Source organism: Pinus tabuliformis, chromosome 5_2, assembly GCF_031772625.1.
Source record: "Pinus tabuliformis cultivar Carrire ecotype Pingquan chromosome 5_2, CPIR1, whole genome shotgun sequence".
In the NCBI taxonomy this organism is placed as follows: domain Eukaryota; kingdom Viridiplantae; phylum Streptophyta; class Pinopsida; order Pinales; family Pinaceae; genus Pinus; species Pinus tabuliformis.
Genome location: NC_142306.1, coordinates 204,002,669 through 204,074,757, shown reverse-complemented (window position 1 = coordinate 204,074,757; position 72,089 = coordinate 204,002,669). Strand labels below are relative to the sequence as shown.

The 72,089-nt window shown below is 35.7% G+C and overlaps 2 protein-coding genes across 3 annotated transcripts; one reads left to right on the top strand and one right to left on the bottom strand.

Moving 5' to 3' along the window:
- The first annotated feature begins 28,016 nt into the window (after positions 1-28,016).
- LOC149158275 (uncharacterized) lies at positions 28,017-42,300 on the top strand. 2 transcript variants are annotated; one of them, XR_016261671.1, is made up of 4 exons: positions 28,024-29,249; positions 30,854-31,004; positions 41,601-41,647; positions 41,930-42,300. XR_016261671.1 is itself a non-coding variant. In XM_089436168.1 (2 exons), exons 1-2 carry the CDS (start codon positions 28,248-28,250, stop codon positions 30,956-30,958), a joined length of 1,107 nt encoding a protein of 368 aa, XP_089292294.1. In that variant the 5' UTR covers positions 28,017-28,247; the 3' UTR covers positions 30,959-30,993. The 2 variants fall into 2 exon arrangements, 1 of the variants encoding a protein (XP_089292294.1); XM_089436168.1 differs by lacking the exons at positions 41,601-41,647; positions 41,930-42,300 and having other exon boundaries at positions 28,017-29,249; positions 30,854-30,993.
- LOC149158276 (uncharacterized) lies at positions 34,467-35,971 on the bottom strand. Its single transcript, XM_089436169.1, has 2 exons — positions 35,800-35,971; positions 34,467-35,675 (listed from the first exon to the last, which is right to left on the bottom strand). The coding sequence occupies exons 1-2, from the start codon at positions 35,925-35,927 to the stop codon at positions 35,186-35,188; spliced, it is 618 nt and encodes a 205-aa protein (XP_089292295.1). The 5' UTR covers positions 35,928-35,971; the 3' UTR covers positions 34,467-35,185.
- Positions 42,301-72,089: the final 29,789 nt, after the last annotated feature.

The following is a 72,089-nucleotide window of genomic DNA, read 5'->3' as shown; positions in this document are numbered from 1 at the left end:
TATTAGTATAATTATGTAAATTAAATGCGAGGTATTGATATTGGTAAGCTATAAGGAGGTGTTTTTTCATTATTATTAGTATAGGTGTTTCTCTGCGGGGTTGGGATGGGAAGGCATTGTTCACCCCATATGAGAGCCTCATTTTCATTTTCCTCTCTCGAATTAAAATATGACACGTGGAACAATGTTCACCCCCCTTCAGCATGGCATTGTGTACCCCATAAGGTGGAATCAATGTTGCATCCTGACATGTTGCACAAGGTGAGAAATTTCTTGGGAGTTTCTGAGCCATCATGTTGACATATGATGGATGTAGGAAAGGTCAAGCTAGCAACACCAACAACGTCAACAATTGAGTTGATAGTTGTAATGTTGAGTGAACTTATTGGCATGAAATGTAAGAAATTGGAAGGAATCAACTCATCATTATGTATGCAGTGAGACATGTTTGATGCAGAGAGAAGGAGGATTTCGAACGAACTGTTTAAATGATTGTAGCTGGGATTGGGAGTTTTCAAGCTGCCATTTGTTACTGTGTAGACTTGACCAATGTGCACTATAACATTCAACGATTCTGCCAAGTAATTGAAGGAAAATATGTGGATCTTATCATTGTCAAGGTCCGGAAGGTCAAATTCAATTGATTTCTCGTCCATCTATTTTGATTGATTATTGGCTTCCACATTCTCCAACTCCTCCTATTGGCGTTCCTTCGCACCTCTTGGTGCAATTGCTAGTTTATGAGCTTTTGATTATGCATGGCCACTTAGACCACTAACTTGAAGAGTGATACTTCCCTCTTTTGCAAATGGAGTGCCTTATTTAAATTTAATACACCAAGAACATTTTATCCTTTTGTTACCATTATAATATTTTACAACATAATGCCATCGAAATCTTGTCTTCCATTTAGATTTGAATATTCTTTTGCGTTTCTTTGATGAGTTTTCTCTTTCAACAAGCTCTACATTATCTAATTCATCATCTTCATGTAGTTCAACATGAACTTGATTTTGAAGATTACATGGTTGATTAGAATGTTGTGGGAGACCAAACACATGAAGAATTGGCAATTGCTTTTTATCCTTCTTAGGTAAACCGATAAGAGACATTTTTCATTATTTACACCTATTTAATCAATAAAAACAATAGAATGAGTAAATACATCAATTAAAAAGCAATAGAATAAGTAAATACATAAATTAAAATGCTATAACATATTTACTCGTGAAAGAAATAAAAACAACTTCAAATTCACGACTAAGACAATGTCCTACTTGATAAACCCTAAACTCCCTCACTGGATTAATTATCACCCAAACACACATCTAGAATCTTTAAATCATAATGTTAAGATTGGGCCTTATTGGATTTAAGTAGATGGAATGACTGCTATTTTTCAAAACCAAATTCAAGCATAAAGAAATTAAGACAACTTCCTACTTGATAAACCCTAAACTCCCTCACTGGATTAATTATCAGCCAAACACAAATCCAGAATCTCTAAATCATAGTGGTAATGTTGGGCCTTATTGGATTACTGCATTTAGGTGCATGGAATGACAATTATTTTTCATTACAGTGTGAACAGTAAAATCAATTTTTGATTACCTTTCATAAACTTGTGTTAAATGCTTATTTATCTATTAGTATTTGAGGTCTATCCCTTTATCGAGAAGAAAAAACAATTCCTAAATCTTAAAATTTAACATAAAAAAGTTACAATTAAATAATAAAAATTTAGAAAATATAAATTATTTTTGCAGGCACAAAACTCAAACTTCTGATTATCCATAGTGTTGGTTTGAAAGCCAACAACTTTCAAATAACACTATAGATAGTCCAAGCTATGTGATTTGTGAAAACAAACTACAAGTATTTAAAATCTACCCTAAATTAATTTTCATGATTTATTAGACACTCTTGAAATTGGAATTATTTTGAAACTTAAAAAGTAGACATTCTTAAAGCTGAATAATTTCTAAAACCTTCATGTATTTGAATCTTTCTCTATGCTTTAAATGCAAAGTCAATCTTTTCATTTCACCTGTACACAAAACTATCTATATAAAATTTGTGAGATATGTCTTACCTACTTGCCAAGCTTATCTTGATAAATCCTTGTGAGTGCATTGAGACGATTAGAGCTCGCGACAGATGAGCTACTCTTAACCGGGTCAAAGGATTGCACGACGAAGTTGGTGAGGCAAATACAACACGTTACACAACTCTTTTTTGCATTAATCTTCTCTATTATTGACAGTCTGCACATTTACATATTTGAAACGTGTAAATCTCTCTCAGTGAGTTTATAATCACTCTATGAAACCCACGGGTTTCTCTCTAGTGCATGTGTAAAAAGACAACAAAGGTAATAGAACAGAAGGATTTGAATAAAACAAGTGTTGTGGTAATAGGCACTCTTGAACTCAGTATGGTAGAGATGTTGTTATGTATTGTTAAACATTTTAACTTGTTCAAAATAAACGAAATTAAATTAAAATAAAAATAAAAACCCAATATGGTAGAAATGTTGTAATGTCTTATTAAACATTTTTGAATCTATAAAAATTAAACTAAATTAAACTAAATTTGTAATTATAACTAATATTTAAACCATCGTGGTGGTTCCTAAGTTAAAATGGATTAGGTTGGTAATCAAATAGCAACGATGTGGGTTTAGTCTTGTTCTTAATGGGAACTTTCAATTCATGGTCAAAATTTCAAATTCCTTTCATTTTTCTTTTATCTTCACATATGCCACATGTCCTAATTTGTAGCCTCTAGTTAGTTATATATGTCCTAAAAATTGGATGGCATTATTTTTGGGAGCTTGATCTTACTAAACTTCCCTTTTCTCAGTTGAAAATGTGATTAGACATCATTATATCATCTTTTGGAGATGATGAATCTGATTTCTAAGAGCACATTTCTCTGAGGAATAACAATGTTATTATAATGCTTTAAACTCACTAGTCATATTTTCTTTGTTGATTATGATTCTGCAAGCCATAACTACACCAAAAAAGGGGGCATATTTACTGAATTATGGAAGGAGAGAGAAGCCTAAGTTTTGTCCTTTCAAACTTTTTAACGTATGTAAGAGTATTTAAAAAAACTTCTCTATAGAATGTTATGTTTTAACTTTTTATTTTGAAAGTGGATTATTTATGCAATCTCCTCTCCCTCTCTCTCATTCACTCTCTCTCTCCCTCACACAAATTAATGCACTCAATCACTCACACACTCTCTCTCTCTCTCTCTCTCACACATCCAAAGTCCAAACATGCATGGGTTTCTTGGATGTGCGAACGGTGCACAAATTCAGATTCACGCTAACCATTTAGATCTATGGGTACCTTTGTATCCCAAGAAAATCATAAAGAGTTCCTTTTTTTAATAGATGTAACAATGATATACTTCTGAGTTTATTTTATAGTAATATAAAGTATTAATTTTAAAAAATAATAATATATATATAAATATAAGGAATTTAAATATCTTTTGTGATATGACAATGACATTTCTAACAAGTTATGGGAAGGATGGTTTGAGGACAACAATGAGAAAGTTTAAATATTTTATTTTACTATTTTTGTTAACTAAGGAATAACTATGTGAAAATACACCATATAAAATTGTCTTTTCTTTTTCTATTTATATTAACTTATAAAACTATAAAATATGATAATCATTTTTTTAAGGAATTAAATAAAAATTCATGCTTAATTTCATTCAAATAACCTATTAAATTCATTAATTTTACTTTAGTTGCCTATTAAACTCTAATTTTTGGAATATCAAGAAAACAAAATTTCCGCATTATTTTCTTTTAAATACTATTACTTATCTTTAAAGGAGTTAAATAAAAAATCATATTTAATTTTATTTAAACGACTCATTAAATCAATTAATTTTCCATGTGCACTCATGCATCTTGATACTATTACTTATCTTTAAAGGAGTTAAATAAAAAATCATATTTAATTTTATTTAAACGACTCATTAAATCAATTAATTTTCCATGTGCACTCATGCATCTTGTTGGTTTATTAATGGATAGTCTCAAATTAAATAAATGAGAGAAACTCAAATATGTCTCTACCACTAAAGTCAAAGGGCAATAAGTTAAAGGCGATTTATAGAAACGAGAATCATTTTAAAAATATATATGTGTTTTGAATGTGGAAAAATCTATGCATTTTATGTGTCATTGGCATTGGAACAAACATGTCACTTTGAAATAAATTATGGGAAATATGGGAAGCTATAAGGAGGTGCATTTCCATTATTGTTAAATGCTTATAATATATTTGGTTTTCATTATTATTAGTATAATTATGTAAATCAAATGCGAGGTATTGATATTGGTAAGCTATAAGGAGGTGTTGTTTCATTATTATTAGTATAGGTGTTTCTCTGTGGGGTTGGGATGGGCAAGCATTGTTCACCCCATATGAGAGCCTCATTTTCATTTTCCTCTCTCGAATTGAAATATGACACGTGGAACAATATTCACCCCCTTCAGCATGGCATTGTGCACCCCATAAGGTGGAATCGAGGTTGCATCCTGACATGTCGCACAAGGTGAGAAATTTCTTGGGAGTTTCTGAGCCATCATACTAGCATATGATGGATGTAGGAATGGTCAAGCTAGCAACACCAACAACGTCAACAATTGATTTGATAGTTGTAATGTTGAGTGAACTTATTGGCATGAAATGTAAGCAATGGGAAGGAATCGACTCATCATTATGTATGCATTGAGACATGTTTGATGTAGAGGGAAGGAGGATTTCGATTGAACTATTTAAATTATTGTAGTTGGGATTGGGAGCCTTCAAGTTGCCATTTGTTGTTGTGTAGACTTGACAAATGTGCATTATAGCATTCAACGATTTTGCCAAGTCATTGAAGTCAAATATGTGGATCTTGTCATTGTCAAGGTCCACAAGGTCAAAGTCAATTGATTTCTTGTCCATATATTTTGCTTGATTATTGGCTTCCACATTCCCCAACTCCTCCCATCGGCGTTTCTTTGCACCTCTTGGTGCAATTGCTAGTTTATGAGCTTTTGATTATGCATGGCCACTTAGACCACTAACTTGAAGAGTGATACTTCCCTCTTTTGCAAATGGAGTGTCTTATTTAAATTTAATACACTAAGAACATTTTAATCTTTTGTTACCATTACAATATTTTACAACATAAGGCCGTCGAAATCTTGTCTTCCATTTAGATTTGAATATTCTTTTGTGTTTCTTTGATGAGTTTTCTCTTTCAACAAGCTCTACATTATATAATTCATCAACTTCATGTAGTCCAACATGAGATTTATTTTGAAGATTACATGGTTAATTAGAATGTTGTGGCAGACCAAACGCATCAAGAATTGACAATTGCTTTTTATCTTTCTTAGGTATACCGATAAGAGACATTTTTCATTATTTACACCTATTCAATCAATAAAAACAATAGAATAAGTAAATACATAAATTAAAAAACAATAGAATATTTTTTGGTGAAAGAAATAAAAACAACTTTGAATTCACGACTAAGACAATGTCTTAATTGATAAACCCTAAACTCCCTCACTAGATTAATTATCACCCGAACAAAAATCTAGAATCTTTAAATCATAATGTTTTTTTTTCTACATAAGACTATTTCTATTAACAAAGTAAAGGTAAATTTACAGCATGACCGAAGTCAAGAACTTTGCACTGGTAGGAGGCAGAACTATCCAAAAAACATATGTGAAAACTGTCTGTTTTTAGGACCCACGTAGGGGACCGAGTTGAGATACATATGACAGTGCAAAACTACCCAAAAAACTAAGAAACACCAGAGAAACCAAAATCTATTTGCCTTAAAATCATGCCCAGTGGTGAAGGGCACACTACAAGAAGAAGAGGCTTGGGTGTACAAGCTAGTCATCAGGAGGCTCTTCTATAATACGACACCAACCAATATCTGGCAAATCCCCTGCTTGTGCCGCATTCTGAGCAGAGGGACCCGGGTCAACCATCATCGCATCCTGAGCTTTGCATGTCTATTCATCCTGAGGAGCATTTTCGACATTCAACTGGAGGGAAGAAGAAGGAGCCGAGATTGCCCCCGAACCCCCTGGTTGAGTCCTTGTATCTTCGGCTTGGCTTTCTTCATGAAATACCACCGTGAAATAAGCAGTAATCCTGGGTCTGTTCAGAGTGCTATCAAAGGTGAAGATGGCAGAACCAGAGGTGGGGACAGGCCCGGGGCGAGAACTGGTGGCGCGGGATCTCCCTCTCCTGCTTCGGGTTAAAGGGCGATGCCCCGCTGACAATTCACTGGATGACGAACTGGTTGGTGCGCGCCTCGGCTGGCCTCTACGGTAGCCCATCCTTGGTCGCAGATGAGGCATCTGGAAAATAACAACAGCAGAGGTCCAGGAATGCGGCACCAGAGCACTAACCAACGGATGGCAGCAGCTTTGCCTTCTGATCGAACCACCTTTGCTGAGCTTAAACCCATCCTCCTGGAGAGCCAAACTTAGTTCAGAGAAATCCCTGCCTGTACCCAAAACCAACGACCAGAAAAGGAGATGAGTCACTGAGATATGGAAATGAAAACAACAGCATAGAACGCCGAAAAGAGACACTGAGAGGAGCAGATTTTGCTTCGCCGAGAGGGTCGAGCCAAGCGATAGAGGAACCCGTATACCCTCAGGCGACCTGAAGTTCGAAGCGAGACCGGAGGCGAGCAAGAAGAGCAAATAAAACAGTAATGTTGCCGCCTCCCCAGGACCTCCCCTGACCTTATCATTCTTTGTCATGCCTCGGGAGGCTCCTCCCATTACTTCCGCATTGATGGATCTCGCCTTCTGATGCAGGCTGGTGCGTGCGGAGGTAGAAACCATAACTCTGAAGATAATGTGTGAGCCGAACTGTCTGTATTGAAATCCCATATGCTGATGTTTGCGCTCATGCCAAGCGTCAGATGCCGTATCATTTTTAAACTTCTTGTACTGGTCGGGCAGGTGGCGATCTGCCTCACCCCAACCTTGTCCTGTCGTTTTAATGTTCACCACAAGCACCCGCATCCGGGAATCTTTAAATCATAATGTTAAGATTGGGCCTTATTGGATTTAAGTAGATGGAATGACTACTAGTTTTCAAAACCAAATTCAAGCATAAAGAAATTAAGACAACGTCCTACTTGATAAACCCTAAACTCCCTCACCGGATTAATTATCAGCCAAACACAAATCCAGAATCTCTAAATCATAGTGGTAATGTTGGGCCTTATTGGATTATTGCATTTAGGTGCATGGAATGACAATTATTTTTCACTACGATGTGAACAGTAAAATCAAATTTTGATTACCTTTCATAAACTTGTGTTAAATGCCTATTTATCTATTGGTATTTGAGGTCTATCTGTTTATGCAGAAGAAAAAAACAGTTCATAAATCTTAAAATTTAACATTAAAAAATTACAATTAAATAGTCAAATTTTTAAAAATATAAATTATTTTTGTAGGTACAAAACTCAAACTTCTGATTATCCATAGTGTTGTTTGAAGGCTAGCAACTTTCAAATAACAATGTAGATAGTCTGAGCTATGTAATTTGCGAAAACAAACTACAAGTATCTAAAATCTACCCTAAATTAATTTTCATGATTTATTAGACACTCTTGAAACTGGAATTCTTTTGAAACTTAAAAAATAGATATTCTTAAAGTTAAATAATTTCTAAAACCTTCATGTATTTGAATCTTGCTCTATGCTTTAAATACAAATTCAATCTTTTCATTTCACCCAAACACAAAACTATCCATATAAAATTTGTGAGATATGTCTTACCTACTTGCCAAGCTTATCTTGATAACTCCTTGTGAGTGCATTGAGATGATCAGAGCTCACGGCAGACGAGCTACTCTTAACCGAATCAAAGGATTGCACGACGAAGTTGGCGAGGCAAATACAACACGTTACACGACTCTTTTTTTGCATCAATCTTCTTTATATATTGACAGTCTACACATTTACATATTTGAAACTTATAGGTCTCTCGCAAGTGAATTTATAATCACTCTTTGAAACCCATAGGTTTCTCTCTAGTGCATGTGTAAAAAGACAATAAAGGTAATAGAACAGAAGGATTTGAATAAAGCAAGTGTTGTGTTAATAGGGACTCTCTAACTCAGTATGGTAGAGATGTTGTTATGTATTGTTAAACATTTTAACTTGGTCAAAATAAACAAAATTAAATTAAAATAAAAATAAAAACCCAATATGGTAGAAATGTTGTAATGTCTTATTAAACATTTTGACTCTATAAAAATAAAACAAAATTAAAATAAAATAAAATAAATTTATAATTATAACTAATATTTAAACCAACGTGGTGGATCCTAAGTTAAAATGGATTAGGCTGGTAATCAAATAGCAACGATGTGGGTTTAGTCTTGTTCTTAATGGGAACTTTCAATTCATGGTCAAAAATTCAAATTTCTTTCATTTTTTTTATCTTCACATATGCCACATGTCCTAATGTGTAGCCTCTAGGTAGATATATCCATAAACAGCTACTTAAAAATTGGATGGCATTATTTTTGGGAGCTTGATCTTACTAAACTTTCCTTTTTTCAGTTGAAAATGCGATTATACATCATTATATCATCTTTTGGAGAGGATGAATCTAATTTCTAAGAGCACATTTCACTGAGGAATAATAATGTTATTATAATGCTTTAAACCCACTACTCATATTTTGTTTGCTGATTATGATTCTGCAAGCCATAGCTGCACCAAAAAAGGGGGCATATTTGCTAAACTATGGAAGGAGAGAGAAGCCTAAGTTTTGTCCTTTCAAACTTTCTAATGTATGTAAGAGTATTTAAAAAGACTTCTCTATAGAATGTTATGCTTTAATTTTTTATTTTGAAAGTGGATTATTTATGCAATCTCCTCTCCCTCTCTCTCATTCACTCTCTCTCTCTCACACACACTCTCTCTCTCTCACACATCCAAAATCCAAACATGCATGGGTTTTTTGGATGTGCGAACCGTACACAGATTCATATTCATGCTAACCATTTAGATCTATGGGTACCTTTGTATCCCAAGAAAATCACAGAGAATTCCTTTTTTGAATAGATGTAACAATGATGTACTTCTGAGTTTATTTTATGGTAATATAAAGTATTGATTTTAAAAAATAATAATATGTATAAAAATATAAGGAATTTAAATATCTTGTGCGATATGACAATGACCTTCCTAACAAGTTATCAGAAGGATGGTTTGAGGACAACAATGAGAAAGTTTAAATATTTTCTTTTACTATTTTTGTTAACTAACCAATAGCTATGTGAAAATACTCCATATAAAATTGTCTTTTCTTTTGCTATTTATATTAACTTATAAAATATTATGATAACCATGTTTTTAAGGAATTAAATAAAAACTCATGCTTAATTTCATTCAATTAACCTATTAAATTCATTAATTTTTCTTTAGTTACTTACTAAACTCTAATTTTTGGAATATCAAGAAAAGAAAATTTCCACATTATTTTTTTTAAATACTATTACTTATCTTTAAAGGAGTTAAATAAAAAAATCATATTTAATTCTATTTAATCGACTCATTAAATCAATCAATTTTCCATGTGCACTCATGAATCTCGTTGGTTTATTAGTGGATAGTCTCAAATTTAATAAATGACAGAAACTCACATATGCCTCTGTCACTAAAGTCAAAGGGCAATAAGTTAAAGGCGATTCATAGAAACGAGAATCATTTAAAAATATATATATGTGTTTTGAATGTGGAAAAATCTATGCATTTTATGTGTCATTGGCATTGGAACAACCATGTCACTTTGAAATAAATTATGGGAAATATGGGGAAGCTATAAGGAGGTGCATTTCCATTATTGTTATTATTGTTAAATGCTTATAATATATTTGGTTTTCATTATTATTAGTATAATTATGTAAATTAAATGTGAGGTATTGATATTGGTAAACTATAAGGAGGTGTTTTTTCATTATTATTAGTATAGGTGTTTCTCTGTGAGGTTGGGATACGCAGACATTGTTCACCCCATATGAGAGCCTCATTTTCATTTTCCTCTCTCGAATTAAAATATGACACGTGGAACAATATTCACCCCCTTCAACATGACATTGTGCACCCCATAAGGTGGAATCGATGTTGAATCCTGACATGTCGCACAAGGTGAGAAATTTCTTGGGAGTTTCCGAGCCATCATGCTAGCATATGATGGATGTAGGAAAGGTCAAGCTAGCAACACCAACAACGTCAAAAATTGAGTTGATAGTTGTAATGTTGAGTGAACTTACTGGCGTGATATGTAAGCAATGGGAAGGAATCTACTCATCATTATATATGCACTGAGACATGTTTGATGCAGAGAGAAGGACGATTTCGAACGAACTATTTAAATAATTGTAGCTGGGATTGGGAGCCTTCAAGTTGCCATTTGTTATTGTGTATACCTGACCAATGTGCACTATAGCATTCAACGATTATGCCAAGTCAGTGAAGGCAAATATGTGGATCTTGTCATTGTCAGGGTCCACTGTTGGGTTGTGTTATATTCTTTCCATAACTAGCCCACGTAGCTAACCGGGGGGTTAGAGGGGGGCTGAGCCCCCCCTTCGTTGCGTCGATTGCTTAATGGCCCCCCTGTCCAAGGGGTTTGAAGGGGGTAGGTAGCCCCCCCTCTACGGGGTTCGGGGCAGCACCCCAGGAATTTTTTATTTGGACTCTATATTAGGTTGGGCGGACCTATCTATGGTTTTGTGCATAGTTTTCGCACATGGTTTTGGACGCAATGGTTTTCGGTCCATGGTTTTGGACGCGATGGTTTTCAATCCATGGTATTGGATGCTTCAACATGTATAAATATGTATTGTAACATTTAAAGGAACATAATGAAAAATCAAGATGGTAGTCCCGGTTTTGGGATCCAGGGAAAATCTCTGTGCATATGTATTTTATGTGTTATGCTCTCGCATTGTTTATTTTCTGTTCTTAGAATTCGTATGCAGGTAATTTCTGTACGGGGTTCAAACCCACATTTGGTATCTGAGCTGTTTTGGCTTCAAGGGGACACCTTTGTTGCTGAGGGGTTTCGCTCAAGCCTGTGGTAGACCCTGTTCAGTGGGAGATCTATGGGATTGATTTTGGTGGTGAAAGAAGATGGCGAGCAGTGGAAAGATAGAGATCGAGAAATTTAATTGTCAAAGTTTTGAATTATGGAAACTCAAGATGGAGTATCTGTTGGTGGATAAAGATCAGTGGATCGCGGTAGATCTGGGTACTAAACCAACGAGAGTATCCAATGAAGAATGGAAGAAGTTGGATTGGAAGACAAAGAGAACAATACGATTGTGTGTCTTAGATTCAGTATTGCTGAATGTATCAAGGGAAGTTATGGCAAAGGCTTTGTGGGAAAAGTTAGAGACTTTGTACCAATCTAAGTCTCTGGTGAATAAATTGTTCCTACGGAAAATGTTGTATAACCTGAGGATGAAAGATGGAGACTCAGTGACAGAGCATTTGAATGCATTTAATACTGTGGTAAGTCAGTTACTATATGTTGATATTAAAATTTCAGATGAAGATAAGTGAATTAGTTTGTTGTGTTCTCTACCATATTCGTGGTATAGTCTGGTTATTGCAATAGGTAGCAATGCAACTGCCTTGCAGTTTGATGAAATAGTCTCATCCTTGTTGACGGAGGAGATGAGATGGAAAAATATGGAGAGCCAGAATGGTGATGCCTTTTCTGTATGAGGACGGTCCCAGAACAGAAACAAAAATAAGTCATCGAGTGGGAGATCTAAATCTAGAGGGAGATCTAAATCTCCAGGAAAACCTATAAAGGTGGTGTGCTAGAAATGCGGAAAGCAAGGGCACTACAAAAGAGACTGTAAATCTAAAGCTCTTGAAAAAGGAAAGGGATCTGATGGTACTCCTTCTGCAGAGGTGAAAACCACCTCAGATGAAGGTGGGGATGTGTACTTGGCTTCTTCAAGTACATATGTAGATCATGAGGTATGGTTGATTGACTCAGGTGCATCCTTTCACTTCACTCCCCATAGAGAGTGGTTTTGTGAGAATGAGAAATATGATGGTGGTGATGTCTTATTGGGGGATGACAGGAAGGCTAGAATCGTTGGTCGTGGAAAAGTAAAGTTGAAGTTGCAAGGTGGAAGGGTTAGAACACTTTCGGGTGTTCTGCATTTTCCTACATTTGCCAGAAATCTGATTTTCATAAGCAGGTTGGATGATGTAGGTGTAAAAATAGTGTTCAAGAAGGATACCTGCAAAATGGTTCGGGGAGCACTAGTATTGATGCAGGGAGTTTGGGTTGGAACTCTGTACAAGCTGCAAGGTAGCACTGTTGTTGATGGGTGCAACAGTTCTGTGGTTCCTGAAAGTGGAGCAGAAAATCTAGTGGTCTCTGGAGAGAAGACCATGTTGTGGCATCAAAGGCTTGGACATATTGGAGAGAAGGGCCTTCGAATACTCCATGGTAAAGGTATGGTAGAAGGTATGAGTAATAGCTCTCTGGATTTTGATTTCTGTGAAAATTGTGTATATGGGAAGCAGAATCGGGTGAGTTTCCCCTCTAGTGGTAAGATGGCGAAACATATATTAGAGCTTGTGCACAGTGATGTGTTTGGACCTATGAAGGTTCCATCACTGGGTAAGTCTATGTACTATGTATCATTTATAGATGACTTCTCAAGGAATACATGGATATATTTCCTTAAGAAGAAATCTGAAATTTTTTATAGGTTTAAAGAATTTAAGGCTTTGGTGGAAAACCATACAGAGAAGAAGATAAAGGCGCCGAGGACAGATAACGGTGGAGAGTTTTGCAGTAAGGAATTTGAAGAATTATGTAAGAAGTGTGGTATAGCATAGCAGAAGACTACTCCATATACACCTAAGCAAAATGGAGTTGCAGAAAGAATGAACAAGACGTTGATGGAAATGGCAAGAAGCTTGCTCAGTGGTGTTGGGTTAGGATAATAATTCTGGGCAGAGGCGGTGGAGACAACATGTTACCTGGTCAACATATCACCTTCATCAGCGTTGGAGGATAAGACTCCACAAGTGGTATGGACTGGTAAGAAACCCTCTCTTTCACATTTGAGGGTATTTGGATTCGATGCATATGTACATGTTCCAAAGGAGAAAATAACCAAGTTGGATAGTAAATTTGAAAAGTGCATCTTGATTAGGTATAAGGATGGTTTAAAGGGTTATAAGCTTTGGAACCCAGTAACAAGGAAGGTTGCGTACAGCCGAGATGTGATGTTCAGATAGGTGAAATATGTTATTAAACATGAATTCCAATCAAAGGAACTTGAGAAGATAGAGTTTGAGCTTAAGGAGGAAGAATCAGACTCTACATTAGAGGAGGAATTAGAAGATGAAGAGCCACAAAATCCGGGTGTGAGAATATTAATTCGAGAAAGAAGGAAGCCATAAAGGTATAGTCCATCTGTTTTATGTTCAAATTTTGCTTTATCTGTTACTGATGATGATCCCAGAACTGTGAAGGAAGCAATAGATTCAGAGGATGGAAAACACTGGAAAGAGGCCATGGTTGATGAAATGACATCTTTGCACAAAAATGAGGCTTGGGATATGGTGGAGTTGCCGGTTGGAAGGAAACCCATTGGAAACAAATGGGTGTTTAAGAAGAAGACAAATGCAGAAGGAAACGTGGAGAAATACAAAGCTCAGTTTGTAGTAAAAGGTTATTCCCAGGTGCCGAGAATTGATTTTGGTGATATTTTTTCTCCTGTTGCGAAGGTAACTTCTATTAGATTACTTTTATTTGTTGTTGTTGCTTTTGATTTTGAGGTAGAACAGATGGATGTGAAGAAAACATTTCTTCACAAGGATCTGGAAGAGGAGATCTACATGAAGCAGCCTGAAGGCCTTGTGGTGAGGGGTAAGAAAGAACTGGTATGCAAGTTAAAGAAATCTTTGTATGGGTTAAAACAATCACCAAGGATGTGGTATCAGAAATTTGATACATTTATACGGGGACTTGGCTTCACCAGAAGCAAAGCATATCACTGTGTGTATTTTAAATTAATTGGTGACAGTGTTATTTATCTGGTCTTATATGTGGATGATATGTCGCTGGTTGGAAATGACAAAGAAATTATCTAGGATTTGAAGACCCAATTGTCCTCCAAATTCGATATGAAAGATCTTGGTTGTGCAAACTATATTTTGGGCATGGAAATTAAAAGAGATCGGGCAAAGAGGAAGCTCTGGTTAAACCAAAGGAAGTATGTCAAGACAATATTGCAGAGGTTTAATATGCAATATAGTAAACCGGTGAAGGTTCCTATTCCTATAGGTGTAAAGTTATCCGCTAAACAGTGTCCCAAGACACAAGAAGAGGAAGAGGACATGTCTCGTGTTCCATATGCAAGTGCAGTCGGTAGCCTGATGTATGCGATGGTCTGTACTAGACTAGACATTGCACATGCAGTGGAAGTATTGAGTAGGTTTATGTCAAAACCAAGGAAGGAGCACTGGGCAACAGTAAAGCAGATTTTCAGGTATTTGCGTGGCACTAGTGATTATGGCTTGTGCTACCAAGGAAGACCAGGATTGGACAGAGTGTTGGCTATTCATGTCTTTGTTGATGCAGACTGGGCTGGAGATCTGGATTAGAGAAGATCTACAAGTGGGTATGTGTTTAACCTATTTCGAGGTGCAGTCAGTTGGATGAGTAAGAAACAATTTGTAGTGGTACTATCAACTACAAAGGCAGAATACATGGCAACCACTCATGCAAGCAAGGAAGCAGTTTGGTTGCAGAGATTGTGTTCAAGTATGAGGTTAGTACAGGGAGCTATAAGGATAGATTGTGACAGCCGAAGTGCAATTTTCTTGGCATAGAACCCTGCTTATCATTCAAAGACAAAGCACATTGATGTTCAGTATCACTTTGTGAGGGATATGATAGAAGACAAAAAGGTGTTCTGATAAAGGTGGACACTTTGAAGAAAACTGCAGATGCATTGACAAAATCTGTGAGCTCTAAGAAGTTCTCTTGGTGTAGAGAAACAATGAGCGTTATAGGGCTGGATAAATGACTAAGCTCTCCTGCGGCCCCCTGTGGAAAGAAAAAAACAAGTGGGAGAATGTTGGGTTGTGTTATATTCTTTCCACGACTAGCCCACGTAGTTAACCGGGGAGTTAGAGGGGGGGCGAAGCCCCCCCTTTCGTTGCGCTGATTGCGCAGTGGGGGGGTCATAGGGGGTTTGACGGGGGTGGATAGCCCTCCCTCTACGGGGTCCGGGGGAGTGCCTCGGGATTTTTTTTGGACCGTATATTAGGTTAGGCGGACCTACCTATGGTTTTGTGCATAGTTTTCGCACATGGTTTTGGATGCGATGGTTTTCGGTCCATGGTTTTGGACGCGATGGTTTTCAGTCCATGGTTTTGGATGCTTCGGCATGTATAAATATGTATTGTAACATTGAAAGGAACATAATGAAAAATCAAGCTGGTAGTCTCGGTTTTGGGATTTAGTGGAAAATCTCTGCGTATATGTGTTTTATGTGTTATGCTCTCGCATCGTTTATTTTCTATTCTTAGAATTCGTATGCAGGTAATTTATGTATGGGGTTCAAACCCACATCCACAAGGTCAAAGTCAATTGATTTCTCGTCCATATATTTTTCTTGATGTTTGGCTTCCATATTCCCTAACTCCTCCTATTGACGTTCCTTTGCACCTCTTGGTGCAATTGTTAGTTTATGAGCTTTTGATTATGCATGGCCAATTAGACCACTGACTTCGAGTGTGATACTTCCCTCTTTTAAAAATGGAGTGTCTTATTTAAATTTAATACACCAAGAACATTTTATCCTTTTGTTACCATTACAATATTTTACAACATAAGGCCATAGAAATCTTGTCTTCCATTTAGATTTGAATATTCTTTTATGTTTTTTTGATTAGTTTTCTCTTCCAACAGGCTCTACATTATCTGATTCATCATCTTCATGTAGTTCAACATGAACTTCATTTTGAAGATTACAAGGTTGATTAGAATGTTGTGGGTGACCAAATGCATCAAGAATTGACAATTGCTTTTTATCCTTCTTAGGGAGACCGATAAGAGACATTTTTCATTATTTACACCTATTCAATCAATAAAAACAATAGAATAAGTAAATACATAAATTAAAAAGCAATAGAATAAGTAAAACATAAATTAAAAAGAAATAACATATTTAATGGTGAAAGAAATAAAAACAACTTCAAATTCACGACTAAGACAATGTCCTACTTGATAAACCCTAAACTCCCTCACTAGATTAATTATCACCCAAACACAAATCTAGAATCTTTAAATCATAATGTTAAGATGGGCCTTATTAAGTAGATGGAATGACTACTATTTTCAAAACCAAATTCAAACATAAAGAAATTAAGACAATGTCCTACTTGATAAACCCTAAACTCCCTCATTGGATTAATTATCAGCCAAACACAAATCCAGAATCTCTAAATCATAGTGGTAATGTTGGGCCTTATTGGATTATTGCATTTAGGTGCATGGAATGACAATTATTTTTCATTACAGTGTGAACAATAAAATCAACTTTTGATTACCTTCCATAAACTTGTGTTAAATGCCTATTTATCTAATGGTATTTGAGGTCTATCTGTTTATGTAGAAGAAAAAAACAGTTCCTAAATCTTAAAATTTAACATAACAAAAAAAATAAAAAATTACAATTAAATAATCAAATTTTAGAAAATATAAATCATTTTTGCAGGTACAAAACTCAAACTTCTGATTATCCATAGTGTTGTTTGAAATCCAACAACTTTCAAATAACACTATAGATAGTCCAAGCTATGTAATTTGCGAAAACAAACTACAAGTATCTAAAATCTATCATAAATTAATTTTCATGATTTATTAGACACTCTTGAAACTGGAATTCTTTTGAAACTTAAAAAATAGACATTCTTAACGCTGAATAATTTCTAAAACCTTCATGTATTTGAATCTTGCTCTATGCTTTAAATACAAAATCAATCTTTTCATTTCACCCAAACACAAAACTATTTATATAAAATTTGTGAGATATGGCTTACCTACTTGCCAAGCTTATCTTGATAAATCCTTGTGAGTGCATTGGGACAATCAGAACTCGTGACACACGAGCTACTCTTAACCAGATCAAAGGGTTGCACAACGAAATTGGCGAGACAAATACAACATGTCACACAACTCTTTTTTTTTTCTTTTTTTTTTTCCGGATCTGCACATTTACATATTTGAAACTTATAAGTCTCTCTTAAGTGAATTTATAATCACTCTTTGAAACCCACAAGTTTCTCTGTGGTGCATATGTAAAAATACAACAAAGGTAATAGAACATAAAGATTTGAATAAAACCATCCAAGATTGAATCTCAGTATGATTACTTAATACTAGCTTGAGTCTAGGCAAACATATTTTACCCTGACCATCTAACTAGATATGAAAGATATTTATTATACTCATTTACACTTATGCTTGCATTAATTATGTATTAAATTTTTTTCTTTTCAAAAGCCACTCTCTAAATCAACGCCGGACGACATGGTATTCATCACCTATGCTTTTCGTCCTTTCTTCAAAGCAACCTTCCCTCTTTGCCCATTTTAATTAAAATTTAAGCGAAACATCTTTGATCATGATGACATTCCTTTAATAAAATTTAAATCGAAAGTACAAAAATTAGCCGTATGTTATTAAAGGCATTTAACAAAGTCCATGCCACCATCAATAGTTCATTTATTCCTATCAAGTTAAAGGGAACAAAATATTGATTATTTTTCTTTTGAAATATAAAAATTTGAATTATTTTTTAGGGTTGATAAGTGATTTTGATATTTTAAATTTTTTCAAAAGGTAAATTATTTTTTTAGCTTTTTTGAGATAGGCTACCTAAGAAAGGGTTTATACGGGTTCAATTTTGAAAGTTGATGGTCAATCTAATAGATGAAGTGACTTGTTGAATTTAGGCCTTTGTGATCCATATCAAGTTAGCAACTGTTGGATCCCGGTTGGATCCTTGCCCTTTCTTCCTAGCCGCCCCTTTCCTCTTTGAGCCCCCGCCCCTTGTGTTGTTCTTTTCTATGAGGTCTTCTTTGCTTTTTCCCCTCATCGTCTGTTTTCCCTTTTTCCTTCTAGTCTCTTTGGTTTTTATGCATTTTTAGGATTTTATTTTAATTTGACTAGTTCTCTTTCACTCCTTCTAGATTAAAAATTAGAACAAAATGTTTGAATAGGTAATAAAATCCTTTTAATTAACATAATAAACAAATGAAATAAGAATTTTTTGTTCCTAAACATTGATGAAGGAATTTCAAAGATATGAACTTTTTATCTTACCAACCCTTTAGATATAATTAAATAAAATTAACATTGATTAACTAACCAATTAGAAAAAGCTATATTCTTTCTACTTAGTTTTTCAATGTTTTTAATTTAATTTCCATGCTATTTTAACTAGCATTTGCATCAGATGTTGCAAAGGAAATGTTGTAAGTTTTTGTACACGAAGGTGTTCCCCTCAAAAGTGCAGCATATGAGTCCTTGAAGGTTAATATTCTATTCAAACATATTCATGCAAGGCCTCAAATAATCTACCCATATTCTGAAGTAACAATACTTAGACAATTGTCTTTTCGTTGGCTTTGCCCTTAGAGGATACATTTAAAGTAGCATATTCTGAAGTAACAATACTCAAACAATTGTCTTTTCGTTGGCTTTGCCCTTAGAGGATACATTTAGAGTAGGATTGTTGTTGATATTCTCTGGTCAAAATTGGTTGGTTGCAGGGCATGCTATCAAATGAAACTATTGTAATTGCTGAAATTGGGGACTCTTGGTTTAGGTTTAACTGCAAGAAAATTGTGCGTAAGTTGAACATCATTTCACTCGAGTGGAAACACCTTTGTAATATAGGAGTCTGCTTGTTGAACATCATTTCTCTGGAGTGGAAACACCTTTGTAATTTAGGAGCTTGATCGTTGAACATTATTTCTCTAGAGTGATCCTGTATATTACTTAGACTTTGCACCTCAATTGCTAAGGTAAGAATTTTCAGCTTGATCACTCAATATATTTGCACTTGGCTTTGCTACTTGCTTTCCCTCTGAATTGTGTTCATTGATATTACTTTGCTACTCTCAAGACTATAGTACAATCTTATCCCAACTCAACTTCTGAAATTGTGTTCATTGATGTTATATAATTACTCTGCTAGTCTCAGGACTATAGTAGAAGCTTATCCCAACTCAACTTCTAAAAAGTGAATTAACTTGTCCTCCCTGATCATGATTTCCTCAATTAGTTCTTGATTGTACAAAGTTGAAGCATTTTCTCCCCTAGTTACAAGAGCTCCATTCAATTTCATCAAAATTAGCATGCTTAATGGCAAGTATTACAAAATTAGCAAACAACTCTTCTGGAAATTATAAATTAACTATCTGTTTAGAAATCATCTTATTCTCCTTCATACTCATCTTTCTCAGTTGTCTCAATCTAGGCTACTTTTGCCATCAAACTTTTTCCACTTTATCCTCATTTTCTCTTTCTATGGTGTCTCAATCTATGCTACTTTTTCAATCAAACTTTTTTCATCTAATCTACCCATACACGAGCTCCATAAATTTTGATCTTATCACTACTCATAGCAGAATTTTCCACCAAAATTATTGGTTGGCCAACACCAATTTTCTTGTCCAAAATAGATATGCATCATCAAATGCACAAGATTCTTGACAACAAACAAGATGACATCCATCTAAAGTGAGAAAACAAACTCTAAATTTGTCCATTATCTAATCAGAATTTGTGTCTAGGAAAAATAGCCCAATAAATAAATAAAAATCCATCCTAGACCTGTTGAATTTTTACATTAGCTTAAATATATCTCATTGCACTAACATCTTAAGCCTTTGTAATGGGAAAAAAACCTTGCACTAACATCTTAAGCCTTTGTAATGGAAAAAAAACCTTGCACTAACATCTTAAGCCTTTGTAATGGAAACAAACATTCATGTATGATGGAATTTGGAATCAGTGTCTTATTAGAGGTAGCCAAAATCTTCTAATCACTTAAAAGAGATTTAGGTAAAACCCATACGAAGCAAAAAAAAACAAAAACAAAAAAACAAAAACTTATGCTTTATACTTGGAAGTTTGCTATTCTATCAAGGTTCTCATGTTGTTTTGTAAAAATAAATTGAATGAAAATAAATAATTATAGTATAAATTTATTTTAATAGATTTATTAAATAATGTAAGGGATACTCAGTGGGAAAAAAGAAATGATTTTTTCTTTTACATTTAGGTCATGGAAGCCTTGATATCTTTAATCAGAAACTATGAGCTTGATAACCTCTACTCATGGATGTATTCGTACTAGATTGGAGTGCTGAATTATTTTTTGAATTATTTGCAAGCCCTGATATCTTCAAAATAAAAATCCATCCTAGACTTGTTGAATTTTTACATTAGCTTAAATATATCTTATTGCACTAACATCTTAAGCCTTTGTCATGGGAAAAAACATTGCACTAACATCTTAAGCCTTTGTAATGGAAAAAAACATTCATATATAATGGAATTTGGAATGAGCATCTTATTTATAAGGTAGCTAAAGCAAAAAATGGTAACACCTATTGCTTGAGATATAGAAAATACCCATAATGTTCATCTTGGAAGTTTTCTTTTCTATCAAGGTTCTCATGTTGTTGTAATTGGAAAAAATAAATTGAATGAAAATAAATATTTATAGTATAAATTTATTTTAATAGATTTATTAAATAATGCAAGGGATCCCCTTTTTTTTATATAAAAGAATTAATACATGAAATTAAAAGATAAAAGAACCACTCTTTAAAATATTTAAATTTAGATTAAGACTTAAGATAATCTTATAGCATTGATTAATTTCCATGATATTCAAAGCATTACTTAAAAAAAATTAAATTTGTTCAAGCTATTAATATAAAACATAGTGAAATCAAAAGGTGAGATGAATGCACACTCAGTTGGAACAATGAATTATATTTTTTCTTTTACAATCAAAAGGTGAGATGAATGCATACTGAGTTGGAACAATGAAATAATTTTTGCTTTTACATTTAGGTCATGCAGGCCTTGATATCTTTAATCAGAAACTATGAGCTTGATAACCTCTACTCATGGATGTATTCATACTCGATTGGAGAGATGAATTATTTTTTGAATTATTTGCAAGCCTTGATATCTTTAAAATAAAAATCCATCCTAGACCTGTTGAATTTTTACATTAGCTTAAATTTGCACTAACATCTTAAGCCTTTGTAATGGAAAAAAACATTGCACTAATATCTTAAGCCTTTGTAATGGAAAAAAGCATTCATATATAATGGAATTTGGAATGAGTGTCTTATTGATAAGGTAGCTAAAATCTTCCAACCACTTAAAAGAGATTTAAGTAGCCAAAATTTTCCAACCACTTAAAAGAGATTTAGGTAAAACCCAGAAAGTTAAAAAAAAAACTTATGCTTTATACCATTTACTAAGATAAAAAAATGGCAACACCTTATGCTTGAGATATGGAATCTTCCAACCACTTAAAAGAGATTTAGGTAAAACCCAGAAAGTAAAAAAAAAAACTTATGCTTTATACCATTTACTAAGATAAAAAAATGGTAACACCTTATGCTTGAGATATGGAAAAGACCCATAACGTTCATCTTGGAAGTTTAACATCTTAAGCCTTTGTAATGGAAAAGAACATTCATATATAATGGAATTTGGAATGAGTGTCTTATTGATAAGGTAGTCAAAATTTTCCAACCACTTAAAAGAGATTTAGGTAGTCAAAATTTTCCAACCACTTAAAAGATATTTAGGTAAAACCTAGAAAGTTAAAAAACAAACTTATGCTTTATACCATTTACTATGATAAAAAAATGGCAACACCTTATGCTTTGAGATATGGAATCTTCCAACAACTTAAAAAAGAGATTTAGGTGAAACTAAGAAAGTAATTAAAAAAACTTATGCTTTATAGCATTTACTAAGAACAAAAAATGCTAAACTTATCCCATTTTTTTTAATTTAAAAGAACTAATACATGAAATTAAAAGATAAAAGAAATACTCTTTAAAATATTTAAATTTGCAATTGTCTATAATGCGACTTTTTGGAAGCCTTTCCGGTGGGTTTTTCCGGTCAAAATCCGGCAGCAATTTATTGTAATCGCAAGTTTGATAGCTAGTTTCTGCACAATCAAAGCCTCCCAGGGGTTTTCCAGGGTGCCGAATCCAAATATGCAGTTAAAAAACCATTTTAACTGCAACAAATCAAGATTTAACCTCAATTTCTTCTGCCGGAAAAAAGTCGCATTATAGACAACTCCTTTAAATTTAGATTAAGGCTTAGGATAATCTTACAGCATTGATTAATTTCCATGATATTCAAAGCATAATAAAAAAAACTTATGCTTTATAGCATTTACTAAGATAAAAAAATGCTAAACTTATCCCATTTTTTTAATTTAAAAGAACTAATACATGAAATTAAAAGATAAAATAAATACTCTTTAAAATATTTAAATTTAGATTAAGACTTAAGATAATCTTATAGCATTGATTAATTTCCATGATATTCAAAGCATTACTTAAAAAGATAATAATTTTTTTTCAGGCTATTAATATAAAACATAGTGAAATCAAAAGGTGAGATGAAGATGAATGTATACTAAGTTGGAACAATGATAATTTTATAGCATTGATTAATTTACAATCAAAAGGTGAGATTAAGACTTAAGATAATTTTATAGCATTGATTAATTTCCATGATATTCAAAGCATCACTTAAAAAAAATCTTCCAATTGCTTAAAAAAGATTTAGATAAAACCCAAAAAGTTAAAAAAAACACTTATGCTTTATACCATTTACTAAGATAAAAAAATGACAACACTTATGCATGAGATATGAAATCTTCCAACCACTTAAAAGAGATTTAAGTAAAACCCAATAAAAATTTGAAGATAAAATATTTTTGAATAAAAAATGTTTACATTAACCATTTCAACTTGATAAGATATTATGCCCTATATATCTAAGAATTCCTACTTTTATTAAGTGGCATGATAGCCCTATTTACATGATCGTTGTTTTCAATTACCTAAACATAAATGTGATCCATATGAAAATATGCATCAATGCCATAAGCCCTTGCATCGACTAAATTAAGCATCATCACATGTAAAGGCCTCTTAAAAAAGATATAAACCGCGGCAACTAAAAACCTAAGTTATGCAATGCACTCTAACACCGTCTTTCTTGTCTATAATTCTGTAGAAACACTTGGTTGTAACCAAAGAGAAATCACTATGTTTAGATATAGTTTTATATGGATGAGATGCAGGGCATTGGTTTCACGGACAAAGAGGAACTAATTTTTAACATTATGAAAAGCGATAAAGTGCAGTGTAGAAACATAATTCGTTAATATCTTTAATTAGGAAATTACATAAATGTCATTTATATATACTGCGCGATGGCAGGCCAGATTTTAAACAACTGGAACAATGGAGCCTTGAAGGATTGCACCATAGATAACTTTTAAGATAAGAAAGGGCTACAACAATATGTCTGAAAATAATGATAAAGGGTTTTACTAAAAAGCATAATAATGATAAAGGGTTTTACTAAAAAGCATCTTTTTGCAATAGAGAACTTTGTTGTCTGAAAAAAAATACCTGCCCGATTACTGTCTGCCTTCTACCGCTTGACTCACTGCCCTCATTAACCTTGTGAACTGGAGACCCGCCTTCTTCGACCTTGCTGCTTGCCCAAGTTATTCTTTTGTTGCCCATGCCCTGGAGATGATAAACTTGCCACGAAGGTAGTAAATAATTGTTGATCAAAAGGAAACGTTGTTGGTAATAGTAAAAGTAAGTAGGCAGCTGAGTAAAGGTAAATAGTCAGCACTAACCTAGCTAACAACTAACACAGCCGACCAATCGTAGCCATTTTTCATTGAGCACCTCAAACCTTCTGCAGGTTTTCAAATCCTTGGCTAGTTATGTTAGTTTTTGGTTGCTCCGAAAGTGTTTTCACACTTGCTAGGAGAGTGCTTTATGGGATGTGAAAGGCATTTTGTTCAATAGCAACTCCCTGAAAATTGAAATACCTGAAAACACTGAAAAATAACCACAAATGAGCCTGTGAACAACAGATGTATTTCTAGCTTTTAGGCTTTAGCAGAGATAGCAGGAATCATTATCATTATCATACACCCACCTGAAACCTGGTTCATAAGACATTTATTTCCAGCTTCGTCAAAGTGTGAAAGGAATTGAAAACAATGCGTTCAAATGGAAGAAAATATCTTTAAAATGTTACCAGATCCTGTCTTTAACCAGGGAGCTGTAGTTGCGCAGGGACAATTCCATTGTTCTGGCATTCCCATTGATCAAAAGTTGCTGTCGCTTTTCATCCTTGTGGAAGAAATAAGAAGGGTCGCTATTTCCTGCAAAAGAAAGATCTCGTCTTTAACTGGGGAACTATAGTTGCGCAGGAACAATGGACCATTGATCAAAAGTTGCTGTCGCTTTTCATCCTTGTGGAAGAAATAAGAAGGGCCGCTATTTCCTGCAAAAGAAAGATCCCATCTTTAACCAGGGAGCTATAGTTGCGCAGGAACAATTCCATTGTTCTGGCGTTCCCTTTGATCAAAACTTGCTGTCGCTTTTCATCCCTGTGGAAGAAATAAGAAGGGTGGATGTTTCCTGCAAAAGAAAGAGAGAAGCATGCTCTTCAATCTCAACACTGCCCAATGTCTTTTTCCACCAATGTCTCCTTTGGATGAAGTATGTGTATACTAAAGCAATCCGGCTCGAACCCTTGTTCAGTTCAAATGGAGTAACCATTCATTAACCTTTAGTTTTTAGAGGCATCCCCGGTCTTTGGAATTCAATTAGGTTATGAGATTAATGGGCGAGTTAGTTGACGGGTGGTAACCGAGTTAGTTATGAGATTAACGAAGGAAATTGTTTCAATCGTCTAACACCTAATCTGATGGTGTATAGCCAAGACAACAAGGATTAGAGGAGAGTTCATTTCAAAGAGAAACGCCTTACGGCATAATTAGGATAAAATTACTAAATATTCAACACTATTGGATTCCTTATAGTTAGTATGAGGTCAATGTTTAACTAATTTAATAGGTTATCTATTCCAACAATTTTAATTTTTTTTATTATTTCATAAAAATTTAATGATATATGTTTTTGATAAATTCTTCGCGATTAATCACATCATGAGTTTTTATTTATTTATTTAACTTTAATAATCATATGTTTATTTATTTAGATAATTTTAATAATAATAAATGGATCTATTAATATGTTATGGATCTTGGTAATTAAATACAAACATTTATTTTTTAGGGTAATAAATATAACAAAACGAACTCTTAAATTAATTAACTAACTATTTGTCTATTTAGTTTTAATAAAAAAAAGAGCCTATTAATAGCTAATTGATTCATACTCTTAATAATTAATTATTAGCATTTCCTTTATTCAAATATGGTAATAAATATAACTAAACTAACTTACTAATTAATTTTTCCCTTTCCCTATCCCTTGGTCTAGTTGCCCAGTCAAACATAACTGTTTCTTAGTAGCCGTTGGTCTAGTCTAGTTGCTGAGTGAAATATAGCCATTTCCTAGTCAAATATAGCCGTTGGATGATCTGCTCTCTCTATTTAAGATGTAGCCATGATCCGAATCTTCAACTTGTCTTGACGACGAACCACACTGGTTGGTTCAAAACGCATCACACTCGTTTGGTTCAAAACGCATCACACTCGTTGGTTCTAAATGCTTCGACAAATGAATTATGATGTGATTTTTGCTGAAAACTCTTCTCTCAATAAAAATGAAGTGATTTTTTTGGCATTTTTTAGTTAATTTTTCTCAAAATCCCGTAAAAATGATAAATTTAAGTTGTTTGATTTGCAAAGTTCAAGTGCCTGGGAGATATCTTAGAGTGCTAAATCCATTTATGTATTTAAATATGCATTTAAATAATGAAAATCACAATATTTCTCAACATTGTATTACTAAATTCGAGTAAAAAATGTCATTTCATTTATTAACAAAATTCATTAAAGATTTCCGAGAATGTTAAATTTAAATTATTTGATTTGCAAATTTCAAGTGCTTTTCAGATATCTAAGGGTGCTAAATCCATTTATGTATTTAAAAGTGTATTTAAATATTAAAAATCATAATCTTTCTCAAAATTGTATTATAGAATTCCTGTAAAAAACCCATTTCATTTATTAATTAAAATGAGCAAATATATACATAAATGTTTAAGGCCTAGTCTAACTTATAGACGAAATATCATTTTTCCTATGAATTCACCAAAATCTAGCGATACAATTTCAAGTTTTTTTGTTATTTAAAATACATTTTTGAATGCATAAATGAATTCAACAGCCTTGAAAACCTCGGAAAAACTATAATTATGCAGATTAAATAATTTATATTCAAATTTTTAAAAATCTATATTACTTTGATTAAAATTACCCAGAAAAATGATGTACTGTGTCAATGTTTAAAATCTACACATAAATCTAAATCTTATTAATAAATTAATTTTAAATAAATTTATTTAAAGTGCTGAATCCATTTATATATCTAACAATCAAAAATATATTACGAAATTCTAGATAAAAACAATTTCATTTATTAATCAAAATATACACATATTCAGCCCATGGTGTAAGGACCTCCGATTGTGGTTGCGGCTTATGGCGGGCGCGCGCTCCTCCGATTAGCGAAAACGACTAAGTGTTGAACCTCATCGCACTTGGGCGCGCATGTTATGAGGACGTGCGGAAGGTTTATATGCGATGATGGATCGGTGACAAACACACCCCAAGCCGACGATGAATGTGTAAGACTTGGGGGCGTTCATGATAATGGTTAGAAGGTCGGTCCAAGACTATACGCAAAGGTGATATGCGTATATATAAAGGGAGACTGCAATTCATTTGAGACAACTCATCTTCGTTCATCTCATATGCACAGAGGTAAAAGGCTTGCGCAGTTTTGGAGGAGGATACGCATACCTCATGTGTAGGCCAGCCTAAGTGCGAGGTGGAAGTACCTTGAGGTTTGAGGTGCGAAGGTTCAAGTTGCAAGTGCAATTTTATGCAGGATTCGGTAGGAAGGACGAGTGACCCGGGTGAGCACTCCTTCTTATGCAAAGGTGCATAAAATGATGTAAAAGGCTGTTCTATGCCTTGTTGTAAAATTATTCTAAGTATTGGCTTGGAGTTTGCCAAGCATTACTTGTGTTGTAATATTGAAGAAGCTATTATAATATATGGTTGGGTAGACTTTCTGGGAGTTGCCCCTCCCTTTGTACTTGCTTATTGTTGATGTTCTCGGTTTATTGTTCATGGTTAATAATTGAGAATGGTCTTCACTAAAGTATAAAGGATAATGCTTTATTCAATTGCAAAAACATAAGCTAAGTATGTTCATGTTGAAGTAGGGGTAGTCCACGGGTGTTAGTATTGTTAAAAAGAAAGCGCTCGGTGGTGCCGCACCTCGCTACAAGCGGTTGGAAGATCATTGCAGGTGTAGGGGCGTGACACACGGGGCTTTGGAATTGACGGTGAATAAATGCACTATTAAAGCTCCACACATATTTACATAAATATTCTAAGCATAAAAATTAATCTTACACTAATATTTAAATTTTAAATTAATTTTCATTTATATAAAAAATAAAATATCATTTAAACTTCCACCTAAATTAAATTATCGGTGAAATAAAGGTGTGGAAAACTTTCTTTCACGCAGAAGAGGATGGCAGCCCATCCGACATCCCAATCAGCGCGCTGCCTCCATTCCTCACATTTCATTTTGGTAATGAAAGGTAATTATTAAAGACATGGACGTATAAATCATCAACGCAGAGCAGCACGTGGCAAGGGTGGTAGAGCTGCCCTACTTTGTTAATTGCCTGAAACCCTAGGCACTACATAAATGAAAAGGTGGCGATGGTGAATTTTGTATGAGCAGAGAGTCTGGGTAACGCATACAGATCCATCTCTGAGGGTTGGCGAATTTAGCCGAAGCCGAATTCATCAGAATGCAATCTTCTACTCGCTATGCGTCTTCTCATGCCTTCACGAATTACAGAGGAGGTACGGCTGATCGTGAGCAAGGGTCAGTCCAAGAGGTTTTATATCTGCATTCCTTATGGCGGCAAGGTCCCCCCTTGAAAAGGACTCGGGCTGTGGATGTTTCTCCTTCTGAGGAAGGAAACATTAGCAAGCGGGCGAAGATTGAACCTCCGAGCGAGAACAAGAAGAAGAACAAGAAGAAGAAATCGAAGGAAAAAAAGAAGCGTGAAGGAAGGGAGAAGAAACAATTCCAGAAATCCTCGGAAGAAGAAACCCCAGAGGAAACCGGGAAACCTCAGGATCCCGGAAAACTCGAGGAGACTGAAAATGCCAATAAAAATTGGACTGCTGCGTCGGATTGGGACACCAACAATCCTGCTCAATCTACGGATTGTTGGGAAAATTCATCAAACAGAAAATTGGCAGAACCCTTGACTGAAGGGGAGCAGCTGCATCTCGCAAATATCAATCTGCAGCATAAGGCTGTTAGGGCTTTCAAAGACTTTTTGACGAGGGGTCGGGAGGACGAGTCCTCGGAAGAGGATGATGAAGATGAAGAAGAAGAAGATGAAGAAGATGAAGATGAGATAATGGCGATTGATGCGGCCTCTGTGCCAAGTGGCGGTGCTATAAAGAAAGAAGCCGATGCCCAGAGTTTTTTCGTGAAGCTTTTTGAGGAGGACCAAGAGCTGAGGCAATTCTATGAACGGAATTGCAATTGTGGCGTTTTCGAGTGCCTGGTTTGCGCTGCGGTCGGTGCGAAGCTCGGGAAGAGGTTTCCCGATTGCGTGAGCTTAATCCAGCACGCTATGAAGATTTTGAAGACCAAGAAGAAGGCTGCACATCGGGGTTACGGTCGTTCAATTTGCTGTTTGTTGGGATGGAATGCAGACCGGTTGCCGAGCGGGGGGAAGCCGATTGAATCTCAGCCTCGAGGGTGCATCCCTCCCCCAGATGAAAAAGATCAGGTGAGGATTGCAATTTGTTTTCTATAGTGCATTTCATGTTGTAGCTCAAGTCATAGCCACCCACTAGGTTTGATAAGATCGGCAGGTTCTAGCGATTTGGAAAAAATAGTTTCAAAAAGTTTGGGAATCTTGCGACCCAAAAACTTATGTATATGATTTAACCTTGTAGTTTTATCTTATATAATAATAACGTATTCTAATAATGAAAAGAACCCAATGTTTTTCGCTCATTACAAGACTGAGCCCTCAGCATGGGTTTTCACAGTTTCTTTCCTCGTAAATCGATGATTAAGTTGTTCTGTTTTAGCTGGTGTATCTTTTAAAGGTTCAGAGGTTTGGTATGGATTGGCATGGCTGGCTTGTTTGAAAGTTTCAAGATCCAGACAAATCGCCTAACTATGCTAGAACAAATTTACATTTTTTTAATTCAGATTTTGTAGCTTGGCATAAAATTAAAGCCAGGGAAGGAATTACCCATACTTTAAACAAGGAAGCGTTTTTTATTAAGTTTCCGGTGACAAAATTTCCTGTAAGGACGTTTATTGATGTATGATGCTCTAAAGTATTTTATCTTGTAAATTGATGATTAAGTTTTCTTTTTATTTTTCCAAATTTATTTATCTAAATTTTACCCTAAAGGTTCAGAGGTTGTCCGGATTGATCTATATGGCTGGTAAGAAAGGGCTACCAAATCTATGAAGTATGCTTCAATTTGTAAGAACAAATTTACATCCTTTTAAGACAATATATTGTAGATATCATAAAAGTCTGATCACAGGCACTCGAGAGGGTAGGAATTCCTTTGCCTCTGAACAAATCACATTTGTTTACTAAATTTTCGGAAAGGCTGTTAATCAAATTTTATTAAATTTGATTAGCCCATTGACACGGTCACAATGGTGTTTGAATTTATTGGTGCCAACATAGGTTGATTCTCGTACCGGAAAAATAATTGAATTGATTGTTGACTAGTTTCAACATAGGTTTATTCTCACGCTGCAAAAATAAAGAAACCACGCAGGTTCCATCTGCAGCAATGGTGTCTCTATGTAATTATGTACTGGTTTGGAGGTCAATGGCTGATCTTGATTGATTTGATAATTCCCCAAGATCTAGGCACCAGGTGTTTTTTGTCTTCTTCCTAGATTTTGTAGGGAAAATTTTAGGGGCTAATATTCGTAGGTGGGCTAATTTTCCATGCTTCTTCCAAAAAAATTGATTCTCTAATTTCCATTTTTTCTAAAAATGATTTGCCAAATTTTTATAGTATAAAATTAATTTACCTTAAAAGATCACCAAATTCTATACAGGTTATGCAAAAAATATTATAAATTTGAATATTTTTAGAAATATATCACCAAATGTTTTATAATTTGCACATTAGGAACTAGTAAGATTTGCCAAAGTTTCTAAACTTTCAGATAAATTTCCATCCTTAAAATTTTCCCGGGTACTATTTTGGTGGCTGCCTATCTGCAATAAATGAGACAAATGGTTTAATCCATTGATTGCGTTGCTGTGTTTTATTTATAAATGCATAAGAAGAAAATTGTCTTTAATGATTAATCCGTTGATTGCCTAAATTTGTAATTTTGGTTTTGCAGGAACCAAAGAAAGATGATAGTGGCAAAGAGAATGAACCTATTGGAGAAAATGTTTCAGAGGATGCTACAGATAAAGCTGATGATGGCAAACCTGCCTCAAGCTAATCAATCAGTTTCTTCAACCAACAACTCGGTAGCTACTTATTTTGAGGTGTGTTGCTCTATACAGAGCCTCTGAGCCTGATAATCTACAGATTATTCGTTGCTATGCCAATTAAAGTGGGGATATTCGTGGGTTTCATTCCAATCTGCTTGATATAGTCTGTCTTCATCCATGACATCTAGGATATCAGTTTGAAAAAGCTCCAATGTGGAGGCTGGCATAAACTTAGATTAAGTTTTTTCAAGATTTCCACCTTTATGTAGTTTGTGAGTGAATTAAGTTCATGTTCTCTCTAGGGGATTATAAATTTGTTTTATATCCATGTTATTTCAAAATTATTGAGCAACATAGAAGTATTGTAATGAGCAATGGTAGGAATTTTCCAGCTCCAACAATGGTCCTTTTAGCTGCATGTTATTAGATATATCTTTATGTCTGAAATGTGGTATGTTATGAGGTTTGCATGCAACATCCTGCATTGTCAACAATTTTATACTGGCTGATATATCTGGAAAATTTAAATTAAATAACCCATCTCATAAAAATTAGAGAATGTTTCAGAAAAATCCTTATAATAATTACAGGTCTCTCTAGGAGTGGAAAATAGTGTATTTTTATTGAAAGTTTACAATTATTTCACCTCTTTAAGGGCCTAATAGCTGGCTGTGTAAGGGTAAGTTTCAAAGAAAGTACTTTCTGAGGCTTTTATGCAATGACTAGAGATACTAGTAATATTCCAATATGTCAATTAGTAAACATAAGACAGCAAATTCAATGCTATCCCGAGGTTATCTGACAAGTAGCTAGGTTAGTGTGTAGATAATTCGGTTTTTGTTGTTCTTGTTATTGTTTCTCCCTTGTTTCCTAATTTCCTCACCTCATTTTTTTAATATTTAGTACAAGTGACAAATATTGGAATATTTGAAAGTTGTGAAGCAAATTTTAAATCAGTAACTAAGAATATTTTTCATAAGTTTGTAGTCCTGTCCACTTTACTTGTTTGTTTGTGTTAATGATGTCACGAGTGGGTTATTGGCTTGCTGCACTTTAGTTTCAAAGGATTATTTTCTTTGCTAATTTCAATCGGAAAACATGTTTTATTACAAAAACATTACTCTAATCTAAAATTGCTTTTTTGGAGCTGAATTGAAATTACGTTGTCAAAGAGGTTGGTCTAACCTGACATGTTAAGTCTGTATCACATTATTTGGAATTATCAGGATTATACATCACAGTATTTGGAATTGCTAAGATTAGAAGTAATGGGTGATAAAAATAATGATTATGCTAAGATAGAATATTTGGACCATAGGAGCTTTGCCAAACAAAGTTTGGGAGTTAAGAATTTTTTTTAAAAGAACAAAATAAATAAATAAATTGAATTATCTATGATGAATTAATATGCATGCAGTGTCCCCCTACCTCCACTGTCTATTTGTATTGAAACATTAATATAGAGGTTGTAAGAATGCATGAGCAGAGTGTTGCATGGGAGTGCCCTTGTCCCTACTGCTACCGCACCTGAAGTGCACTCTGGATGGGAGTGCTGCCGGAGCAGTCTTGGAAATGAACAAAAATGCTCCTGTTTGGGAGCATCAATCATGTTTGGGAATGTGTTCCCAAATTCCATGAATTGATAAATTCCTTCTAAAAATGTTCAAAGATTTGTTATTCTTCGAATAAAATGTTTGGTTATTACATAATATTGTCAAATTTCAGAGAATTCACAAAAGTAGCTTTTAAGGTGATGTGGTGCTCTAAGTTCTTAACCATGAATATAAATTAGCACCATACTTCAATTGTGTTACCTTAAATTGAAGCTAATGCTTCCTTTTTGCTAGGAAGGTGTTCTTCTCCTTCATCAAACTGAGTCTCGCCCTTAACATTTTAAACTCCCCTTTAGCAAAAAGCTTAGTCAAAATGTTTTCCGCCTATCCTTGAGGTCTGTTGGAAGCCTTCTTGTTGAAGATCATTTGCCTAGATGCTCCTTCATCCATATGCCACCCTATACTACAGACAATGTTAGTGGAAAAGCCTCTGAACCATGTAGCGCTGTATCAAATTTGGATTCTAACTCATCTATTTTGGCATTCCTTCTGAAGTTGCTGCTATTGCTAGCCCTTAGTCTTTCTTTTCTCACAGCACTACTATATGCAAAGTGACCCAACTTGTGGCACTTGAAACACTTACGGAACTTAAGCTTTTCTTCCCTTAGTTTGAAGAACATGAATCCTTTTCTACTTCCTCTCCTCGGGACAACCTAGGAGTGCTAGGTTTTTGATGTATCCTTCCACATATGAGTGCTATGTCTTAAGCTGTTCTTCTCCTTAGTTCAGAGGTCATGCATCTTCCATCTTTTTTTTGTGACCTCTATGGGTGGTGGGGTCCTTTTCTTATTTTCTCTTCTTACTTTGCCAATGAGGGCTAGGCTCTTGATCTCTGAATTTTCCTTATTTTCCTTGTGATCTCTATGGGGGACTCTTTTCTTATTTCCTCTTCACCTTGCCAATGAGGACTAGGCTTTTGATCGCCTCCACTCTGTCTGACACTGTATCTAGCCTGTCCCTGCTTGGATGAAATCATTCTAAAGCTTCTCAACAAGCACAGGCACCCCAAACAAAGGATCCCATGTTATAATTCCCACCTGTTGCTCAACCAGTGATTTTCCCAGTGATGGTGCAGCAGATAAAAGTTTAAAACAATAGAAGGTACTTTCAGCCCCTATTATTAGCAGCAATGAATAGGAGTAATGAGGGTGCAATTAGATAGAAATATAGGCTGCTGTTTGGTAGAGGGTGCATGCATGTGTCACCTTCAGTGAACTAGAGTGTTGCTTTTGTAGGTCTTCAGATCAGCCTCCCATTCAGTTCAACATCTAGTTAAGTTCTAAGTTCAATTCAGTTCTAGTTCACCATGTGTGATCTATCAAGGGGAGGGTGCTGCTATCTATTTTATTAGATTGTGCTTGTATAATAGTTTCCAATTATGCATGCTTGACTTCTTCCAGTTGAGGTGCACTTATTTGGTGTTTAGAATAGGGTTAGGGCTTGACCAGGTCACCTTCAGTTCTTCATGCATGTGAGTAACTGCATTGTACCTTCCCTCATCTTCTCATTCTCTAAGATGTAGGGCACATTACTTTGTTGTTGGGATGTTTTATGTTTTGAGCTATACTATTATAATTTACTACTTTTCAGATCTAATAAAACAACCAAGCAGATTTGATAGATTTGTTTTCCATGTATTTTCTGTTAGCAGCATGTGCTTGTAGATTAGCATATTTGAAGATTGCTATGTTGATGGGGTTTTAGTTTTAAATTTAACCTAGGATTTAGTTATCATTTTAGTGCAGAATCTACTTGGTATGGTTTGAGAATTTTCAGGGTGAAGAAAACCAATTTAGCTCCATGTACACCAACTTCTTATCCTTAACCTTCATCCCAATAGCATTGAGCCGTTCACTAAGCTTAGGGATTATCATCACGTAGCTAAACCACCGTGCTTGTATCACCTGTGTAGCAGAGATCCTGTTTCATAGGAACATTCTCTGAGAACTATTCACAGATTTATATAGAGTGATCAAGTGATCATACATATCTTTGGCCATCTACTCCATGATGAGAAGAGGCCGTTAACAAAAATTAGGGATGAGTCTTTTTGTTTTGGTCTCCTTACTGTGTTTGGTTTGTTGCAAGGGATTGATAGGTGTTGTAAGTTGTAACCTTTGTTTCGTCAAAACTCCAAAGTTCAATCTGCCTTCCAGAGTGTAAAGTTGGAAGCAACCTTTAGGCTCTAACTGCTCACACTTCTTGAGACTGATTAGTCATTCCTACATGGTTTGAACTTTGAACCAGTGTTGCACACATCGCGATCGGGATTTAATCGGCGCCGGGAAAAAAGCGGAAAAAATCGTTAAAATCGGGAAAAAATCGGAAAAAAGCGGGAAAAAATCGTTTGGCACAAAAATATTCATTTTTTTTCAATTTTTTTAATATCTAAACCATCTACAACATAAAATAAATACATTGACACATAAATATGATAAAAAAACTAATATATAAGATGTTTAATATCATTTCTAGCGCTAAAATCACACATAACATTGAATCATGTCCTGAATAGTAAGTCCTGAGTCCCAAGTCCAACTCAGCCTCAAAATATCAACAAAAAATATGATAATGTATCTCATCATGTCATAATGTCATATACAATAAAATGAAAGTCTAATCCTATTGATTTCCTCTGCCCCTCTTGCGAGAAAATGGCACAACTTTCTCTTTCCCTCTAGATGTAGAAGCTGGTGCTTGTGGTGGTGGAAATGGCAGTGGAGTCTGACGTGCTCTAGAAGCTGAAGAACTAGTAGTAGCAGCTACAGGAGGCTGAGGTGGACGGAGACCACGTCCTCTACTGGTGGTAGTGGTAGCCCGGGTAGCCCTGGTAGGCGGTGTCACCTCCTCCTCCTGCTCCTCCAACTCCTCCTCCTCCTCCTCCTGCTCCTGCTCCTGCTCCTGCTCCTCCTCCTCCTCCCCCTCATCCTGCACTAACCAATCCTCAGTGGGATCCATGAGAGGCCTCTCGGTCTCAACCCTCCATTCAGCAGTGGTGTCAATCCCATCCAATGAGATGGCTTCCGTATCAGGTGTCTTCTCTAGTTGTTTCACCCACAATCGAAGATTGTAGTAGACATAGACCATGTCATTAAGTCTATGGGACTCCAACCTGTACAAAGTTCATGAAATAATAAATTAATAATTAATATTATAAAAAAAATATTGTTTAAAACTTTAATGAATTCAAAAATTTATTTGGAAATTTGCAATATTTTAAATGTTTAAGTGTTAACCTATTGCGCTTCTTGTTGTGTATTTTTTCAAATACACTCCAATTGCGCTCACATCCCGAGGAGCTGCATGTTTGGCTGAGGATGCGTATGGCAAGATTTTGCAAAAGGGGTACTCTGCCACCATACATCTTCCACCATGCGTCTACAACAAAATTACAAATAAAATTTTAAATAAACATAAGAAAAAAATGGAATTTGTAGAAACAATGAAATTTGAAACAAAGTACATACTACAAACTAAAAAATACCTGGCATTTTAACCGTCCTATCAATGACAGCCATCTCAAAGCCAAATAAGCCACCTGACAACTTATATTGCTCAATTTGTCTAGAGATCTCCATACGTTCTTCTGAAGATCTCACCATCTTCTGGACACAGGTTAATAATCCTTCCATGACCTCAACATCAAAATTAAACCCACATGCATAAGAAAATGCAGGGTTCAGGAAAAGCCCAGCAGCATGAATGGGACGATGGAGTGTGTTGTTCCATCGCTCATCAATGACGTTCCATAGAAGGAGTTGTCTCTAGAACCCATCATCTCCCTTGTCATCATAGTAGGACCGAATGGCTTCTTTGGCCCTATCCATGGCTTCATACAAATAGCCCATTGCGGGCTTCTCACCATCAACCAACCGAAGAACCTTTACCAAAGGTTTTGTAACAGCGCACACCTCCTGCACTCCCGCCCAGAAGTCCTCCTAGTATGAAACTACTCTGCAGACGGCCTCTCCTTCTGGTTTGCGGCTCATTGACGAAGCACGCCACTCCTCTGAAAGAAACATTCTCTTCAAATCCCACATAGAATTCAAGAGGGATTGAAGAGATATGAAACTCGTCGCAAACCGTGTAATGGCGGGGCGCACCAACTCTTTGTTGTTGGTGCATTTTCTCATCAAGCTAAGCACAGATGTGTGATTGTAAATAAATTTTGTGATGCTTTTTGATGAGTCAACAACCTCTTTGACAAAGGGAATTTTCCCAATGTCCTCTAACATCAAATCAATACAATGGGCAGCACAAGGTGTCCAAAATAAAGCAGGATGCCTGTCCATAAGCATTCTACCAGCAGCAACATAATTTGCAGCATTGTCCGTTATGACTTGGACAACATTTTCTGCACCCACCTCCAAAATAAACACATCCAGCAAATCACATAAAGTTCTTGCATCTTTGATTTGATGAGTTGCATCAACAGATTTGATAAACATAGTCCCCAAGGGACAACTAACCAAGAAGTTTATAAGGGTTCTCCCCTTTTGGTCAGTCCAACCATCTGACATAACAGTGCATCCTGTTTGTGCCCATGATGCCCTAAAATCCTCCAATCTTTGGGTGCAGTCACGCTTTTCATCTTGAAGAAGCCGGCCTCTGAAATCATGAAGAGAAGGGAGTTTGTACCCCGGGCCAACACTGGCAATAGCATCAACAGTAGGTTGGAAAAATGGATTATTCCTTATAATGCTGAAAGGAATATCACTCCAGAGGAGAAATTTTGTCATCAACTTGTCAGCTTTTTCTTTTTCAGTTCTTTTTAGCATTGAACCAATAGTTGGTTGTGAACCAGGTGTGGTTCGAGGAACAAAATATGATGATGCAGCTACCGGATTGACTGACGCTGCAGTAGAACCTGTGCCACTTGGCCCACTTCCTTCAGCTGACCTTTTTAGTTGCCTTTTGAGTTCTTCTTTGGCGTCTCTAGTGTGCTCTAATTCTCCCAATGCTCTCATGGCTTTTTGGATAATTTCAGCATTTGTCTTTAGACAGGGCCCCACATCACGTCCAGGGATTTGTGCAAGGTGGAACTTCAACCTGTACACCCCCCCGAATATTTCCTTTCCACACAACTTGCAATACAAGTTTTGTCTATCATTCGGAGTTTTAGGGTCACCATATTCCCAGAAAGGATCCAATTTCCTTGGCATGTTTGTTTTTGAATTTTGAATTTGCAAACCTATGGAAAAATAAGGATTAGGAAATAGGAATTTAGGATTACATAAATGATAATAGTAAATACAAATTACAATTTAGCATTTGCAAAATTACAAGCTAATTATTTCCAAAATCCCAATTTCTAAACCCAAGTTACCCAACCAAATGCCAAAAAACAATGAAAAATAAAAAAAAATAAACAATGTTTAAAGAAAATGAGAAAATAAAAATAAAAAATTGGTTCTCATAGTCATAACAAATAACCCATCCCAAATCAATGAAAAATTTCCAAAAATTCTTTAAAAACAATGAAAAACAAAGTTTTTATAGAACCAAAACAAAAAAAAATTAATCTACATACCTGGTTTATGGACAAATTGGTGATCTTGGCTTGGATTCCTCCTAAAATCGCTTGGATTCGCTCCCAAATCCGACGGCAACCCTCTCCCTCACTTCTTCTCCTCCTCCTCCGCGCGGACTGCTGAATGAAATAAAAGAAAAATCGATTTTCTATATAAAACGCCCGCTGCCCGCGCCTCTGGCGATTTTAACATAAAAAATCGCGATTTTTTCGATAAAAATCGTTATAAAAAAAAGTGGCGATTTTTATGTATAAAAATCGCGATTTGAATCGGCTAAATGAAAAAATCGCGCTTTTACGATAAAATCGCGATTTTATCGCGATTTTAACAACACTGCTTTGAACACATCTCAAACAACCAGATCAGCTGGAAATAGAAACAAATCAGTGACCTATCACAAGGGCAGAGTGCTGTTGTTAGGCATAAGCAATACTTAATTACAAGCATCTCATCCTCAACCTTTTACAGGGACTTGTGCCCATCTCAGGCATGCACCTTTCCAATCTTTGGAGCCTTATAGGCATCACACACACTGATAATCTCCTGCAGCTCACTCTCTAAGAAGGCAGCCCTGTCCATACACTGATCTTGGAAGATTGCAGGTAACGTGTCCTGATAAAATGTTCAATTACGCTGCATGGTGCATGGATCTGCACTTAATATGAACAAAATTATAGATCTATGAATCAGCAATATTTAAACACCTCTCAAAACTATGGGCTATATGGACTCAAAATCTGGGCTGTGTATTCACAAGTGCAGAGATTTTGTGCTTCGAGAAATTTAAGACTTGAAACTATATTTACTTAAATCTGCTTAAAGCAGTAAACTGGGGATTATGACAGGAAGCAAGTTTTCCTTATTCTATCGCACAATTTTTATACCTCAATAGACATTACAAACGGGCAGCGAAACTGAATTGTGTTTCGCACTTCTATCTCGACCTTTTTTTTTATAGATTTAATAGAAGGCTAGGATTGCAAAAATATACCATCTACTGCCTAATTTAAAACAAGAAAAACTTTCTAATTACAAGAAAGTACTTTCTAAATACATAAAAACTTTCTAAATACAGAAAAACTTGCACTTATCTAAACTGAAAAATAACTGCCAAAGATGGCACATGCATGTTCAAGCCTGTATATGCCTTAATCTCAAGGCTGCCTACTGAAATATGGTGTGCCTCATCAACACCGGTGCACAGAGATACAAGGCAGTTTTGGATCTGCTGCTGAAGTGCACCAAGGTGAAGGAGGACTGCTTCTGGGCCAGCTATAAGTGAACAGTAATTAGGGTGTGAAATCATAGACCGTTGACCTTAAAATGGAAAATTGGCTACATATGCTCTTTTTAATCATTATGAAGATTTTAATTAACGTTTGTTTAATGTTCAATGGAAATGCACAATCATTAAGAAGATTTAATTACAGAATTTTTTAATGTTTAATGGAAATGCACAAGAAGTTCAAATATAGAGGTAAATATGAAATATGAAGAGAGGTAATATCATGCGGGTGCAGGTTTTAATGAAGACTTATCTATGCCCGTAAATTGAAATCTTTTTAGCTTTTGTTACTTTATGAAGAACTTGTGCCAAAGCTGGCTAAGTACAGTCTATCTGCATGCCATTATGTTCTACTGTTTATTACATGTCAGAGTGGGGAAAGGGGTTATTCATCCATTTTGACGATAGATTAAATATGCTGATATAAAATGCTTGTTCTACTTTACGAAGATTAAGCTGAAGTTGGCTAGCCTGTACCAGCTTTCCTTCTTTTAGTCTTATAAGTAACCTATAAGTAGTATTGCTGTCCTTCATAACATATTTTCTGCTGCTTAATGTATTTGTATCTGGCAAGTTTAAGTGGAACATGGATGTATTTATACCTTAATAAAAAGAAATTGACATGGTTCACTAAACATATGAGCCCAAGTGTTCTATGAGATATAGGAAAAATAAAACTTTTGGAAAATTAAGGCTTGCATGTTTTGTATATGCTTATGAAGGCTGTGATCTTACATGTTCCTAGATTAAGATCCTAAAATGTGGATCTGAAAAAATATGGTTTTTTTACCGAGGAAATGTCTGAGCAAATCCATCTGAAGGGATCACATCTTGCTGGCTTATTAGCAGGGCATAACCCTGAGGGCATTGAGGAGAATTGACCCTGTGACCTCTCATTAGCGAGGTGCTCTTAGCAACAGGAACTCGACCAATTAAGCTAATCCTCGGGGCCGGATCTGAAAAATATGATATTTTAACAGATCTACTATAGCCACCAGGCTATTTTAAGCTATATTGAAAATGAATTATCTGTTTTTCAGAATAATTAATTTTTACTTTTTATTCTAAATATTAGTTAACTATCAACCGATAAACTACCATGAAATGAGAAGTAACAAATTTCATCCAGAAGCACATGTGCTAAATTATTATACGTCCTTTGTGAAGAGTTTCCGCTAAACCTGGCTGATTATGATATACATAACACCTAGTTGTAGTGCACTTTGGCTGCAATCTCGCAAGCGAAATTCTCAAATCTAAGGTTTTAAAGAAGATGGTATGTTACCATATCTGGAATAGCTACCAATACCATGTCATTTATGAAACCTTAACAGATATCGCAACTTGTGTTATTTCAGGAAAAACTGTATTTGGTTGAGGGAATTGGGCCTTTACTACTATTTTGTCTTTGGTTTGTCCTTCTAAGAGAAGACTTGGATTCCGGAAATGTTGTGTCAAGAAACTTGTTTTCGCTGACAGAATTGGTTATGAGATTTGCTACTTCTATTCTATTTTGGTTTTTCCTTGTAACAGAAGGTTTTGGATTCTGGAAACTCGTGTTTTGTTAGAAAACTTGTTTTTTGCGAGCCATTGCTACTGCCATCCTCTCTTGGATTCTCCCTGTAAGGGAAGACTTTATATTAAGAATATGCGGTATCTATATTAAAGGAATAAGTAGGGAAACAAATGAGAATTACAAACACTATTTGTAAATGCAAGACGGTCCCCAAAAGTTAAAGACAAGTCCACGTCTTTGTTAGAAACATGATTTTGTCAGAAACATCTGAATAAATTTACTTGCTATGTTTTCAAGGTCTGGGCTATGCCTGCCGATATTCCAACGTTTAGGTACTATTTGTGCAGAGTTATTCATCAACTTGAATTCAAATTTGAAATTATGATGTTTGTTTTTCAATCGAAGATGATTCACTTTATGTTGAAATTTTGAGCTGTTTGCAAATGTTAGTATTAGTAACCAGTGAGGTTTATCAGAAAGATAGCAACCTGTTGAGTGAGGATTTCTTTTCTACTCCAGTAGGGGCTTCTTGTTTGTCAGGTTTCCTTTAAAGTATGGGAGAAATTAAAATAGTTAAAACATATGGCCAAATGGGAGCTTCTGCAAGAAGCGAAGAAAAGTGATTATTGGTTGTCGTTTCCATCTCGGACTAAATGATTTATGGCAATAATTGTGTGGTTATATATCTCTGCTGAAATTGTGTAGGACACGTGTGAGAGAACGGAAGGAAATACTCTGCAGCACATGCACAGGTGAGAGAATTTCTCCTAGACACACGGATCCAGAGTTGATTTTTTCGGGTTGAAAAATTGATTTTGTTGCCTCAAAAGGAAATTCAGTTTCAAAAGGTTTCTCTAGTCAATTTGGTGTCTCTCTAGATGCTTCGGTTAAATCCAAAAATAGCGAAGCTCAGATATGACAATTTTAACATCGGTTTGTATCTGGGTAAAAATAAACACAGCACAACAATGGTGTATAAGATGGTATTCTGAATTTTCAAAACGTTTTTCTGATTTTGTGCTTTTTTGTGGCAGCTATTGCTATCTGAACTGGCTGTTTTGAACTTCAGAGTGCATTGCATAGAATTGGTGCGGAAAAAGCTGAATGCAGTCTAAGGGAGTTGCCAGATAACATTTTTGTGTTTGGATGAAAACATAACCATGTTAATGGAAGCATTTTGTTGACAAGAAGTCAGGCTTCCTCTTTAGTTGTAGGCTCAGATGAACTCTATCCATTGGCCATAATTTTAGTTGACACTTTTTCGGTGTCTTTTGTACAGTTGCTTTTGAGAGTAATTGCTTATTTATATATTGGCAAATGTTTAAGCGAAACTGTTGGTGTCAAAATCTGTAATGCAGGAGCAATATCTAGACAAGCTATTTTTTAATCCTTTGTTCCAATACTTCTGTGTATGCGTATCTTTCAAATCTCATATATTGAATGGTTCTATCTTGGGCTGTTCTTAGGCCGAATAATCAGTGACACTCTTATTATTACTGACAATTTTTGTTCGTTCTAGTTTTAGGGATTTGGCATTTTGCATGTTTTCAGGGAGGCATGCGGTGAATTTGCTTTTCAAGAAGCACATATTAATTCTTAATGTTCAATCTGAGATGCAACTATCTTGGTCGAGAATACTTGTGACTTTATGAAAAAGCAAATTCATCTTTTTTGGTTTAATTTAATTATAAATTGTGGAAATTCTAGTGTTTTATTCTGAACAAATTACCTTTTAAGTGCATATGAAACCAAAACCATTCTAAGATGCAATGGTGAAGAGTTTTTGTGACTTTCAAGCATTTATTAGAAAGCAATAAAACTTTTTCTTAATCATAGAATTTCTGGTGTTTTATTCTGCACAAAATACCTTTTCAGTGCATATTAAACCAAAACCAGTTTCCTCTGGGCAGTCTATGTTGATAAACAGTTATCCAATTATAACATGAGCAAGTTGACAATATAGACGGGGGCATGCCAGGTGGGAAAGTGGCTGTGAACAAGCACAAATGTTCTTGCTGTTTAAACCTCAAACTGTATGTGATATTAATGGCCCTTTTGAGCACTTGCTTACTAGCTCTGGATTGGTCTTTTTTGTATTTTATTTTTTCTTGTTACCTCTGGTTACATGTTTTTGCCAACGGCAAAACTCGGTCGTGTTCACAACTCAACTCAATTTTGATTATATCCTGCTTCAAGCGTTTGGATTTAATGCCATTCCAATGGATGGACCATGAAGGTTTATTATATTATCATTTGATGTTTTCAAATAGTGTTAAGCTTTTTTAAATATAAAATTGTACATATTGCACAAAACCTTAATCTTAGTGTAGAATATTTTTGGATTGAATGTCATTCCAATGGATGGACCAAGAAGGTTTATTATATTATCATTTTGATGTTTTCAAATATTGTTTAACTTTTTTAAATTTAAAATTGTACATATTGCACAAAACTTTACCTTAGAATATTGTACATGTTGCGCAACCTTAGTGTAGAATATTTAAGCATGACAGAAGGAACATGTTGCACAACCTTAGTGTAGAATATTTAAGCATTACAGGAGAAGGAACACGTTGCACAAAACCTTAAGAAAATGAGAAGAAACACAATCATTTAGATGTTTTATTAATTTTCATAATTTTTATTAGATACAACGGTAGTTCGTAATAGTGAGAGGGCAATCCAGTAATTTTTTATTTTTATAATGTATGTTTTAGATGCGGTGGGGAGTTAAAAATAATGAAAAGTCACTTTTTATAATTTATGTATTAAATACGGGGGGGTTGGTAGTAATGAAAAGGCGATCCAGTAAATTTCTATTTTTTATAATTTAATTTTTTACTTTTTATAATTTATGTTTTAGATGCAGTGGGAGTTAATAATAACAAGTCACTTTTTATATTCCATGTATTAAATACAGGGGGGTTGGTAGTAATTAGAAGGGGATCCAGTAAATTTCTATTCTTTATAATTTAATTGGGTTATAATTTAGTTATACGCTTGATTCTTTTATCAGTGTGGCGATACTATTATATAAATATCAATGTTTAAAACAGTCTTAACTAAGTTATGTTAGGGTAAAATTTCTTCTATCAATGTTTAAAACAGTCTTAACTAAGTTAGTTTAGGGTTAAATTTCTTTTATCAATGTTTATAACAGTCTTAACTAAGTTATCTTAGGGTTAAATTTCTTCTATCAATTTTATTGAACCTCTATATGGATTTTGTTTCGATAGTTAGCCATTTAATTATGTCAAGTTCCCCTTTTTTCTTTCAATTTGATGAACCTTTTCTGTCCGTTGACTAACCTTTATAAGTACTTCATTTTTTTTAAAATCATTCTGGTACCACCGTGTTATTGTCTCTGTAGTTATTATTTTTCTACGTATTATTCTGTTGCCACTTTCTATTTGTTATTTATTGGGCAGTTAGTTGCTCTAACTGTTGCATGTGTATAGTATAATGCAACTGTTGCATGTGTATAGTATAATGATTTCGGATTCGGCTGATTGCTGACTTGGTTTAGCAACCTAGCCAATATTTTAAATTTTTTGATTTTAAAAAATTCATTGTAAAATTTAAGACATTAAAAAATACATTTTCTTATAATTCAATATAAGTGATACTATAATTTTATATTTATAAATAGTTAAAGCATATATAAAGATTATTCTTTAAATGAAATTGAAATAAATAATATTATTTTAAAATCTAACACATTAAAAAATACATTTTCTTTATAATTCAATATAATGATTCAATATAAGTGATGGGATAATTTTATATTTAAATAAATAGTTAAAGCATATAAAAAGAATATTTTTATAAAAATTATCAAACACATTTTTAAAATAAAGAATTAATAGAAGATGAACGCATTTTTAAAATAAAGTTAAGAAATGATATTATGTTACAATTTCTGAAGTATTTTTTTTGATATATCAAGTATTGTAGCATTGCAATCACTAATAATCATACATATTTGTCAAAACTTTTAATTTTTGATAATTTTGGATATTATACATATATTTGTCAAAACATTTAATTCTGGATGTTATACATATATTTGTCAAAACATTTAATTTTGGATAATTTTGGATGTTATCAAATAAATATTGTAGTGTAATGGTTGACACTTAGCCAAAGCATATTGTAGTGTAATGGTTGACACTCACTTAGCCAAAGCATATAATATTAGATTTATCAAGTAAACATCATAGTACTTGATTCAATTTTTTAAAAAAATGTGTTTTTCAATATCTTCACTTATTTATTGTGTTGTGTTATGGTAAAATTTCAATTATCACAAATCACTGCTAAATTGACATGTTTTGAATATAAGCATGAAGGCTTCCACAATCTATAATTATATTTACCAATTCTATTTGGGAGCTCTGAATTTTGTGTAGTGTGAGGATAATCCTCATGCTACATACATAGTTAAGAGTTCCAAAAAGTATTGGGAAATACTCTAAATCTACATACATAGTTAAGAGCTCTAAAAAGCGTTGGTAAATACTCCGAATCTCTGAATTGCATGTTACCAATTTGTCTTTGCCTAATGGATAACGCTTCATGAAAACCATGTCAAACCTATCTCGATTACACACATGGATTAGGCTTCATGATTCCTAATTTAGAACCACCTCTATCTATTACTTACAATGTCACTATTGCATACTAGATCTTCCATATGCATTGGCTTGCATTCAGTGAGTCTTGCATATTTTCGTACTTATGATGTTGTTGCATACCAATTTTTCTATATGCATTGGCTATGTTAGGTGAGTCTTCCATGGTAGACATGTCGAGGGCCTACTTACTTGGGTCCCTATTGTAAGATAATGACCTTTGGTAGGAATTTCTCTTTGTTGCAAGTTGAACACATGATTCTAAACTCTTGTTCAAACTTGCCATGAAGAAAAGACAGAGTCCCTGGTTGTCATGGCCTATGTCACTTTTGATTCACTTCTAGCTCTTAACTCCATTTCATATACACAATTATTTGAACTACGAACATAGCATAATGTATTTTGTTGATGATTATCCCCACCATCAGATTGGTGATAACCATTACTTTGTTTCTTCCAAAGATGCTTGTGCGACACTTAAAATTTCACTACAATTGTTACCTTGATGTTAGGCATGGTTGCTTCTTCCTTCATATATATATATATATATATATATATATATATGAAGGAAGAAGCAACCATGCCTAACATTGAGGTAACAATTGTAGTAAAGTTTTAAGTGTTGCTATATATGAAGGAAGAAGCAACCATGACTAACATCGAGGTAACAATTGTAGTTAAATTTAAAGTATATATAATTGAAGAAGCAACCATCTCGGACATCAAGGAAACAATTGTAGTAAAATTTGAAGTGTTGTACAAGCATAAATTTGAAGTGTTGCACAAGCATCTTTGGAAGGCACATATAGCTTCTTCAATCATATATATATGATTGAAGAAGCAACCATTCTTGACATCGAGGAAATTATTGAAGCATTATGGACTAAAAAACTTATTTCAAACCGAATGTTTGCTTGTGCACAAACTTCATATAGGTTTGTTCTCTGTTTATGTGCCTTGGTACCTTTTGTCTTAAATTGATTCACATGTCTTTCACTGGTCTATGTAGATATCAACTCTCTCACTGAGGTGGATGCCATCTTGACAAGATGACGTTGAAGTTCAAGAGTTTCCTCTATTTGTTGACGTAAAATAATAATTTAATTTTAGGGTCGCAACCTAGCCATATAGCAAATTAATGTTTAAGACTCCCTTAAGAGGATGGATTTGAACCTATGATCTCTTAATATGAAGTGCATGATCTTAACAATTAGGTGCAATCAAGTTGTCTAATGTATGTGCTATGCTAATTTCTACTAGCATTTCATTCTTCAACCTACATGAAGAACTCACGTGTCTCATTGTAGAACTTGTAGACACTAACATTGTCTTCTTTAGTGTGTCACTTTGGAGGCCACATTATTAACTTAATCTATTTGTAGCGATATGCCCAAAAAGATTCCTTTAAAATTTTCTCACTAATCACTTGGTATTTGTGAGTTGGTCTTTCAATTTGTGGAATATATCAGTAAGTGTTGTTGCATCCCTTTATTTGTACTTCTATTTGAATTTAGTTTTGGAATTATGTGACATGCCTTATCAACAAACTTATATAGGCCCCACTTATGCTTGAACAACTGAACGCTGCTTTTCATAGTTTTCTCAATTGAATGTTGGTGTAAAGAAACCATCTCTAGAAATTGATCTCCCTAATTGTTGACACCTAATCCTCTGCGATTGGGTGAATTTGTGTAAATAGTTAAATTAGGAATGTGAACAGTCATTAGGAGATGAATTGAGCAGTCACATCCTTTGTATATAACAATAGATACCTAATGAAATAAATCGAATCAGTTTTCTGCCAAACTGGAGTTACTCCTGGCCTGACATGGTATCAGAGCCAGCTCCTTTTTTAGTTCTTGTGCCTTGTAACTCCCTTGTCTCACTGAGTGCCTGCGCTCTGCTCCATATTCCATTACCTGCGCCCTGCTCCATACAGTACGCTGCCCATATATTCGTTGGTGTCAGTTGCCTGACATTTTCTGTCAAGCCTACCTACTCCATTGACTGCTGCTACGTTACTCTGCTGCGTTTGGCTCCCATACGCTCATACGCTGCTATGTCCACCTCGACCCTGCTGCAACTCCATGTGTTGTCTCCTTGACTGTTCAAAACTGCGCAGAGGTCTTGCGTTTTAACCAGCGCTTGTACTATGGCTGTTTTGAAACGATGTCACACTGTTTTGAAAGCATATACGTTGGCTCTAGAAACGCTGCAATTGCATAATCTTTCTGGCGTCGCCTGAGATGTTAATAAAGATTTCGAGGGTCCCCTCATTTAACGAACTTCTGTTTTTACCTGTGTAAAGAACCGCTGTATTTTTCGATTCCTGCGACTATCGCTGTTCCCTTTCCATAATCCTTCTGCCTGGAGACTTGCGTTCGAACGCCATTGTTGTGTGGCTAAACGAGATAAGGCGCATCCAAAGAGGCCGAGCTCCCGACGGAAGAAGCACTGCCACTGCACAATCTTAAGAGACCACGCACCGCTGCTCCTCACCCGTGAGAAATCATCACGCCTGCGTGCTTCATTGTATGGTAATGTAATATGTAATATTTTGTAATGGGCATATATTACATTTAAAACATTGAAGTGAAATGTAATGGGCATATATTACATTTAAAGCGTTGAAGTAATATGTAATATTTTGTAATGGGCGTATATTACATTTAAAACGTTGAAGTGAAATGTAATGGGCATATATTACATTTAAAGTGTTGAAGTGATATGTAATATGTAAATGTAATGGGCATATATTACATTTAAAGCGTTGAAGTGATATGTAATATGTAAATGTAATGGGCGTATATTACATTTAAAACGTTGAAGTGATATGTAATACGTAATATTTGAATGAAATGCTGGATGCTTTTATATCAAACATTGGAGGGATTTGAAGAAAATAAATTTGGAGAAAATATGTTGCATAAAGTTGTAGCTTGAAGTATTGACGTACATATTGGTATATGAGGAAGAGATTTGAAATCTTTTGAGAATGCCCTTTTGAGTACAATTTCACTGTATATCAGCAGAAGTATTTTTTCTATCAGCAGAAGTATTTTTTTTACAGAATGCATTCAATCATCTCTATGGTAGGAATAGTTCTCACTGGCAAAGAGAACTATCCTGAATGGTCCCGGATGATAAAACACACCCTCATTTTCAATGAGTTGTGGAAAGGAGTGTGTGTCGGAGAAAGAGACAATGACCCAGTACAGCGTACCTCAGACAAAGAGCTCGTCATTTGGGAAAACAAGAACAATGAAGCCTATGCATTAATCGCAACATCTGTAAATGAAGAGGTGAGTCGCCATATTTCATCATATTCAACTGCTTTTGAAGCTTTACAAACGCTGAAAGAACTCTATGACTTACATTCTGCACTTGAAGTTGTTCAACTCATGATTAAACTCTTCACTCTTGAACTGAAAAATAATGATCCTCTTGCTCTTGCATCTGAAGTAAAGTCTATAATGCATGATATCAAATCCACTAAGGTTGAGTTGGATATCCCTCTTATTGCTTTTCTCAAGGCACTCTATCCTACTTACTCCAATTATCTTGAGCCTTTACAAGCAAATGGAAATCTTAAAGATATAACTTTTGACTCTTTTGTGAAAAAGTTTGCTGAAAGAGAGAAAGCCTTTGGAAAGAAGACAGTCCCTGAATCTTCTGAAGAGACTGTGTGCCTTGCTCATAAAGAAAAGCATCATGCTCAAGATTCTACAAGAGGAAGAGGTGGACGAAGAGGAAGAGGAAGATATTTCAGAGGTAGGGGGGGCAAACATTCTCAAGGAGAAAAGACAGACTTACACTGCATTCGCTGCAAAAGAAATGGATCACATGATGCCTCTACATGCAAGCTACCATGGGACAAAATTGAGCAGAAAAGAAACCAACAGAAGGGTAAAACTGATGATACAGACAAAGGTAAAGCACCTGAATCCGCTCACTATATTGAGGCACAATGTAACATTGGAGTAAATGAAGATTTGTTTAATGCTTCACTTGCTTCTTCGAAAAATGATTAGTTGCTTGATTCAGGAGCAACCTGTCACATGACTCATAGAAAAGATTTTTTTGAAGATTTCACTGACAATGTTGATGGAGCAATATACTTTGCAGATCAGTCAAAAATCAAGCCATCAGGGTTTGGCACAATCAGGCTTAAACTGCCTAGTCTTCCAGACTTTCTTCTGGATCATGTTCTATATCTCCCACAGCTCAAAAGAAACTTGCTGTCCTTGGTCCACATCCGCCAGCAAGGTCACTCCATTCATATGTTTGATGGAAAGCTTGAGGTAAGAAAAGCATCTGACCACTCACTTGTCATGAGGGGAATAGAAGAAGAAAGGCTTCTCAAACTGCAAGGAACCTCTGCTCATGCACAACATTTCTCATATATTTCTCATCATGAAGAAGGTACACTTACATCAAGTTTATTATGGCATGCTATATTTGGACATTTAAACTATGACAGTCTCCGCTTATTGAAGAAAAATGGTGTCGCTGGTTTGCCTACAATTCCTAGGAAACATAAGCAATGTGATGCTTGCATTCTAGGAAAGCATAACAAACAGTGTTTTCATGATTCACCTTCAAGAGCACATAGGAAGCTTGAACTCATTCATTCAGATTTATGTGGTCCAATGCCTGTTCCTTCTGCAAATGGAAATAAATATATCATGACATTTATTGATGATTACACCAGAATGTGTTGGGTTTATTTATTGAAGAACAAATCTGATGCTTTTCAAACATTCAAGAATTTTCATAAATGGATTGAAAATGATGTACAATCTCATATTGGGTCTATTCACACTGATAATGGAAAAGAATATACATCAAATGAATTTGAAAACTATCTTCGCCAACATGGGATCAAACATCAAACAACTGTGCCTTATAATCCCCAACAAAATGGTGTAGCTGAAAGAATGAATAGAACAATCTTGAATATGGTACGATCCATGCTTTTCTTCAAAAATGTAAAGATAATGTTTTGGGCTAATGCTGTTCTATGTGCTGCATATATAAAGAATAGATGTCCATCTAATGCTATAAGAAACAAGACTCCTTATGAATTGTGGTATGGACATGTTCCTTCGGTAAAACATCTCAGGGTCTTTGGTTCCACCTGTTATGCTTTGATACCAAAGGTACATAGAAACAAACTTGGTGCTAGAAGTCGTAAGTGTATATTCCTGGGGTATTCAAACACTTCCAAAGCATACCGCCTCTATGATGAAGTAAATAAAAAGTTTGTTGTATCTAGAGATGTAATTTTTCTTGAATCATCCAAAACTGATAATGTTGTTGAGCGGCAACTTGATCGCTTGGATAGATTCGCTAAAACAAAAACATTTCAAGAATTTGATAATCAGATTCCACATCTTGAAGGGGGGATTCCTATTCTAGATCAATATGTGGAATCTTTTTCTGAAGAGCACTCTCCCCCGAATGAAACTCCAACAACGGATGATGCTTTAAGTGATGTAATTGATAGAATTGGGAGACTCAATCTTGATTCAGTCCCAACTCAATCAACAGAGCAACCTGGACCATCTCAGAAAGGTACCCCAAAGTGGCTGACAAAGACACTTGAAAGTGTTCATTCTGATGAAATTGGAAAAACAGGGACCAGAAATTCAAACCGGCAAAATGGAGGCGATGTAGATGACTCTAATTCACCTGTTGATATGGATGTTTCTTATGATTGTGAATTGAACTTGTCTACAGATTTTGAACCAAATTCCTTCAAAGAAGCTGCTTCTCATGATGAATGGAAAGAAGCGATGCAAAAGGAGTATGATGCCCTCATAAAGAACGACACTTGGACGCTGGTTGATCCTCCATTTGGAACCAAACCAATTGGCTGCAAGTGGTCTACAAGAACAAGTACAAAGCTGATGGTTCACTTGACAAGCACAAAGCTAGGCTTGTGGCAAAAGGTTTTGCACAGAAGGAAGGGGTCGATTATGAGGAAACTTTTGCCCCCACAGCAAAATGGGCCACCATCCGGACACTCTTTGCACTAGCAGCTCAGAACGGTTGGAAAGTCCATCAAATGGATGTAAAAATTGCCTTCTTGAATGGAGATCTAAAAGAGAATGTTTTTATGTCCCAACCTGAAGGATTTGCTGTGAAAGGACATGAACATAAAGTATGCAAACTTGTGAAATCCTTGTATGGCCTCAAACAAGCACCGCGAGCCTGGTATGAAAAACTAACTGAGCATCTTCTGAAACTCAACTTCAAACATTTTGATCTTGATGATGCAACTTTATTTGTCAAGAAAGTTGTATATCTTGTGGTATATGTAGATGATCTTTTAATGACAGGGAACAATGAAAGCTACATTGCATCCATAAAGAAGGAATTGGGGAAAAGTTTTGAAATGACTGATTTGGGCTATGTTCATTACTATCTTGGCATTGAAGTAACCCAACATCCAAAATCCATATTTCTTTCTCAAAAGAAATACATTGGAGATTTGTTAAACAGATTTGGCATGACAGAGTGCAATCCTCTTTCTACTCCAATGGAACAAAACTTAAAGCTCACATCTATTGAAGGAAAGGAATTTGAGGATGAAACAAAGTATAGACAACTTGTAGGAAGTCTCATCTACCTCACTACTACCAGACCAGACATTTCATTTGCTGTTGGAATCCTCTCCAGGTTTATGCAAAAGCCTTGTGAGGGACATTGGTCTGCTGCAAAAAGGGTTCTAAGGTACTTGAAGGGAACTCAAGACCTTGGAATCAAGTATACACAGGTGGACGACTTCAGCTTGATTGGATACTCTGATTCAGACTTCGATGGAGACAAAGAAACTGGGGTATCTACTTCAGGATATGCTATGAGTCTTGGATCAGGAGCTGTCTCCTGGAGATCACGCAAACAATCAGTCCCAGCAGATTCCACGACAGAAGCAGAATACGTGGCAGCAGCTGAAGCAACAAAAGAAATTATGTGGCTCAAGAAAATTCTTGAAGATTTGCAGGTAAAACAAGTACAATCAACTCCACTCATGATTGACAACACCTCTGCAATAAAGTTGGCCAAGAACCCAAAGTTCCATGATCGTACAAAGCACATCGATACTGAATATCATCTGATCCGACATCATGTTGAGGCCAAAACAATCCATCTCCGTCATTGTTCCACAAATGAACAAATTGCAGACATCTTCACCAAAGCGCTTGGAAGAGAAAAGCTTGAAAGATTCAGAACGATGTTTGGACTCACCAACATCCCTTCAGATTAAGGGGGGGAATGTTGACACCTAATCCTCTGCGATTGGGTGAATTTGTGTAAATAGTTAAATTAAGAATGTAAATAGTCATCAGGAGATGAACTGAGCAGTCACATCCTTTGTATATAACAATAGCTACCTAATGAAATAAATCGAATCAGTTTTCTGCCAAACTGGAGTTACTCCTGGCCTGACACTAATTAATTAAATGACTCAACTCACCACCATGACAACTCTGTACTCCAACTTCTATTGACTGTTGACACATAAATTTGCTTGACCATTGCTAACTTCAACTCGAGCAACAATATCTTCCCACTAGTAGGCATGCAACTGTGCTCCACCTACAAATACCTATATGTCCTTGTTTAACAAGATTATTTGTATCTTATACTTCCACATATGGGAGCCTCATTGTTAAATCTCAATTATGTGTTAGTTTAAACTAGAAGACATCACTAGAAAGTTGAATCTAGCTGCCTAAATTCACCAATGAACTCATCAAGCTTTCCAATCACATGAATTTGCTTGGCCATTGATTGACTAGGCTTGAGGAACAAAATTTCCAACCAGCAAACATGAAATTGTGCCAATGCCCCTACCCTCCAAGAGGCTAGCATAGATATGAACAAGCCAATGGTTGCGAGGCTCAATATTTAAAAGTGTAATAAGGCAATTAAAGAAGGCTAGATAAACTATGAAAAGAAATGTAAATTTGAAAGTAAATAAGACATAATAGAGAGATAAATAAAAAGAACGATTATATTTTGTGTCAAAAGTATTAGAGATTTCAAACCTACCTTTGACTTATTCCCTATATTCTATTTCACTTGTTACAAATACTAATACTTACATTAATCAAATTTCAAAACCACATTCAAAATATAATTGACCTCTTTTTATAGACAAGATGAATACAAAATGTGGATGATCAAGTTACCTTGTCTCCCTTTGTTTAGTAATATATAATATCTAACTACTCTACAATGAATAATAAAGAAACTAGGAATCTAATCAATGTCACCCACCTCTTCTTATATTGATTCCTATACCATACTTTTTAGCAACAAACAAATTTTATCAACTTTGAACCAACCACTCATATTACTAATAAATTTTCACAATAACAACATTTCTCACCCTTTCATTGACCAAAAAACTTTTTTTGGGCTTTACCTAAGAACTAATATCACTAATATATTCTCACAACAACATTTGTTACCCTTTCATCAAGTATCAAGTAACAAACTTTTATTAGCTTCCAACCAACATCTCCACACTCATAGAAACATCCATTTATCCTCTAATTTTTTTTTAATAATAAAACACTACTACAATGTTAACATAAACATCATGTCCCAGACATTTAAATTGTGAACTCACTCTAATACTAATTTGTCATGTACCCAAATCTTTCCGCTCGCTAAAATTCTTCAACTTTCCCGAGATCTTCAAGATGATATGATACACTAATATTCCACTCGAATAGCTGGTATGATAGGTTTACTAATTAAATAGATACTTTTATAGTCTATATTTTGCTTTAAATAGCGATATAGTGATATTGTGGTACCACTATCTCAAAATAGTTTAAAAGACAAAAAATTCAACTCTAAAATAAAGGTTGTTGGAGTGATAAGCTAACTCTAAAGTAGTGTTAGCATGGGTGTTTGTTCAAGGTTGTTTTCAATGTTTTGTATTCAACAATATTGGTATTTTAGGTCATGGGTTTGAAAACGTATTAATTTTAATTTTAAGAAAAAGATGGTGATATATGTAATGCTGCCACTTTTTGATTTTAGGATTAATTTAAGTTTTTGGTTGCAACAAGATGAGTTGAGTTGTTATGACTATGATTTAAAAAAAGTTGTAATTTTAGTCTGAAAGAAAAGTGGAATATGGAGTTACTATTGGTAATATCTTTTGAGTTTAAGGGTTGATTTTTTTTTTCAACATCGTTATGAGTTTTTAAAGCCATGGTTCAAAAAATTTGTAATTTGTTCCTTGAAGAAAAAGGTGCTAATGATAACACAACTTTTGAATCCAGGGGTTAATTTTGAGTTTTTTAACATAAAAAAATGAGTTTTTAGGTTTATATATCTCATTTGAGGTGACCGTTCTTATTATGTTGGTAACTATGTTTACGATGCATTTGGACTTAACTTGCTAGATTATGTGACTTTTGAAATGCATTGGTTGATTTAGTTATAAGCCATTGTTATCCTCCCTTATCAACATTAGTGAATCAACATGTTGTGCATGTGCATGTTGAGATACCTACAATTGTGTGTGTGTTTGTGTGACTTTTGAAAACCATGCATTGGTTGATTTGGTTATAAGCCATTGCTATCCTCTCTTATCAACATTAGTGAATCAACATGTTGTGCATGTGCATGTTGAGATACCTACAATTGTGTATGTGTGTGTGTGTGTTAATATACTTATAATACATATGGAATTACATAACCCTATCCTGTGATTTTTGAAAGCTATGTGTGTATTCATAGATCTGGTTAAATGTGTTTTTTGTCCTCTAACCATTGAAGTTCAAATCGTACTAAATTCTCTACCTACAATGTTTATGGAATTAACCTACCCCCATCATCAGAGTATTAAACGCCACTTAATAATAGATTTGGTTATAATCATTCTCTATCCAAATCCTTTATAGCCATAAAAAATAGAAGTGGGGAAATATGACATCCCTACATTAATCCTCTTCCATGCCTTATATCCAAATTCCACATATAATTATAATAAATGGCTATTAAACACTTATAAGGCAATATTCGATAAGGGCATATAAATACCATGTTGTTGAAATTTTAACACTATATTCGATTTATTTTTCTCACAATTAATTTTATCCATAAAATATTTTTTAGCTAAATAAAAAACTGAAATTGTGAAAATAAATATGTTGGTGTTCTCAAATTTTAAATTGTAAACTTGTAGTGGAAAAAATAGATAGGAAATAACCACACGACAACACAAATTCAATCCAATAAATATCCCTTCACTTAATTTCAAAATTTGGAAAATTTAGGGCCTAGGCCTGGTACAAATAAATTAGATAGAAAATACAACAATATTAGAACCCATAAATGGCCCTAATATTTTCGGCCCAAGGAAGAATTCAACACCTTGAAACTGGCTAGATGATGAATCATACTTGGAAGAACTTGGCTTGTACTTACAAAATTTGGCCCTCCTAAATTTATACTTTGTGTCCTGGAATTCTTGGTTTGTCCAAGGAAACTTAGTCTCCAATTCTTGGCCCTCCCGCTAAAAGTTTCGACCCTCTTTCATAGTCTCATCCTACTCAGGATTTATTCCCTTGCTCTCCCCTTCAAGTTTCGGCCCCATTTAGAAATCTCGGTCCTTAATAAATTCTCCTTCCAAAAATCAATTGCGCACTTTTACTCTTTCTCCTAAGTCACTTGAGTCTCTCACTCATGAGAAAACTACTTCCTCGACAATGAAATGTGTGTCTTCATCCTCCCCCTTCGGTTATCTTTATAATTTCAAATTGAGTAAAATCCCTAACCCTTAATGTTCAAAGTGACAGATGACTAGGCTTAAATCATAACCCTTTTAGATAAATTATTAAGATTAGATCTAAGTCACCAAAACAATTAAATTATTTGTCCTTAGAAATTTGCTCAACAAGCCAATATCAATCAATTAGATTAATTAATGTGAATTTCCTAAGTTAAACCTTAAGAAAGAAATCACGTTACTTTCTCTTCTTAAAGAAGCACCTAAAGAGGACTTCTCTCCTGCATGCCAAACATAGCCTATGCAAAAGGATTTTCGATACTATAAAATCAACACTCTCTCCTCACAAGGAAGGGATTCTCCAACATCCCTAGCTTATCCCTCTAGAACACAACTTCCCCTTCACCAAGGACTTGGTGAGAATATAAACCACTTGATCATCTATGGATATGTACTATAATCTTATAACACCTCTCTAGAGCCCACCTTTGATGAAGTTTTACATGGTCTTTACATGTTTGGACCTATAATGAAACATTGGATTCTTAGAAAGTTTGATGTAAGTTTGATTGTCGCAGTGAATCACTATGGGTCCTGTCTCAATACTAAATTACCTTGTGATCATTTTTCCAAACTCACAACCATGTATGTGACCTCTGCTAAGAAAGGTGTTACTGACTGTTGCTTTCTATTGAACCATGGGATTATAGTTGGCCCCAGTATGAAACAACAACTTGAAGTACTCTTCCTATCCACTAAAGTCCTAACTCAATATGAATCTATGTAGCCCTACAATTGTACTCCACCAACTCTGACATACCTGATTCCATACTCCACTGTACCTCTCAAGTACCTTAGCACATGTTTCGCTACCACCCAATGTATCCTCCTGAGCTCCACCATAAACTGGCTCAAGATGTTCACAACAAAACAAACACCCTAATGTTAACCAGATACATCAAGGACCTTGTCAACTTGTTGTACAATGTGGCATCCACTAAATCACTCTCAAAATAATTAAGCTTCCTCAAATTGGTAATCATGGATGACATAGACCTCCAATCCTCCATCCTAAATATCTCAAGATATCAATTGCATACTTTCCCCACCCAAGGAATATCTCTCGTGGCCACTGCCACCTGTCTAGTCCCAAAAAGTAGTGCATCATCCCAATATCCTTATTCTCGAACTTTGAAGCCAAGTCCTCCTTGCACATCTCTACGAGCTTTTGAGATCCATTTAGAAAGAGATCATCCACATAGAGCACCAAGATGAGCTGATCACCATCAACAAGTACATAGTACAAGTTGGAATCCACCTCACTCTTGAATCCCAAGACATGAATATACCCATCAATCCTTGAGTACCATGCTCTAGATGTCTACTGAAGTCCATACAATTCATTAGGGGAATTTTGAGGTCTAAAATGGCTCCTGCAAGAAAAATAATAAAATAAGAGTTATGATTTTTTAATGGAAAATAAAGAGATTTTTTTTTGGGTGTAAATTTGGCCTATCTCCTTATAGCTTCACTCAAACATAAAGTGTAAACACCCATAGGATGCAAAATTAAATTCCACATCCAACGAGTACCCATTTTTCATACTTTTGAGTAGATTCACATCGAAAAAATTTGAAAAAACATGAAAAACATGCTTCAACTGAAAAATAAAAACTCTTTTTGTAAACCTTTGTGCTACTAATCTTCCTTCCTTTTCAGAGTTTCTAGTGCTCTCATACTATATTGAAAGTTTAACACCATATCTGATTTATTTTTCTCACAATTATTTATACCAGAAAACATTTTTTACCCAAATTAAAATATGAAACTGTGAAAATAAATACATTGGTACTTTCAAATTTTAAATAACAAATTGGTAGTAAAAATAAATAAATATGAAATCACCACACGACACCAAAAATTCAACCCAATAAATATCCCATCATTTTATATTAAATATGGAAAATTTAAGGTCTAGACCCACATAAAAATTACATGGAGAGTACAATGATATTAGAACTTGGAAATGACCCTCATATTTCCGGCCCAAGGAAGAATTTTCCCTTCTAATAATGGCCACTCTGGAAGATGATCGACTTTGGCATATATTAGCTTGTACTTGCAAATTTTGGCCCTCCTAGCTGTGTAACATGCACATTGGAATTCTCAGCCTATCTAAGGAAACTCAACCTCCAAATCTCGATCCTCTCGTGAGAAGTTTAGGTCCTCTCTGACAGTCTTAGACTGCGTAGAATTTTCACTCTCTCTCTCTCTCTCTTCCAATTCTTGACCCCCTTTAGAAATCTAAAAAAAATTCCTTTAAAAAATTAGCTACTCTTTTTTCCTCATTCTCCTCAATCACTTGAGCCTCTCACTCATGAGAAAATCACTTCCTCAATAATGCAATGTGTGCCTTCATCCACTCTCTTATGTTCTCTTTACAATTTCAAATTGAGTAAAATCCTAACCATCAATCTTCAAAGTGATAAACAAATAGGATTAAATTCTACTCCACTTATATCAATGAATGAGATTAGATCTAAGTCACTTAAATAATCAAAATATTTATTCTTATAAATTTACTCAATTAGCCAACATTAATGAATTAATTTAATTAATGTGTCTTTCCTGAATTAAAACTTAGGAAATAAATCATATTACTCGCTCTTCTCAAACAAACACTTAAAAAAACACTTCTCTCTTGGATGAGAGATACTTAACCTATGTAAAAGATCTTATGATGCTATAAAATAAATTAACACATGTATCATATTAAGTATTTCAATGGAGTAACATTTTGATTTAAACATATACATTAATTTATGAATGTATTGATTATGTATTTATAGATATAAATATGATTATTTTTATAATAAATATATAAAAGAAAATTATATGTTTTGCTTTTATTTTTATATGTAAATATGTAAATTAGAAGGGCTGAAATTAGTTTCCATTATTAGCATATCTAAATTCAGCATTTAGTAATGTTATTTTTTGTAAGCATGATTGCTTACATTATATTATTGAGAATTTACATAAAGCATAGGCATGTAGAAATGTTGACAGGTTGTGTTTAAATTGAGCAATTTTAGGAAACAAAAAAACTTGTCTAACTGGGAGCTAGCTTGGGGATGACCATCTTCCCTTAGGTGGGAAACCAGATGGTCTCTTTGAGTGTCATGAGACCAATTTTTATCATAAAAAAACTAAATGAGTATGCAAAAAAGAGAAAAAAAGAACATAGAGTAAGAAGGTCTTTCCTGGTGATTGATAGTGACCTAATCCATGCCGAGAATTACCTGAAGGGATCATCCTGAACTTTCGACAACCATGATGGTCTTTTCCATTCAATAAACTTCCCTCCAGTGTTGATGTTGGCGTCTTGTTGTGTGTCTCTTCCGTTGGATTCTCTGTTGTTGCTACTTTGCTGTTAGTGGCCCACTCCTTCACCTCATTGTAATGAACCTAGCTTTCCAGATTTCTTCTCGCTCCTTTGCTAAGACCCCAACTTCTTAGGATTGAGCGACTTTTCTCCTTGAGAGATCGAATCTCGGGGACTCAAAGTTGTTAGAAATTAATTCACAGAGCAATGGAACGTATAAAATATCGTGAGAAAAAAAACACATAAAAGAATAAAACAAGAGAGACATAGAGATACATGGTTCACCCAATTTGGGCTATGTCCACAGAGAAACAACCAGTCATTCCTTTTATATTATCCAACAAAATGAAGAGATACAACCTACAACAAATCCACTGTAATTTCCTCTTCGTTGTCACACAATCTCTCCTCTTTTTTTCACACAAAATAATAATACACAATCACAATACAATTCCCTCATAAAACCGAGGGTTGCCTTTTAGGGCAAAAAACCTTAAATTAACATAACTTCTAGTGTAAGATCTTCCGCCTAATGAATGACTTAGCTTGACTATGAAATTACAATATTTCACAAGGCAATTTTTCATTTAATTTGTGCTTTGGGGGAGCTTACCTCGAATCCCCGCTAGGAGGGGCTCCAAAGAGTTATAGTTGCCTCCCCTTGGACCCCCTTGGCGTTGAGCACTAGAGAAGGTATGTAATTACCACTTATTTTGTCATCCTTTCCTTAAATTCATAACTTCTTTACATTATGAAATAGGTATATGGTGAAAGATTATGATAAAGTTTAGAAGATTTGTGTGCAATGTAAAATGACTAATAATTACCCTTTTCCTATGCAGAAAAAGAGGAAAATGGAAAATCGCCATTCCAAAGGAAACGACAAGACGAAATCAACTGTTGTCCCTTTGATAGGGAACCGCATCCAAACGAGGCAATCCAGATTGGAGCGTACAAGCCAGGAAAAGGAAGAGGAGATACCAAATCGGCGCAAGAGAATGAGAAGATAACTGAGAGCTAACAATATGGCGAATCCCTCAGGATCCTTTGATCCTGAGGGATCACTACCTTAACAATTCTCTGTATCGTTGATATCTCTGCTCGACTAGGAAATCATTGTTAGCCCAAGGGGCGGATTATTGTTGTTTTTATGAAATTCACTATTGTAAGTGAAACTTTGATCATCGAATCTCTTTAAAAGAGCGATTACTGTAACTCTGTTTTGATGCTTAATATATAAACTCTATTGCTGTTCCATCTTTGATTCTGGAGTAATCATAAGCAGTGTGTCCTTAGAGGCTAAGGGCCCGGCCCTGGTGGATCACTTGCTTCCTGTACCATTAATTCTCGATTCCAAGTCGTGTGTGGTTTGATTTCTTTTATCTGCTTTGTTTAATAATTTGCTGTTCCTTATTATTTCATGTATTAGCTCTGTTAAATTTTGTTCCTATTTGAATAGTAAGGTTATTCTCTGCACAGGAATGTTATGCTACTCATTCTAAAGTTATATCGTATTGCTGTTCCTTTAACAAACTGATATTATTGTATAACATTGCTGTTCCTTATAGATTGTCGTTACTGTTCGATTACAGAGTAACAGTGCTGTGTATTTATAAATCAGTATTATTGTCTATTTATCTACGGTTTACTCCCAAGTGTGATTGTTATTCATTGGGATTGCTGTTCCACCATGATTGCAATTGTTGTTTCTTCACAACCATGATTAATAATTGTTATGCCGAAACTCAGATTACTGTTTCTTCAACAGAGAAGTGTTGTGTGTAATATTCGATTTGGTTTGCTGTGCATTTACATTTGATTCCGGTTTCTGTTCAATATTTCATAGCTTCCTTTAGTTTGCTGTCCCATTTCCGTTTGCTGTTCAAATCATTTCTGAGTGAAGATTGCAATTACTGCTTCATTTTCGTAGGTTAAAGCTTTGCTGTTCAATCGAGTTAAATAGATCAGTTGCTGTTCCATTTCCTGTTATTTGAATTATCATTGCTTTGATGTGCACAGAACGATCTGAAACTGTAGTGAACATTGACAATTGTTGTCCAGTTCCCAGGTTGATGATCTTTTCCTTAAATTGCTTCTCAATTACATCAGTTTACAAAAGAAGGAGCTATTATCATTGCACCCTTGACTGATAAATTGCTATAGTTTTCTGAGTGAATGATTTAAGTCTCAAAGTGTTAAGTTTCTTTTTGAAAGTATATTTTATTCCAAGCATCCGTTTACTCTTGTATTTAAAGCACTATACTACTAGCATTACTCTGACAAATGACCGCCTCAAACTGAGTACACTCTTTGAGATAACAAATCGTACTTGGATTGATAATTAATGTAGGGTAAATAGAGGTGACAAGACCCTTTTAACTGCTTGACATTTTGGCGCCGTTGCCGGGGAAGAGTGTAGCCATTTGTTTCTTTTCAGAGTAGTGTAAGTACCTGCTAGGAGAGAATTGGGTTTTAAAAACGGAAGGTAAGAACCTGCGTACGGAGCATGTAACAACCCTACTCCCCTGCCTGTTTTCTTGCAGATTTGTTGTTGTTTTACGTAGAAATCAGTATTTGATTTGTGTGCATGACTAAGCAGAAAAAGCCTAAAAAGAATCCGAAACCACTACCCAAGCCTGATAAAGCTAAGGGGCCGGTGACCCTTGGCCGATCGACCTTTATAGACGAAATCCTTAAGAAAGTAGAATCTCAGCCTTCAGTAGGACCTAGAAAAGTTGCTTCTAGACAACCTACTAGTTCCCTTCAGGCCACAGGATCACCATTTGTAGCCTTTGCTGAGGTGCATAGCCAAATTGAGGAGCAAGATTTTCAAGAAATTGAGAATTCTAGCCCAAAATCATTGCAAGAAGGGAACCTTAGCAACCTCTGTGAAGGAAGAGGAGAAACAGGGGAAACTGAAGAACCAAGATCTCCTCTTGGAATAATTCAGCCATTAAGCAGTCCAAATAAGGGAAGTGCTGCAAAAATCATTCATAGAAAAGTTGAAGAACCTCAAGAGCCAAAATCCCCCTAGACATTAGGAACTCTCATCATCCCAGACAAAGGGAGTGCTGTTAAGGCCATTCCTGTTAAGACCATCCCTGCTCTGTCCAACCAACCTAGGAATACCCTCCTAGAAAGATCGGAAGGCTATTGGCACATATTTGACCAAATGGCCCAGAACCAGCCAAACACCCAAACCTCCACACTGCAATATCCCATTGTAGATACTGCAGTCAATGCACCTATGAAGGCAATTCCTCTTCAGCATATCCCTACATTTCATGGCCTAACATCGAAAGACCCAGATGCATTTTTGTTTGAATTCGATGTGCTGTGCAGAGGATATGACTATACCACCGACCCCCAAAAGCTGAAACTATTTCCCTCTACCTTAAAAGGAGCTGCTTTACGATGGTTTATGGGGTTGGGTGGGGGTGTCATCAATGACTGGGATTAGATGAAAGGTGCTTTCCTGAAGAAATATCAAGATTATTGTAGATCCAGAGAATTAAAAGATGAAATATTTCAGATGGTAGCTAGACGTAATGAAACGTTAGAAGAATACGTTGAATCTTTTCAGTGTAATCTTCAAAGATCTACTTATGCATCATTACCCTTCCCTGATAATGTATTAAAAACAACATTAAATAAAGGTATGAAGGAACAATAGATTGAAACACTGAATATTATGGGAAAAGGAGATATCTATCAAGAAAATTTTGCTAACATCATTGATTTATGTATTGGGAGCTCACGAGGAAGCACAAGGCTAAAACCAACAGAACATGACAGGTTTACAAGGGACAACAAGATCTCTGCAGAAGGAGTAACTCGCATAGAAATTGGAAATTTATTAGAAAATTTCAAAAACGATATATTGGGGACTCTAACAACGCAGCTTGACATCATGCAAGCCAAATAGAAACAAGCAGAGGCGGAACAAAATCTGGCAATCTTCTGTCCCAGATGCAGAAAGAAACACAACCACAAAGAGTGCCCATTAGATGCGATTCAAGTTTGCGCCATTTGTACAAAAGACCACTCTACAGAAAGCTATCGCTCACTTCCTGGTTTGAAAGCGGTATACAAAGAAGAAAAAGAAGAACCAGAACCAGTGTACCTACTTAATCAGCGCTGTCAATGGCAGCTGCGACAATCAGGTATGTTCCCCGATCCAGCTTCTTCTTTTCATCCTCCACAATATCGTGCTCAACAATATAATACAATGTGGAAAAATCAACTTCCCTTCTCAAATTGGTCACAACAACCATTTCCTTCATCATCATCATGGCCGAATCAAACAAGCCAAGCCAATTGGCCAAATTTTCCCTATGCTCCACCATATTGGCAAAATAATGCATATCCAACACAATGGTCCCCTCCTACCTCGCAGAGTCAAGCCTGACAAACAAACTAGAAAAGACTGTTGGCATTTTGGCATAGGTGTGGCGCTACGGTACAGGTGTTGTCCTTGATGGAAACTCTCTTTGATGACAGATCTCAGTCCAGACTACAAGAATGAAGAGAAATTTCATATACGCAGGTTCATTAAGCCCAAGTTGCGTATACACGCAGGTACGCTATATACTAAGTCGCGGATACGCAGTCTCGCTATATACGAAGTCGCGTATACATGCAGTTTCATGAACAGAAAAGAGCGTAGATGTCGAGAAGCTTCCCTTTGGTCCGTGGTAGTTAGTCCTCGGTACTTGAGCCTATGTTTTTGGACCAAGGTATCTCGACAGTCGTGTTGATCCCGAGTTTTGAAGTTGATGGTATTGTATTACTTTGGTTTTGGACTGTGGTATTGAGAAGGGCCTAAGACTATATAAGGAGAAGAAGATCATTAGGCAAGAGTATTGAGAAAGTCTTGAATATCTAATGAAGAAAGAGATCTAGTATGCAGGTTCTGGGTTGATGATACATTGCTTGATCTGAGCTAAGGAGAGATCACACCGGTTGATGGAAGACTAGATCTAAGGATAGATCGGGATCAAATTGTTTGAAATGAACTATCTTTATATGGTTGATTATGCGTGTTTTTAGATCTGCATACTGACGCAATGTTATGTTCTGGGTATGACTGATGTCTGGTACAGCTGCAAGTTATGAGAAATTATTTTTAGATCTGTACGCAGGTTGTCTTTGGTAAAAGCGCGTGTATACGCGGGTTGGGTTCATTGAAGTAGCGTATATATTTTGAAGCTTAATTTTTGGGGTTGCAGTTGGGTCTGACTGTTATTGCAGAGTTCTGTAGTCTGCTCTGTGTTCTGGTGACTGGGTGTTGACAGGGTTTCAGTGATTCAAAGATTGATGATGCTAGTATTGGTTGTTTTGTGCTTCAATGATTTGTTATGAAAAGTGAATGAATCGTGGTCTTCAGATTGTAATGTTGTGCTTCAGGAGTATCCAGTCTGAAAATTGATGAAAAGTGGTACCTAAAGGAAAGAAGATTGTAGGCCAACACCTACGTACTAGTATCTTAGCTAGTACAAGAGCAAAGGGGGTTGGAGCTCCCTTCCAGGAGAATTTGGAAAATGAGAGAAGGTTGTAGCCTTCTGCAGGTTGTAGCCTGCGTACTGGTATAAGGCTGCACCAGTACAAAAGATTGTAAACTGAAGTTTCTTATTAAAGAAAGATAGAGACGACTTGCAGCAGGTGGTTTTCACCCACATTGGGTTTCCACCTTATATCATGGTGTTCATGTGTGATGATCTGTTCTGTTACACTGCACCTGTTTACTTTTAATATGGTTAATAATGTCTTGATGCATTTACTGAAGATAAACTAACTGAATCATAAGATTTCTGGTTATACGCTGGTTGTTTTAGACACAGTAGCGTGTACACGCTGGTTCACTTAACTGAGGTAGTGTATATGTTTCTGAGTATTGAAAAAGTTTTATTGATCTGATAATACTGATTCACCCCCCCCCTCTCAGTATTATTTCCAACAATTGGTATCAAAGCAGGTCCTTCAGAGAAGCTTGATCGCTTGAAGGTAGATCGTTCATCATGAGCAACTACGAGAGAGAAGCATCAATCAGGCCACCGGTTTTTGATGGGACAAACTTCAATTATTGGAAGGTAAGAGTTACTGCCTATCTTCAATCTCTGGGTACAGAAGTTTGGGACATCGTAGAGACAGGCTACACTTTTCCTTCAGCTACTCCTACAGATCCAGCCGAGAAAAAGAAGTATGAAACAAATGCGAAAGCAGTCAGTACTCTATTAGGATGTATATCCCAATCAGAATTCATGAAGGTAATGCACTATAAATCCGCAAAAGAAATATGGGACAAAATTGTCACGAGCTATGAAGGAGACGAACAGGTAAAGCGTGCTAAACTTCAAACTCTCAGGATTAAGTATGAGACTCTCAGAATGTATAATGATGAAAGTGTGGCTAAGTATTTCCTTAGGGTAGATGAGATTGTTAATTGCATGAAAAACTTGGGTGAAGAAATAAAAGAGGCTATTGTGGTTGAAAAGGTTCTAAGATCATTGTCCCCCAAATTTGAATCTAAAGTGTCTGCAATAGAAGAAAAAGAAAATCTACGAATTCTTACTATGTCTCAGCTTCACGGAATTCTAACTGCTTATGAAATGAGAAAAGGAGGTCCATCAGACAAAAGAGAAGCTGCTTTCAAGGCTTCAGGCAAAGAAGATTATTATGAAGCAAGTCACGTGCCAGAAGATGAAGAAGAAGAATCAAATTTTGTCAGAAATCTTCAAAGGGGTTCTGGAAGGTTCAGAGGTAAGTTACCTTTTAAATGCTTTGCTTGTGGAAGAGTAGGTCATTATGCTGCCAAATGTCCTCACAAAGATAAGAATGACAAGGGAAAAGAACCTGTTAAATGGAACAAGAAACAGAATGAAAAGAAGAAAAGCTATTACACTCATGAAGATAGTGATGGTCTTTCAAATAGTGACGAAGATGAACAGGGTTATAGATATAAACTTTTAATGGCTTTTGAAGATGATGACTACATGGATGCTATAGATGTAGAAGGATTTTATGAAGAAATGAATAATCTCAAAGTTTGCTTAGAAGAGAAAAGTGTTATTATTGATTCTCTACAATGTCAACTGGCAGAAAAGGAAAAACATCTTGAAAAATTGGAATGTGAGATTGTTTGTCTTAGAAAGGAGATTGAGAAAACAAAAGCGATTAATCTTAAATTTGTTAAAGGATATGAAACCTTGGATGAGATTATCAATGTGCAGCATTCTCCTCTGATCAAGACAGGTCTGGGATATAATGGAGAAACATCTCAAGCTTCTACCTCTAAAAGTTATCTTGATGCAGCAAGGAGGAGCGAGCAAAGACCAAATAAAAGTCATCAGGTGAATCAGGGACAATTTACCTCAAGAAAAAATAAAGACTATCAAGAAATTCGAGGACAAGCTGCCTTAAGGACAAACAGAAGCTACAATCAGCCACAGGTAAAATCTTCCCAATTTGCCCCAAGAATGGATGTCAATAGAAGCTACAATCGATTGGATGATAGATCTGATTATCGGGGAAATTTCTTTAATGGCCAATGTTTTTCTTGCCATAACTTCGGTCACAAAGCAGCTCAATGTGTTGCCTACAAGACAATCATGACTAGAGAAGCTCAAAAGCAAAAAAGTATGACTCGAACCATGAAAAGGACTTATAACAACTTTTCGGTTCTTGAAAATGAAGTTGAATGCTCTATTTGTAATAACTTTGGTCATGAAGACTCTGAATGCAGGAGCAGGTTCTGGAAGACAACTCAGAAAGAACAAACCTCAAATGTCAGAACATGGAGAATAAAGGAACCGCAACCAGAAAGATGTGGGATAGCCTTTTATGCAGAAGGTCAAGAAAGTCTATGGTACATTGACAGCGGATGTTCGAAGCATATGACAGGGGAGAAAGAAAAACTTGAATCATATACCGCATTAGAAAAGGGAAAGAAAGTTTCTTTTGGAAACGATATCTCTGCAGCCATAAAAGGAAAAGGCATTGCTCCGTTGAAAGAGAAGGTCAAAGCTGGAAATGTTTTGTATGTTGATGGATTGAAGCATAATCTTCTGAGTGTCAGTCAGATGTGCGATCAAGGAACAGAGGTAATATTTAGATCAAATGGATGTTGTGTTCGTGATCTTGATACAGGTGAAACAGTGATCAAAGGAAGAAGGACTCCAAATAATCTATACATATTTGAAGAAAGACAACAACAATGCTGTTTGAGCAAGAATGATGAACACTGGATATGGCATCGGAGGTTGGGGCATCTAAGCTTTCCACAAATAAGGAAAGCATGCAAATATCAGGCAGTTCGTGATCTTCCAGATATCAAAATTCCAGACAACACCATATGCAAATCATGTCAGTTTGGAAAGCAAACCAGAACTAACTTTCCTGAGAAGGAAGGATCAGCTAGCATGCCTCTTGAGCTAGTTCATACAGATACATGTGGTCCATTCAGAAAAAGAACACCTCGAGGAGAAGAATATTTGATATTATTCATTGACGATTTCTCCAGGTTTGTCTGGTTAGGACTTATGAAGCACAAAGATGAAGCATTCGAAAAATTCAAATCCTTCAAAGCCTTGGCTGAAAATGAATCAGGACACAAAATTAAGTGCCTCAAATCTGACGGAGGTGGGGAGTTTACCTCGAATGAATTTTTCGATTTCTGTGAAGAACATGGGATAAGAAGAGAATTCTCTACAGCTAGAACCCCTCAGCAAAATGGAGTTGTGGAAAGAATGAACAGAACAATCCAACAAATGGCTCGTGCTATGCTTGATGAATCAGGTACTCCCGCAACTTTCTGGGGTGAAGCTGCACATGCTTCGGTTATTATTCTCAACAAAACAAATGTCCGAGTAAACAACACTCAAACTCCTCATGAGCTTTGGTGTGGTAAGACTCCTTCGGTGAAGCACTTCAAAATCTTTGGGAGCAAATGTTATATTAAGAATACTGATGAGCAACTCGGCAAACTTGAACCAAGAGCAGATGAAGGCATTCTTCTTGGTTATTCTTCACATAGCAAAGCATACAAGTGCTACAATAAAAGACTTGGCAGAATTGTCGACAGCATTGATGTTGTGGTTGATGAGAAGGGATACATTCCTAGGCAAGTTCATCATGAAGACATCGAAGAAGATGAAGGCTACCCTCAAAGACAGAATGATGAAGAAGAACCTCAAGAAGAAGAAGAACCTCAAGAAGAACCAGAGGAGCAGACAAGAATAGAAGAGAAGACTCCATCCAGATATGTTCAAAAGAATCATCCAGAATCTCAGATTGTGGGGCAGAAAGAAGCAGGAGTACAAACAAGAAGAACAATTGCAGAAGCTTCAAGCTATTTGGCATTACTCTCTTCCACTGAACCAAAAAATGTGAAAGAGGCATGCAAAGATGAATGTTGGGTCAAAGCAATGGATGAAGAACTTGAGCAGATCGAAAAGAACAACACTTGGGAATTGGTTCCTAGACCAAAAGATAAGAATGTCATAGGGACAAAATGGGTCTTCAAAAATAAATTGAATGAAAATGGAGAAGTAATTAGAAACAAGGCCAGACTTGTTTGTAAAGGGTATGCGCAGCAAGAAGGAATAGATTTTGAAGAGACCTTTGCTCCTGTTGCAAGACTTGAGGCCATCCGAATGTTCCTTGCTCTCTCAAGCTTTCAAAACTTCAAGGTATTTCAAATGGACGTGAAATCAGCCTTTCTGAATGGAGACTTAGAAGAAGAAGTATATATTGAGCAGCCAGATGGTTTCATTCTTGGGAATGATCCAAACCTTGTATGCAGATTGAAAAAGGCTCTCTATGGTCTCAAACAAGCTCCAAGGGCTTGGTACTATCGGTTGGACAAATATCGTCACCAACAAGGTTTTTCAAAAGGATCAGCAGATAGCAATCTCTATATGAAAGTTGAAAATAACAAATTGCTAATACTTGTTGTGTATGTAGATGATATTATCTTTGGCAGCAATGAAGAGGCTATGAGTCAAAACTTTGCCTTGGTTATGCAGAAAGAATTTGAAATGTCATTACTTGGAGAATTGACATACTTTCTTGGATTGCAAATCCAACAAAATGAAGGAGGTATTTTCTTGTCCCAAACCAAGTACCTCAAGCAGATCTTGAAGAAGTATGGCATGGAAGATTCAAAGCCAGTATGTACCCCCATGGTTACATGATGCAGCCTCAGCACAAATGATGAATCAGCAGCAGTTCATCAACCAACTTATAGATCCATGATTGGGAGTTTGCTTTATTTGAAAGGTACCCGACCAGACATTATGCATGCAGTAGGAATTGTCGGAAGATTTCAAGCCAACCCAAAGGAAACTCATCTTCAGGCAGTCAAAAGAATCTTCAAGTATCTTCAAGGGACTCAAAACTATGGCCTATGGTATCCTAGAGATACAGATCTCACTCTTCATGCCTACACAGATGCAGATTGGGCCGGAAGTGTGGATGACAGGAAAAGCACAAGTGGTGGTGCATTCTTCATGGGTTCCAGATTAGTATCTTGGTTCAGCAAGAAATAGAGTTCGATTGCTTTATCTACAGCTGAAGCAGAATATGTGGCTGCGGCATCTTGTTGCACACAACTTCTTTGGATGATGAAGACCTTGCAGGATTTTCAAATCACTTGCACTCCACCTGTCTCTATCTTATGTGATAATACAAGTGCAATCAGAATTTCAAAGAATCCAGTCATGCATTCAAAGACCAAGCACATACCAATCAAGTATCACTTCCTCCGGGAACAAGTGCTTGAACAAAAGTGTTGTTGGGAAAAGTATCCAATACGGAATGACCCTATCCCACTCTAAGGGTGATAGTACCTCAGCAACAACCGAATGCAAAGCTATTCGAGATTACTTCTTTATGAAATGTAAGAGAGGGGAGAAAGAGATCCACTAACCGTTGTCTTCCGCTAATGATTGATCCAATCTTCTCTCTTTGCTGCTTGCTCCCAGCTCCTTGCTCTTTCACTGGCCCAGCTACACAAAGATCCTGCAAAAGGGCAAGAGAGGGAAACTACAAGAAGCATACATTCATAATTGATTCAAGGATTAGAATAAATCAAATACACAAGTATAACAATTCACCATTGGGACACATGCATATAGAAGAACCTCAAATGCTTTATTAATGGAAGAAGTAAAGTTCTGAGAGTGTTACAACCATAAGAGGCCCAATCCAGCAACACCTCCCAGCAGAAAGAAATCTCCTCTTCACCTCCTTCAAGCAAATCACCCAATAGTTCTATACTCAAACCAACAGCACTTCCTTACATTCACAAGATTCCAGCCTCCTTAGACCTCATGAGAGAGCTCTATATATAGGAGATTTGGAGAAAGGATGAGTCAGCTTGAGCTTGGCATGGAGCTGACTAGTGTCCTCTCCCACTTCAGTTATTCTTCAGTTCTTGAGTCCACTTGGAGGTTCTTGCTTCCACTTGGAGATCTAGATCCTCTTACTCATCACAAGGCGAATTCCCTGATCCAAGTGTCATTTTGGAAGCTTCCTGGGCATTGACACATTGAGGAATGACTGTGCCACTTGGCCAAACTCGCCCAGCGCAGGTAGCCTTCATTAGAGTTGACATTCAGCGCAGGTACAGAGTGGAGCAGTTGACATTCAGCACAGATGCTCAGTGGAGCAGTTGACATGATCCAGAATTAGCTTGTTTTTGAGTGTTTTCAGGTGGAGATCTGATATTTAGTGCTGTGGTTTGCTGACCTTGTTCCTCTAGGGGTAGGAACAACATGTTTAGGGACTTTGGATCCCTCAGATTATTGACATTTCATGCTTCATGCTGTAAGGCACAAAAATGTCTATAACAGTTGCCCCCTAAAGTATGAGGTCGTTTATCGGGTGAAATGCTTTATCAGGAGGATCCGAAGTTCATTCAATCGCTGAGAGGTGGCCTGTAATAAAATACAATACAATACATTATTTTTCATTCTGCTTTCATGACCTAGCTGAGGCGGGCATTCCCATGCTCAGCTTTATAAATTCATTTTGGTACATAGAACAGACGATCGTCTGATGGTAGACTGATAATTCTCTGCTGAAATTATCATCCTTTGAGTAGGATGATCATCTGCTGCAATGATGTACATATCAAATGTCTTTATATTTCCTGAATATATATCGCAGCCTGGATGGATGAAACTAGATCCGGGGTCTTCAAACTCGTTCGATCTTCACTCTAAGTACAAGTTGATCCATGTGAGAATTACGCTGAAGTCGAACATGGAAAGACATCGCTTGATTACCGGTCAATGATGCAAACCGTTAACAAGCGCGAGAGGAATCACCGATAATGATAATGACCCTCAAGGTACTGCAGTACAATTCACGTGGTGTGAATAAAGGACTTGGCGTCGAACACCACGCAAAATCTTCTGGTCGAA

Excerpts from the sequence above, each read along its gene's own strand:
- LOC149158275 (XM_089436168.1), top strand. The coding sequence starts at position 28,248 with ATGCAATCTTCTACTCGCTATGCGTCTTCTCATGCCTTCACGAATTAC. Across the intron at positions 29,250-30,853 it reads CCCCAGATGAAAAAGATCAG|GAACCAAAGAAAGATGATAG; the intron begins GTGAGGATTGCA and ends TTGGTTTTGCAG.
- LOC149158276 (XM_089436169.1), bottom strand. The coding sequence starts at position 35,927 with ATGTATGGTGGCAGAGTACCCCTTTTGCAAAATCTTGCCATACGCATC. Across the intron at positions 35,676-35,799 it reads CACAACAAGAAGCGCAATAG|GTTGGAGTCCCATAGACTTA; the intron begins GTTAACACTTAA and ends AACTTTGTACAG.